At 48.9% G+C, this 72,089-nt stretch overlaps 1 protein-coding gene across 1 annotated transcript; it reads right to left on the bottom strand.

Annotated features, from left to right (window-relative positions):
* Positions 1-39,974: 39,974 nt before the first annotated feature.
* On the bottom strand, positions 39,975-40,457 carry LOC141025973 (uncharacterized). Its single transcript, XM_073501905.1, has one exon. It carries the CDS (start codon positions 40,455-40,457, stop codon positions 39,975-39,977), a length of 483 nt encoding a protein of 160 aa, XP_073358006.1.
* Positions 40,458-72,089: the final 31,632 nt, after the last annotated feature.

The raw sequence follows: 72,089 nt of genomic DNA, 5'->3' as shown, positions 1-72,089 counted from the left end.
GACACAGGAACGATGTGAAACACATGCCGACCAGTCAAGTGTCCAGAGCAGTAGTGCTGGGCTAGCAGGACTCCGATGAACCGGGCTGTAGCGGACTACTATGGCTCAAGGAGGCACTAGACTACATTTCCCCACAAGAGAGGCTGCCAAGGATAAACAACTAGATTGTCGGATCCCACACATACCAAGCATTTCAATCATACACACAATATGCTCGATATGTGTAAATACAACATGGCATCACAACAAAACTCTACAACTCAAGTACTTTATTTAAAGGGCTCCGGAGAGCCTTACATAGCATATTCATACAGATAGGGGTCACATGACCCGACACTCAAGTCATACAATCATACAAGCACATGCGGAAGCAAACTTGTCTGGGTACAGACACTAGAAAGAAAGAAGGCTTGACGAAGCCTGTCTATCTACGTAGGCCCTTCACAAGCTTAGACCACCACCTGGGTGGCAAGTCACTCGTCGTCGTCGAGTTCTACATAGAACCCATCGGAAGGGGCGGTGTTGTCGTCTGAAAACAGTAATTGAAGCAACATGAGTACAAAGGTACTCAGCAAGTCTTACAACAGATCCTACTATACATGTTCATTCTCAAGAAGGTAGTGGGGTTATTGCAGCAAGCCAGCTTTGACTCTTGGCTAAGCTATCCTACGAGACACCACTTGTAAAATAGTTTTCGCACATGAGTCCACTAATCACCATCTCAATACTCCACCGTGGACACTCCCTCGTCATCCCACGAGAGAGCCATCCGCGGTACTCACACTTATCTTGAGGCTTTTAGTAGTATCCATTTACTTGTCTATGAACTGCATAAGCGACCAAGTAGTCCTTTACCGCGGACGCGGCTATTCGAATAGTTTTATACCCTGCAGGGGTGTACTCCGTCACACACGCTCTCACCACTTATCGTCGCTACACGACGTGTACTCGGCAACCTTCAAGCGGAAGCCCAACGTGGGTGTCGGCCACAGCCTACCTAAACACTCGAGTCTCTAGTCCAGGTTTATCGCCTATTCAGGTTCCATCCGCAGGGACTCCGGCCGAGGTTTCCACATACGGCCCCAAACGATGTGTGCAGGGTTCCCGGGACACCAAACGGGCGACTCGGTACACCGTGCCACGAGCCTACCGCATCATAGCCCACCCCGCAGTCAGCGCTGTCCACGGCCTCCAGCTTACTACAAACACCAGAAACTACGTGCAACTCCTGGACAGAGGACAAGGGTGATTAAGAAGCCGAGGGGGTCCATTGGTTTCGGGCCCAATGCGTGGTAGTAGCTGAATCTTAAATCACGCATACAGATCTCAGTTCTTAGGGACGGTCTCAATGAAACAACCCACCATGTACTCCTACATGGCCTCTCATCGATACCTTTACCAAAACATATTCAACACCTCACTCTCATTACCGACACACGCTTTCACTCTAGTTCATCACCCTGATGAGCCAGACCTGACACGGCTCTAAGCGTAGCAAGCATAGCATTGTAGGAACACAACATGGCTCAATCAACTCCTACACATGCTAGTGGGTTTCATCTAGTTACTGTGGCAATGACAGGTCACGCACAGGAAAGTGGGTTCAACTACCGCAACACACAGCAGTTTGAATCGCGTTGTCTTAATGCAGTAAATGAGAGCAGAAGCGAGAAGATGGGTTTGTATCGAAATGATCAATAGGTTGCTTGCCTGACGGAGTGGTGGTGGAATACTGCCCTTCAGTTGGATACTCGTGAATATCCTCGGAGGCAGAACCTACCACGAAGAACACATCGAAGCACAATCAACACCAAGCAAAGTGCAACAATATGATGCATGCATGAGACATGGCAAAATGAATGTATTGGGCTAATGCAACTAAGACCAGATGGGTTTGGACTATTTTGAATCAAAGATTCAAATTCCAAGTTCATAAATGGCCCTTATTAGTGCTTTATCTTGTTCTGCAATAAACAGCAGGTTAATTTGCTTAGACATGCATGAAACCAGTACAGATGGATAGAATGGATTTTTCTGATCATTTTTTATATATAAATCTTTCCATTTTGAGCTATAGATTATTTTCTATGATTTTTTGAAGTTTGTGATATTTTCTGGAGTTTCCTGTATAGAAATAATTTCAGTAATTAAATTACTTATTGCATCAGCAGTGTGTCATGATGACGTCAGCGGTCAACGGGGCGGTCCAGGTCAAACCTGACGTGTGGGACCCGTCTGTTAGTGTCACAGGGCTAATCCTATTTTAGTTAACCTAAACTAGGAAATTAACAGGGGCTGGCCCCACATGTCAACGACCCAGGGGAGGTCAAACACCTCGTCAACAGGCCTAACACGCTGGCGGTTAGCCACCGGCGAGGTCAGCGGCGCTCCTGTGCCTCGGGTTTGCTCTACGGGGCACTGTTCGAGGCGCCGTTGGGCTCTACGGTTAGCTGACGCAACGGCGCGTCCGTTGGTCGCCGTGGTTGGGCCTGGGGTGGCCGCAGTCGACGGCGGCGAGCTCTTTTGCGGCCGCCGGAGTTCGGGTGCCGACGAAAATGACGACACGGTGCACGGGACGATCAATGATTAGTCTCTACGGGTGCTGCATGTGCTCACGAAGATGACAGACATATGCACTGGACCATTTGGTCACCGGGGCCTCGTCGGCGACGAGCTCGTGCGGCGGCGTGTGCGGTGCTGCTGGTTACGGTCGAAGCAAAGGGCGGAAGCAAGAATGAGAGGAAGGGGAAGGGGCAGAAGCTCACGGTAAAGGCGATGAACTAGGCGGCGCTGTCGGGGATGAACTGCTGCGGTGGTGACGGCGAAGGGGATCTCCGGCGGTGGGCGGTGAAGGCGAGGTCGGAGCAGTGGCTTCGGGGCAAGCGAGCGCTCGGGGCTCGACCTGCTCGAAGGAGAAGGCGACGGCGGAGCTGCTGGACACGGTCAGGTAAAGCAGAGACGGCGGTGGCTACGGCTACGTCGGCGAGGTGGCAGCGGCTGCATCGGCCATGGTGGAGAGAGGCGAGGGAGAGGTGCAGGGGAGGAACGGAGGTGTCCAGGGGCTCGGGGGCGCGACGTGGGGGTCGTCCAGCTCGTCCACGGGCGAAGTGGCAAGCAGGTGGCGCCGTGGCGAGCTCCCGCACGCTGGCGTCACCTCTCTGCCTGCTCTGGCGGGAGGAAGCAGCTGACTGGCCATGGGCCAGCATAGTGCTGGGCCGCCAGGTGGGCTGCCAGGTAAGTTTCTCCCTCTACTTTCTGTTTTTCTTTTTATTTGTTTCTGTTCTGTGTTTTGAAATAGTAGAAATACTATTCCATTTAGGAAAAACCTGGAAATATTCAGAGGCACATTTGAAAATATTCTCAACAGCCTAAAAATACCTTCAAGATAATTTGGGAATTTTAAAATATTTATAGGATTTAAATTGCCCAAATGCAAATACTTATGGCTTGGTGCAAAAATCCAGAATAGCCTCCAAAAATATAAAACCATTTTTGGCAGAGGGTTTAGCCAGGACCAAAGATGGTGAACATTTATGGAGGGCATTTCAGGTTCATTGAAAAGGATTTTAGTAAACCCTAGTTGTGTTCAGGGGGGTGCTGGGGGTTTCTGTCATCCCCATTTCAACTTTCTGGAAAAAGTAAACATGATGCAACACTCTAATGCATGAACTAGCTAGGATGTGACAACTCACCCCCACTCAAAAGAATCTCGTCCCGAGATTTAGGATCCGTTGGGAAGAAGGTGGGGTACTCAAGTCGAAGACGATCCTCCCTTTCCCAAGTAGCTTCTTTCTCGGAATGGTGTGACCATTGAACCTTGAGAAACTTGATGTTTTGGCGTCGAGTGGTACGCTCGGCTTGATCAAGGATTCAAACGAGATATTCCCGATATGTGAGATTATCTTGGAGATCAAGCGTTTCGTGGTCCACTCACGGGTAGGATCCGAGAAGCAACGCCTGAGTTGAGAAACGTGGAAGACGTCATGAAACTTGGAAAGATGCGGAGGTAGTTCCAATTGGTAGGCAACTTCTCCTCGCTTGGCAAGAATGCGAAAGGGTCCAATGTAACGAGGAGCCAATTTGCCTTTGATACCGAATCGATGGGTTCCCTTTAAAGGAGTAACCCGAAGGTAAGCCTTCTCGTCAACCTCAAAAGTCATAGCCTTATGTTTGCGGTCATAATGGCTCTTTTGGCGAGATTGGGCTGATTTCAATTTCTCACGAATAACGCAAACCTGCTCTTCTGCTTCCTGAATCATATCCGGGCCAAAGAGTTGTCTTTCCCCGATTTGTGACCAGTTAAGAGGCGTTCGACATTTCTGCTTCCACGCATTTCTCCCAATCCATGCCGAAAGAGATGACAGAAGCTCGGAGCATATCCTCCAGAATTTGATTAACTCGTTCTACCTGACCACTTGATTGAGGGTGGAAGGCGGTGCTAAAGGAGAGACGAGTTCCCATAGCATTTTGGAAACTTTCCCAAAATCGAGAGGTGAAGAGACTTCCACGGTCTAAATTAATTTCCAATGGAACACCATGAAGAGATACTATTCGAGAGATGTACAAGTCAGCTAGCTGGCTCGCGGTTATACTCTCACGAACAGGTAGGAAGTGGGCTACTTTGGAAAGACGATCGACAACAACGAAGATAGCATTATTCCCTCTCTTGGTCCTGGGAAACCCGGTAATGAAATCCATACCGACTTTATCCCATTTCCACTCGGGAATAGCCAAAGGTTGAAGGGTGCCAGCAGGCCATTGATGCTCTGCTTTAACACGATGACAGACGTCACAATTAGCAATGTATTGAGCAATTTCTCTCTTCATCCTAGTCCACCAAAACCTCTGGCGTAGGTCTTGATACATTTTAGTACTACCGGGATGAATGGTGAGAGGAGATTCATGAGCTTCCTTAAGGATCAAATGCCTCAGGTTGCGTACCTTGGGAATCACTAGACGGTCTCCAAAGAACACAACACCTTGGTCATCAACGGAGAAACAATCCGCAACTCCTTTCTTGATGTTTCTCTTAATACGGGAGATTCCCGGATCTACCTTCTGAGCTTTGATGATCTAATCCGTAAGGGTAGGTTTCGCCACCAGGGTGGATAGAAACCCTCGAGGAATAATGTGAAGGTTAAGCTTACGAAATTCCTCGTGGAGAAGTGGTTGACTTTGTTGTAACATCAAGTTGTTACAATAAGATTTACGACTTAGCGCATCAGCCATGACGTTGGCTTTGCCCGGGGTGTAATTTATTCCTAAGTCGTAATCTGTGATCAACTTGACCCAACGTCTTTGCCTGAGATTCAAATCCGGTTGGGTGAAGATGTATTTCAGACTTTGGTGATCGGTGAAAATCTCGCAATGGTTACCGAGAAGGTAATGTCGCCATGTTTTGAGTGCATGGACTACGGCTGCAAGCTCTAGATCATGTGTGGGATAATTATCCTCATGTGGACGCAATTGTCGGGAAGCGTAGGCAATCACATGACAATCTTGCATGAGTACGCAACCTAGTCCTTGTCGTGAGGCATCGCAATAAATAACAAAGTCCTTAGAAAAATCTGGTGGTATGAGTACGGGAGCAGATGTCAGGTGTCTTTTCAGTTCCTGAAAGCTGTACTCGCACTGTGGTGTCCACTCAAACTTTTTATCTTTCTTGAGGAGTTCAGTTAGAGGTTTAGCAACCTTGGAGAAATTCTCGACGAAGCGGCGACAGTAGCTCGCTAAGCCAAGGAAACTCCGAACTTGCTTGACCGATTCAGGTGGAGTCCAGTCAAGGACGGCTTGAACTCGCTCGGGATTGACAACAATACCCTTACCAGAGATTACATGGCCTAGGTAGGTCACTTCTGGCAAGCAGAATTCACACATAGAGAATTTAGCATAAAGGCGATGCTCTCGAAGTTTCGTCAATACTAGTCTTAGATGCTCGGCATGTTCTTCCTCATTCTTGGAGTAGATGAGTATATCATCGAGGTATACCACGACGAATTTATCCAAATACTCCATGAAGATCGAGTTCATTAATCGAGAGAAGGTGGCTGGAGCATTGGTTAAACCGAAAGACATGACGGTGTACTCGTATTGGCCATATCGAGTAACAAAGGCCGTTTTAGGAATGTCCCCGTTCTTGATTTTGATTTGATGGTAGCCCAACCTCAAATCCATATTAGAGAAGACTGAGGATCCAGCGAGCTGATCATACAGGTCGTTGATCCTGGGGAGCGGATACTTGTTCTTGATAGTGACTAGGTTGACAGGTCGGTAATCTACAACCATCCGATCCGTACCATCCTTCTTCTTGACGAAGAGGACGGGGCAAGCCCACGGAGAAGAACTAGGACGGATGAAACCCTTCTTCAAGGACTCATCGAGTTGTTTCGTAAGCTCGGCTAGCTCTAGGGGTGCCATCTTATAGGGTCTTCTAGAGATTGGAACGGTTCCTGGAACAAGGTCTATCACAAACTCGACATCCCTGTCAGGTGGAATACCTGGCAGTTCTTCTGGAAAGACATCCGGAAAGTCACGGACTACCGGAACATCTTCAAGGTCTAGTAGAGGGTTGGCATTTAATGAGTAAAGCTGACGCTTAGACACTCGGGTCAAAACATTGACTGTCTTGCCCGACGGATGGGTGAGTTGAACAGTTCTAGTAGAGCAATCAATCTTAGCATAATGGGCTGACATCCAGTCCATACCCAAGATGATATTTATGTCCGAAGACTTGAGAGCTATTAGTGATGCAAGGAAGACCAATTTGTCGACAAGAATTTCATTTCCATGGCTTATCCTAGAGGTTTGCCACTTAGAACCAGGGGTTTGAATTACCATGGAGGTGGGCATGTCACAAAATGTGGTGTTGTGCAATCGAGCATAGCTCTCAGAGATAAATGAATGAGATGCTCCAGTATCGAAAAGAACAGTTGCCGGATGCCAATTAACAAGGAGCGTACCAAGGACGACGTTGGGATCCTCATGAGTTTCTTCAGCTGAAACGTAGTTGACATGGCCACGTGCAGTGGTGGCTGGCTTGGCGTAGTAAGTCTTTCCTGCTGGCTTACCACGGCCAATGGACTATCCAGGTTGATTGGGGTTGTTTCGGGGGAATCGCGCAAATAGTGACCCGTTTCTCCACACTTGAAGCATGTCACAACATTGGGGCGTGGAGCAGCATTAGCAGCGGGGCCACCATAGACCTTGGGCGGTGCATACTGCTGGTTGGGGCGAGGCGCCTCAAAGGATGGCCTCGGAGTGAACCTAGGTGGCAGAGCAGTGTTTGGAATCCAGACCCGGCGCTTCTGAGATCCGGAGTCGGATGAGGAACCAAAATCGCGGGAGTGCTTGCGTGTAGCATCATAGTCAGTCTGACTTGTCTCAGCACTGATGGCCTTATTGACCAATTTCGGGAAAGAGGTGCACCCGTGTAGACGAAGATCACGGCGAAGCTCGGGGCTAAGTCCCTTGCGGAACCTTGCCTGCTTCTTGGCGTCGGTGGATACCTCTTCAGGAGCATAGCGTGCTAGATTTCCAAACTCACGGCTGTATGCATCCACAGTCAGTCTGCCTTGGGTGAAGTTGCAGAATTCTTCCCGCTTACGATCTATGAGACCCTCCGGAATGTGATGCTCACGGAAAGCCTCACTGAATTCAGCCCAGGTAGTGATTTGGCCGGCTAGGCGCATAGCCTCAAAGTTTTCCCACCAAAGACTAGCAGGGCCTTCGAGGTGATAGGCAGCGTAGGTAACCTTATCAGCTTCGGCTACGTTGGCAGAACGTAGCTTATGGGTGATGCTGCGAAGCCAATCATCCGCATCGAGGGGCTCGACGGAATGGTTAAACTTCGGTGGGTACCACTTGATAAAGTCATTGATGGACACCAAGTCGTTCCTCTGATGACGTGCAGTATTCTGCTCAATTCGCTCTAGCAAGCGGTTAGTCTCACGCTTGTTTCTTTCTGCCTCCAGCATGACTTCGGCCAGAGAAGGCGGTTGAGGCAGATTCTCCCCCCTAGCTGCATTGGCTTCACCCTGCGCCTGGACAGCAGGGTTGTTGCGGGTGTTAACCATCCTAGGAGAAACAAGACAACGGTTTAGACAAGGATGGCTAAATCTTGGCAAGGAAATGCGGTATGTAATGGATAACACGGAATGCAGAGATGATCATCAGTATGACATGGTAATATAGCAACTGGCATACTTATACCAATGGTCATACACACCATACATAGTTTAGTACAAGTCCATGCTAGAGTACAACTACGATGAAAGACGATACATCTCATCAGAGGCATTCCAAGCTCATATACATTATTTTTCTACACCTCCGGAACGTGATACACACCAAGTCGTATCCCACAAGACACGCAGGACTGTGGGGAATACAATTGTTACAATACTAGTGAAACTACTACCAACTCAGACGTCTCTGTAGTAATCTTCATAGAAGTCACCACCATGTCCTGGGAGCTGAACATGATCATCTGGAAACAGTCGGTCCTGTGGAGCTTGCGGTCCATAAGGACTCGGGTGTGGCCTTCGTCCAACAAACGGTGGCAGACGGGGTCCACGAGGAGGGGTGATGCCTCCTACATCACGCCATTCCATACAATCTTGCAGTCCAGACCGCACGGGGTACAAGTCCCTCATGTCCATATACCCAGCCTGCACGGCAGGTGCAAACCGTGTCAGAGTGGCCCAGTGATCAGAACGAGCATTAAAGAGCTCCATTCGTAGGGCACGATTCTCACGGTCCTTGTCCTCAAGCATCTCGGTGGTGGTGCGGAGTAGTGAATCCTCATGGGTAGGATCACAGTAAGTAGCCTTATAGTACCCTTGTGCCCCAGGGAGTGATGCTGGCATATAGCGGAAGTCAGTATTCTGAAGCAAGGCAGTTCTGGCTCGTTGATAGTCATCATCGAGTAAGCTGCGTCCTGCACGGACATCTAGATGGTAACCCCAAGTCCATAATAGCAATGGAGGGGTTCAGTGGATCTAGGATAGGAAGGGTAAATCCTGACTATGCAAAGATATTGACTTTGATTAAAGTCTCGAAACTGCTCCTCGACGGTATACTCAGGATACCATCGATAGCCTGTCTCAACCATCACTCGGACCAGCATGGCCGTGACCAGGTACATCGAGGCACCGGGTCAGACGAACCACTTGATTCTGGGAACGGGTGGCCATCTGAAAGCACGAAATAATGCAAAGGCATTAGAATTTCTAGGAGAATTCGGACAGCATAATGGCTGTAAATGCTCGGAAAAAGATTTGAGACATTCGCAACAGTTTGCAATACCACTCAACAACATCATATCAAGGTTCTGGTTCAACCGACAACATACTAAAGGTAGTAGAAACTAAACTGAAGCATGGAACCAACAATCCTATAAGTTACTACGGATTAGTAACACGTGAACCTGATAGAGAGAAGAGAGCCTAGTCCTTAACCCACGTAGAATGAGAAGAGAATAACTCAGATCAGAGGGCATAAGGTAAAGGAGTAAAAGCACCTTACGTTCCCTCCCACAATCAATCCCCCTACATATAACTAAAGCATTTCTAGACTCGACATCGACCAGTTTGGCTTAACGCACCTACAGGCAGTCCGGCTCTGATGCCAACACTGTCAGGACCCCGATTCTAAGTCACACCGATCTAGCCTGTAACACCTCATATTACATTGCGGCCTCACGCACGGTACTCCCACGGGTGTCGCCTTACCATGGCCAGGGACCGTTTGCGCTTTTTGGCTCACGTATATGACAATGTCGCTAGCATCCATATGACAGAGAACCCGGGCCGACATGGCTAGTCGTGAACCCAAAGCGGCACTAACGTATGGGGACGGGCATACATGAATCAACATCGAACGTGTCAGTCAGCAGCGTGTGAATCCGGGCTGTAGCACTGGGCTAACAGGACTCCGGGAACCCTGGCTGTAGCAGGCTAGGCAGGACTCCGGATGTCACCGCGTGACATTTCCCCGAAGGGACAGACACAGGAACGATGTGAAACTCATGCCGGCCAGTCAAGTGTCCAGAGCTGTAGTGCTGGGCTAGCAGGACTCCGGTGAACCGGGCTGTAGCGGACTACTATGGCTCAAGGAGGCACTAGACTACATTTCCCCATAAGAGAGGCTGCCAAGGATAAACAACTAGATTGTCGGATCCCACACATACCAAGCATTTCAATCATACACACAATATGCTCGATATGTGTAAATACAACATGGCATCACAACAAAACTCTACAACTCAAGTAATTTATTTAAAGGGCTCCGGAGAGCCTTACATAGCATATTCATACAGATAGGGGTCACATGACCCGACACTCAAGTCATACAATCATACAAGCACATGCGGAAGCAAACTTGTCTGTGTACAGACACTAGAAAGAAAGAAGGCTTGACGAAGCCTGTCTATCTACGTAGGCCCTTCACAAACTTAGACCACCACCTGGGTGGCAAGTCACTCGTCGTCGTCGAGTTCTACATAGAACCCATCGGAAGGGGTGGTGTTGTCGTCTGAAAACAGTAATTGAAGCAACATGAGTACAAAGGTACTCAGCAAGTCTTACAACAGATCCTACTATACATGTTCGTTCTCAAGAAGGTAGTGGGGTCCTGACATCGATGAACAATTTGCATACTGTCGATCTGCCTAAGCCGATAGCGGTTTCCTCTCCGGGCTTGTTCATGAATACCAAAATGATGGCTCCGGATGTTTCTATCAAGATGGGCAACTATAAATTTTTATCTTCTCCAATGGTTCTTGGCGACTCTGATATTGATCTAATTCTCGGGATGGACTGGCTTTCTAAGCACAAGGCTCAACTTGATTGTGCTGCCAGGGAAATTCAATTGACACACTCTTCTGAGGATGTTATCATCTATGCCGCTCGTGATGAAACCATTCGGTTGTTTCCTCTCAATGAGAAGGGCGAGTTGGATGCTATTTCTCAGATTCCAGTCGTTTGTGAGTACCAAGATGTCTTTCCAGAAGAGCTTCCGGGTATGCCTCCTCACCGGCCAGTCGAATTCGTTATCGATCTTGAGCCTGGCACTGAACCCGTTTGCAAGCGTCCTTACAAGCTTGGACCCAAGGAGCTGAAAGAATTGAAGAAACAACTCGATGAACAAGAGCGTCTGGGTTTGATCAGACCGAGTTCATCTCCATGGGGTTGTGGAGTTCTTTTTGTCCAGAAGAAGGATGGAACGGACCGACTTTGTGTCGACTACCGTCCATTGAACAAGAAGACAATCAAGAACAAGTATCCACTTCCCAACATCAATGAGCTATTCGAGCAACTTAAAGGTGCAAAGGTGTTCTCCAAGCTTGACCTTCGTATGGGTTATCATCAGATTCGCATTCGTGAAGAAGATATTCCCAAGACAGCAGTCAGAACAAGTTTTGGTTCTTATGAATATACTGCCATGTCTTTCGGCCTTGTCAATGCTCCTCCAACATTCTCTCGAATGATGAACTTCATCTTCAACCCCTATATCAATGAATTCGTCCTGGTGTATCTCGATGATATCTTGGTCTTCTCCAAGAATAAGAAGGATCATGCCAAACATTTGCGATTGGTGCTCGACAAGCTCAGAGAGTATCAATTCTATGCGAAGTTTTCCAAATGTGAGTTCTGGCTTGATGAAGTTCTTTGCCTTGGTCACATCATCTCTGCCAAGGGCATCACTGTTAATCCCGAGAAGGTGTCTGGAATTATGAATTGGGAACCTCCTCAGAATGTCAAGCAGCTCTGCAGTTTCCTTGGTCTTGCAAGCTATTGCCGAAGATTCGTTGAGAATTTCTCTAAGATTGCAAAGCCTCTTTCCAACCTCCTCCAGAAACATGTGAAGTATGTCTGTTCTCCTGAGTGTGACGTTTCTTTCAACACTCTCAAAGAGAAACTCGTCACAGCACCTGTCTTGACTCCTCCTAACGAATCCAAGCCATTCAAAGTTTTCTGTGATGCTTCTCTTCAAGGTCTCGGTGCTGTGTTAATGCAAGAGAAGAAAGTTGTGGCCTATACCTCTCATCAGTTGAAGCCCAATGAAAAGAACTACCCCACTCACGATCTTGAGTTGGCGGCAGTTGTTCATGCATTAATAACATGGAGACATCTCTTGTTGGGAAGGAAAGTGGACATATTCACTGATCACAAGAGTCTCAAGTACATCTTCACTCAGCCCAACCTCAACCTCAGGCAAACTCGATGGGTCAAAATGATCCAAGAGTACAATCCTAGTATTGAATATACTCCAGGCAAGGCCAATGTCATTGCAGATGCTTTGAGCAGGAAGGCTTATTGCAGCAACTTAATTCTCAAGCCATTTCAACCGGATCTTTGCGAAGTTTTCCGCAAACTGAATCTCCAAGTTGTTCCTCAAGGCTTTCTTGCCAACCTCCTAGTCTCTCCTACTTTGGAAGATCAAATTTGGGTGGCACAACTTCTTGATGCCATGGTGAAGAAGGTGAAACTTGGGATTGCCAAGGGTCTTTCCAAATACAAGTGCTTTCGCATTGATGACCGAGACACTTTATTCTTCGAGGACCGGATTGTGGTTCCTAAAGGTGATCTAAGGAAGGTCATAATGAATGAAGCGCACAATTATCTTCTTTCCATTCATGCTGGAAGTACGAAGATGTACCATGACCTCAAGCAGTCGTATTGGTGGACTCGAATGAAGCGAGAAATCGCTCAATTCGTGCACGAATGTGATGTCTGTCGAAGGGTGAAAGCAGAACACCAACGACCAGCTGGTCTCCTCCAACCTCTTGCTATTCCAGAATGGAAGTTTGATCATATCGAAATGGACTTCGTGATTGGATTTCCAAAGTCCAAGCGCGGAAATGATGCTATCTTCGTTGTCATCGACAAGCTTACAAAACTGGCTCATTTCCTTCCAATCAAAGAATCTATCACAGCAGCTCAGTTGGCAGAGCTATATACCTCTAGGATTGTCTCCTTGCACGACATTCCACAATTGATATCTTCAGATCGTGGAAGCATCTTCACTTCTAAGTTCTGGGACTCCTTTCAGAAGGCCATGGGCACCAACATTCCCTTCAGCACAGCTTTCCATCCTCAAACTAGTGGCCTAGTTGAGCGAGTCAATCAAATCCTTGAAGATATGCTCAGGGCTTGTGTTATCTCTTTCGGTATGAAGTGGGAAGATTGCCTCCCATATGCCGAGTTCTCCCACAACAACAGCTTCCAAGCGAGTTCGGGCAAGGCCCCATTCGAGATTCTATATGGCAGAAAGTGCCGTGCTCCTCTCAATTGGTCCGAGACAGGTGAACGCCATCTTCTTGGCAACGACTTGATCACAGAAGCCGAAGAAATGTGCAAAGTCATTCGTGAGAATCTCAAGGCCACGCAATCGCGCCAGAAGAGCTATTATGATGACAATCACCGTGATGTGGCTTTTGAAATCGGAGACCATGTCTACCTCCGCGTCTCTCCAATGAAAGGCACTCGTCGCTTCGGTATCAAAGGGAAGCTTTCCCCTAGATACGTGGGTCCTTTCAAGATCATTGGCAAAAGAGGCGACCTCGCCTATCAACTTGAGCTTCCCTCCAACTTCGCGAATGTGCATGAAGTGTTTCACGTGTCACAGCTTCGCAAGTGCTTCAAGACGCCTGAGCGCACCATCAACTTTGAAGAGATTGACCTCCAAGAAGATCTGTCTTATCATGAGCACCCCGTTGCTATTCTTGAGAAAACTAAGCGCAAGACTCGCAACAAGTCAATCAAATTCCTGAAAGTGAAGTGGTCACACCATTCCGACCGAGAAGCCACCTGGGAGTGCGAGGACCACCTTCGTTCCGAATATCCGGAGTTATTTCAGTCCTAGATCTCAGGACGAGATCCTCTCGTAGTGCTGGAGTGTTGTAACACCCCGGATGTGACTTTCCATATTTGTAACTCCAACTCTTGCCATTTTCGGCTATGTGTTATGATATTCCCTTCGTGGTCGGGTTTTGTCTTTCGTTTTGCATTTTGTTCATGTCATGCATCTCATATCATGTCATCATGTGCATCTCATTTGCATATGTGTTCCTCTCATGCATCCGAGCATTTTCCCCGTTGTCCGTTTTGCAATCCGAGACAGCCACATGCACCGGCGCACCCCTCTTGTCTCTTTTCGTGAGCGGGTGTCAAACGTTCTTGGAATGGACCGAGGTTTGCCAAGTGGCCTTGGTACACCACCGGTAGACCACCTGTCAAGGTTCGTTCCATTTGGAGGTCGTTTGATGCTCCAACGGTTAACCGGGTAACCGCAAAGACTTTTTGTGTGTTGTAGCCCAACACCCCTCCGAAACAGCCCAATAACCCATCTAAGTCACTTCCATGCTCTCCGTCGTTGGATCATGATCGTGTGGGCGAAAACCGCACCTCGTTTGGAATCTCCTAGCTCCCTCTACCTATAAATATGTGCACCCCTCCTCCAAATCCGGGTCCCGAAACCCTAGCCCCGCTCCCTCTCCGCCGCCGGACACGTCCGGTCCGGCCGGACAGATCGCGCCGCCGCCCCGTGCCTATCGCTCGCCGCCACGTGTCCCTGCCCCGCCGCCACCCGCCGCCGGCCCGCGAGCCCACGGTGGGCCCGCCGAGCCCGGCTCCACCACCCGCGCGCCTCCCGCACCACTCCTCCACACCGCCAGGGCGCCGCCCCCGCGCCAAGCTCTGGCGACCCCGCCGCCCATCGCCGCCTTGCTCTGGTCGTCGCCGGCCACCGCCGCCTCACCCCGACGCCGCCTGACCTCCGCGCGCCGCCTCGTCTCCCTCGCCGCCGCGCCCGGTGCCGGAATGATCCGCCCCGGCGGACCCCGGATCAGGCAACCCTAGCTCCAGCCACCGCGTGGACTCCTCGGGCCACTCCTCCGACGAACCTCGACGTCCGCGTCGACGAACCCTAGATCTGGAAACGAGGTTGACTTCCCCCCCCCCTCGTTTTTCTGCAAGTCCCGAATTGCTCATATTATCTGGCTCTGTTCATCGCATCATATCTCCTTGCATACTGCTCCGTTTCATGCGCATGATATATCGATAGGTTCATCACGAGATGCTCTTCAGTTTGTTCCATTGTGCTATGCTCGTTTGAGTTCATCTGGGTGCTAAAATCTCTGATGCAAGAGTGCTAGATGATGTTTACTGCTGTTACTTATCAGAACTTGATGTTTTGTCATTTTTGCTGCATTTGATGTGTGCATCTTTTGGGCATGAGCTCTACATGTGTTTTGATCTATGCCATGCCATCTTTACAGGGGTGTATGCCATGTATTTTTGTGATCTACGTGGTGACTAGCACAAGCATGCAAACTAGGCTTCGTGAGGTTTCGGTTTTCAGGGACAGGATTTTGCTAAGTCTTTTCCTGCTTTTATTTTGATGCCATGTATACATGTGGCTACAGTAAGATCCATGCTTCTTTTGAGTATGTTCAGTAAGGATGTTTTGGACATAAGTCTGTGAAGCTGATATCTTTTGCACTTTTGCCATGCTTGTTTGAACCTGCTATTTTGTGCTCTAGCCGTAGCTCAGTGTTCATCTTTTGTTAAGCATCTTGAGTGCATCACGGCCATATGCTTTGTTTTTATGTTGGAGTGCAGTAGCTTAGCTTCTTGTTGCATACTAAGTGGCATCATGCTGTTAATCGCAGAATTGTGCCATTCTTGTTTTGCTTGCCATTTGCAAACCGTGCATCCGTTTCCGGTGATCTTCATATCGATTTCGACCGAAATCATCTCATCTTTCCAGCGGCATACTTGGTTTGCCAAGTTGATGCCTTGTTTATCTTTTCCCTTCCGGAGCACGCATATTGCATTGTATATCACATCTCGCATATCATGCCATGTATTGCATCATGTTGCTTGTGCTTTTCCCGTGATTGATTGCTGGTCCTTTGCTTGTGTTCTTGCTTTGGGTAGAGCCGGGAGACGAGAACGCTTACGAGGAACTTGTTGAGAACGCTTACGAGGATCAAGCTTTCGACAACTCTGAGAACCTTGAAGGCAAGATGACCATACCTTCGAAATCACTTCTATCTTTGCTTTGCTAGTTGTTCGCTCTATCGCTTTGCTGCGCTACCTACCACTTGCTATATCATGCCTCCCATATTGCCATGTCAAGCCTCTAACCATCCTTTCCTAGCAAACCGTTGTTTGGCTAAGTTACCGCTTTTGCTCAGCCCTTCTTATAGTGTTGCTAGTTGCAGGTGAAGTTGAAGTTGGTTCCATGTTGGAACATGGATATTTTGGCATATCACAATATATCTTATTTAATTAATGCATCTATATATTTGGTAAAGGGTGGAAGGCTTGGCCTTATGCCTGGTGTTTTGTTCCACTCTTGCCGCCCTAGTTTCCGTCATACCGGTGTTATGTTCCTTGATTTTGCGTTCCTTACGCGGTTGGGTGATTTATGGGACCCCCTTGACAGTTCGCCTTGAATAAAACTCCTCCAGCAAGGCCCAACCTTGGTATTACATTTGCCTACCTAAGCCTTTTTCCCTTGGGTTTTCGCGAGCCCGAGGGTCATCTTTATTTATACCCCCGGGCCAGTGCTCCTCCGAGTGCTGGTCCAAACAGGGCGATGTCCGGCACCCCCTGAGCAACCAGGGTCTATGCCAACCCGACGTCTTCCCCATTAGGTGTGCCCTGAGAACGAGATATGTGCAGCTCCTATCTGGATTTGTCGGCACATTCGGGCGGCTTTGCTGGTCTTGTTTTACCATTGTCGAAATGTCTTGTAAACCAGGATTCCGGGACTGATCGGGTTTTCTCGGGAGAAGGAATATCCTTCGTTGACCATGAGAGCTTATAATGGGCTAAGTTGGGACACCCCTGCAGGGTATTATCTTTCGAAAGCCGTGCCCGCGGTTGTGTGGCAGATGGGGATTTGTTAATGTCCGGTTGTAGAGAACTTGACACTTGACTTAATTAAAATACATCAACCGTGTGTGTAGCCGTGATGGTCTCTTTTCGGCGGAGTCCGGGAAGTGAACACGGTTTGGGTTATGTATGAACGTAAGTAGTTTCAGGATCACTTCTTGATCACTTCTAGCTTCTCGACCGATGCGTTGCCTCTCTTCTCGCTCTCATTTGCGTATGTTAGCCACCATATATGCTTAGTGCTTTCTGCAGCTCCACCTCATTACCCCATCCTTTCCTATAAGCTTAAATAGTCTTGATCTCGCGGGTGTGAGATTGATGAGTCCTCGTGACTCACAGATTCTACCAAAACAGTTGCAGGTGCCGACGATACCAGTGCAGGCGACACAACCGAGCTCAAGTGGGAGTTCGACGAGGAACATGGTTGTTACTTTGTTGCGTTTCCTGATGATCAGTAGTGGAGCCCAGTTGGGACGAACGGGGATCTAGCATTTGGGGTTATCTTCTTTTCATTTGGATTTGACCGTAGTCGGTCTATGTGTGGATTTTGGATGATGTATGAATTAATTTATCTATTGTGTGAAGTGGCGATTGTAAGCCAACTCTCTTTATCCCATTCTTGTTCATTACATGGGATTGTGTGAAGATGACCCTTCTTGCGACAATACCTACAATGCGGTTATGCCTCTAAGTCGTGCCTCGACACGTGGGAGATATAGCCGCATCATGGGCGTTACAGCGCCTTAGAGGTAGGTCGAGCTCGAGGGGCACTAGAGCGAGGTGGCTGGGCTGTGGGGGTCGCCGGCGATTTCTGGTCGAGGGCGACGGCCAGAGGCCTGCCCGACCGGGCTGCGGTGCTCCTACATGGTCGTGGTGGTTGTGAGGAGTGGTGTGAGGCTTGTAATCGAGGAGGAGGGCGATGTATATAGCCGGAGCGAGCGGAGGTTACGTGGCGCTGCCGGAGTGCTCTGGAAGCCGGCGAACAGGGCCGTCCAGGGCCATGTGCGAACAGTGCGATGGCACAGGGGCCCCAATTTTGGGCCTGGTTATATTTGCTGGTAGCCTAGTTTCTTGGTTTGCACGGTTTTGGGCTTGTCGGCCTAGATTGATAGCCCGAGCGTCTCCCAAACTCTCACCCGATCAGGGCCTACTCCCGATCAATTAGGTCATCGCTTTGTTTCCAGTCTTCCCGAGACACCCGTCTAGATCATATTTTGCTGGCCGTCAGTTTCTCAAACAAACGAAAAATTGCTTGCCGTCAGCGCCATCGCAAGGGCCGAGGGCAGCGGCCATGATGCATGATTTTTGCCACTAATTCGAGCAGAAATTAGGGCAAACCAGGGCGCCAACACAACCAAGCAAAACAGAAGGCAGCCACTGGCTGAGCGCAAGTCTAAGGCCAGATCGATCTGGAGATTTCATTTACGCATCACCGACCAGTCAATGTCCATCAGGTGCGCCCAAGCCAAAGCAGTTTTGTTTTAGGCTACTTTTTCTACCGAAAACTTAGTGGATAATGAGTATACTAAACATGTGCACCTGTTCTCCAGTAATTAGCATAATTTCTATATGTTCATTGCTCAGTTGGTGAAGTATTTGGGGAAGATAGCTTGCATATGATATATTCTCAAATATTACAAAATAACACATATATAAAGTAATATAGTAATTAACTATGGGTATGCATTTTTTTCAAAAAAGTAACAGTATGCTTTAGCTATAGGAATGTGTCAAATTTAGGGAACCCATTTACATCCCACACCGTGCCCCCAGATTTCTGGAGACGGCCCTGCCGGCGAACGACGACGAAGGGTACCAGAGGGAGGGGGCAAGGGTTCAGTGAGTAGGCGGGGTTGTCCACGCTCGCGGACGAGCACAGGAGGCAGGGGAGAAGAGTACAAGGGCACGAGCGCACTGTGCCTTTTGGCCGCGATGTTCCCATGCTCGTTGCGGCATCTCTAGCGTTGGCGAGCACTAGCGAGGGGTCAAGGGTGAAGAGTCGGGGCTGGTGGCGCGCTGCGGCAGTCATCAGCGAGCTCTGGCTCGATCACGCGCCGAACAGAGGCATTGGCGCGACTAAGAGCGCGTCGAGCGCGTGCTCGACCCCGTGCCTTCACACGGTCACCGGCCTGGCATGGTCCAAACGGCGCCCACGCGTGGCCAAACCATGTGTGTGCTAAAGTCCATGCATTGTTTAGTCTAGGGGAGCTGAGGACTCATCGCCAGGCTGACCAGATGTGACGCTACCAACTTGGCAAGTTTCTGACCAGGAACTTGCCAAGTTTGGCTAGCTTCTAGATGGCCATTAGGGCTGATCTCCTGGGGTTAAGGTGTTCTTAGGAGGGTGAAGAGGTTCAAGAAAAATCAGGGCCAAAGGATCAATGAAAAATGCACTTGCTGTACAAATTTCAATTTTGGGCTAGAAGAGAAATTATTTTCTGTAGCAAAAATACTACAAAAAGTCATGCAATATTTTTGCTTGGGAAGGAGGGCCAAGGTTCAAAGAATATTTAGGAATTATTTCAGATTTGTGGGAGCAATAAAAATGGGGGTTGCTTTGGAGCACTAGTTGGGAAATGAGTTTCAGAGGGAAAAATGAATATTTTCCTTTTATGAAAAATATTCATTTGATCAATTTGAGGATTATTCAGAGAACTAAAGTTGAATGAGTAGTAGATAGGTCACTTGGGTGAAAGTCAAGGGCATGCCCAAGTGACAAGTCCATTTGAATTGATTCCAAAAACTCAAATCCCAAGCAAAGGCTAAACCATGTCCGAAAAAAGAGAGAAGGCAAAAACCAGGCTGTCACAAACCTCCCCCACTTAGGATGAATCTCGTCCTCGAGATTCGGTTGCTTGGGAAAACCACTCTGAGTAAGCAGTCCTTAAAAATTCCTCTCTTTCCTAGGTTGCCTCTTCCTCGGTGTGATGTTCCCACTGTACCTTGTAAAACCTTATTACTTTGTTGCGAGTGACTCTTTCTGTCCCATCCAATATTCTCATTGGCTTTTCCTCATATGTCAAATCCTTAGCCAGATCTATCTTTGCCATATTAGTCCTTTTCTCCGGTGGCGAGATACATCTCCTTAGCTGTGAGACATGAAACACATTGTGCACCTCTGACAGTTCGGGTGGCAATTCCAATTGATATGCAACTGTTCCGACTCTGGCCATGACTGGAAACGGACAAATATATCTGGGTGCCAATTTTCCTCGGGTCTGAAACCTCTTAATTCCTTTCATAGGGGTAACTCGGAGATAGACGTGTTCTCCGGGTTCGAAGCTGATCTAACGGTGTTTGGTTTCATAATAGCTCTTCTGTCGAGATTTGGAAAACTGCAGTTTGTCTCATATTTCCTTGACTTGCTTCTTAGCTTCGATCATCAAATCCGTCCCGAAAATACGGCTATCTCCTGTTTGAGACCAATTCAGCGGAGTGCGGCACTTACGGTCATACAGAGCTTCAAAGGGTGACATATTTAAGCTGGTCTGGAAACTGTTGTTGTAGGAAAACCCGGCGTATGGGAGACAGTCTTCCCACTTGGACCCTTGGGCCAATGCACATGCCCGGAGCATATCTTCGAGTATTTGGTTTACTCGCTCAGTTTGTCCATCTGTCTGGGGATGATATGTCGTGCTGTATTTCAGAGCAGTTCCCAAGGCTTGATGTAGTCTGGACCAAAATGTTGAAGTGAAGAGAGACCCTCTACCCGAAGTGATAGTCTTTGGTACCCCATGCAGACTGACGATTCGGGACACATACAGTTGTGCAAGTTGATCGGCACGGTAGGTGGTCCAGATGGGGAGAAAATGTGCCACCTTCATTAAGGTGTCCATTATGACCCATATTGCGTCATTTCCTCAGTGAGTCCTTGGTAAACCGGTGATGAAATCCATGCAGACATCGTCCCATTTCCATTGTGATATGGGTAAAGGTTGAAGTAGTCCGGTGGGTTTTTGGTGTTCTGCCTTCCCCTTGTTGCATATATCACAACAAGCCACAACGTAAGCAATGTCGTTCTTCATTCCATTCCACCAGAATACCTGACGAAGGTCTTTGTACATTTTAGTGCCACCAGGGTGAATTGAGTACGGCAATTCATGGGCTTCTGTAAATATTTTCTTCCTCAGGCCTTCTTGGCTGGGTCCGCAAATCCTTCCATGGAATCTTAGCGTACCATGCTGATCTCTAGAGAAATCCTGTGTCTGCCCTTCTTGCATACGCTTGGCATATAATTGCAATGATTGGTCATTCGCTTGAGCGCTGCGAATTTGTTCTTCGAGGGTAGGAGCAACTTCCAATATACTGGCAAAACTGGCATCCATGATTACCAAAGTAAGCCGGGCAATTTCCTCATAAAGCTCCGGAGGCAAAGATTCCATTAGAGCATTCAGGTTGGCCGGTTTGCGGCTGAGAGTGTCAGCAATCACATTAGCTTTGCCCGAGTGATAATTTATACTGAGGTCATAATCCTTAACCAACTCGAGCCATCTTCGCTGAAGAAGGTTCAAATCGGGCTGAGTGAAGATATACTTGAGACTCTTGTGGTCGGTAAATATCTGGCACCTCTTTCCAATAAGATAGTGTCGCCGAATCTTCAAAGCGTGCACCACCGCAACCAATTCCAAATCATGAGTGGGATAATTTCCCTCATGTGGTCGTAGTTGTCGGGATGCATAAGCCACAACCTTGCCATCTTGCATAAGTACGCATCCAAGGACTTTTCTGGAGGCATCACAGTAGACATCAAAACTATGGTAGATGTCGGGAAGGGTCAATACTGGTGCTGACGGCAGTCTTGTTTTTAGCTCCTTGAAACTCCATTCGCAGTCCTCAGTCCATTCAAACTTCTTATCCTTCTTTAGGAGCTCTGTCATGGGCTTGGCAATCTTGGAGAATCCTTCAATAAAACAGCTATAATATCCGGCTAGTCCAAGGAAACTTCGGATTTCTGAGACTGTCGTGGGTGTGGCCCAATCAAGCACATCTTTTACTTTGCTTGGATCCACATCTATTCCTTCTGCCGAAAGAACATGCCCTAAAAATCCAACTTGCTTGAGTCGAAACTCACATTTGCTGAACTTGGCGTAAAGCTAATGATCGCGGAGTCTCTGCAAAACAGCTCGGAGGTGTTCCTTGTGCTCATCTTCGCTTTTTGAGTAAATGAGGATGCCATCGATGAACACCACCACAAATTTTTCCAAGAAGTCCATAAACACCTTATTCATCATATGCATGAAGAAGGCTGGGGCGTTGGTGAGACCGAATGACATAACGGTATACTCATGGAGACCATACCGAGTGGTGAACGCGGTCTTGGGAATATCTTCCTTCTTTATTTTGAGTTGATGATATTAGGTCCTCAAATAAATTTTGGAGAATACTTTGGCCCCACTGAGTTCATCAATCCTTTGTAGCGGATACTTATTTTTGATGGTGACGTCATTCAGCTGTCGGTAGTCTACGCACATCCGAAGACTGCCATCCTTTTTATCCACGAATATCGCGGGTGATCCCCACGGTGAAGAGCTTGGGAGGATGTATCTATTCTGCAGCATTTCATCTAGTTGTTTCTTTAATTCCACCAATTTTGATGAAGGCATCCAATAATATTTCTTGTGTATCGGTGTGGTTCCAGGAACCAAGTCAAGTGCAAACTCCAGTTCTCTGTCTGGCGGCATTCCTGGTAATTCCTCAGGAAATACATCGGGATACTCACTGACCACCGGAAGCAATTCCACCTCTTCAGCCACGGCAGTGAAAACCATATCCTTCTTGGGTATGCTTTTGCGGGCATAACTACTTGTGGTGCGACCCTCCTGATTTGCCATGGTAACTTCTCTGGTCGCACAGTTGATGCATACTTGGTATTGGGTCAACCAATTCATTCCCAGAATAATATCCAATTTGTCAGAATTGATGATTATCAGAGACGTTGGAAACTTTACTCACTTGATATCAATTTCTAGATTATGACAGACCAGATTGCTTCTGAGCAAGGATCCCGAGGATTGTACCAGCATATGTTTTCCCAAAATCGAGCAAGGAAATTTGTTTTGGGCAGCAAAACTCCGCAAAATAAAAGAGTTGGAAACCCGAGAGTCAAATAAAATTATGGCAGGTATGTTATTAATAGGAAACATACCAACGACGACTTTCGGGTCCTGTTGGGCTTCATCGGCGGAGATATGATGGATTTTCCCTCGGATGGCACTCGGGCCAGGATATGGCTCCAGATAGTTGACTTGCGATCGGAATGGAGCTGTTGGCTTGCCGTTCTTGGGGCACTGTCTGGCGTAATGTCCGGTTTGCCCACAACTGAAACAGGAATTGTTGCGCTGACAATCTTCACGTACCGGGCTGGTCACGATATTCTTGACTTGAGTGGTGGTCTTGTTGACATTTTACTGCCAGTTCGGTTTGTACTCAACCTGAGTCTGTTGCCACGTACGAGCCTTCTGCACGGGCTGCATATCCTTCTTAGGCTCAAATTTGTGCTTGTGGTCATTATTAGTTGGCCTGCTGTCGTGCATGAGCTTGTGTTCCCTTTCTGCAATGAGAGCCTTGTTCACCAGAGATTGGAAGTACGGAAAATCAAACATGGTGAGAGTGCACCTGAGATGCTGATTCAGTCCTCCAAGAAATCTGTCGACCTTCCGTTCTTCAGTGGCCACATCATAGAGTGAGTAGCGGGCCAAATGGTTGAATTTATTTAGGTACTCACCGACTGACATGCTTCCCTGAGTGAGAGAGAGGAATTCGCACTGCTTGATTTTCATAACTCCGGAGGGAATATGATACTTGCGGAAATGATCCTTGAATTTGGTCCAAGTAATTTCCTCGTCTGCGGGCCACATGGCCTTAGCATTATCCCACCATATCGCTGCAGCTCCTTCAAGATAATGCGTCGCGAAAGGAACCTTGTCTCCTTCTTCATTGTGAGCAATTTCCAGTTTCTTCTCAATAGTCCTTAACCAATCATCAGCGTCCAATAGATCAATAACTTGACTAAAACTGGGAGGCTTGGTTCGCTGGAAATCTGACAGCTTGGAGTAATGACCATTATGATGTCCATTCTACCCAACCATAACTTGCACACTTTTCAGTAGTTCCATCAGATCGTTGTTCCTTCTTTCTTCAAACATTCGCATGATTTGCTCAGTAGAAGGCGAATGTGGCGGTGGAGGCGGAGGTGGCTGATACGGCTCGGGGGATTGTCCTGTCTATCTTGCGGAGCGACGATCAGGGACATCCTCACAATCTTGGCTGCTGTTGCCTCCCCGCGGCATCCTATTATTTATTTTCCAAATGCAAAGCAACCGCGATGAGAAATATCCAAAAATGGGGGAAAAGCCAGTGACAAATCCAGAAGAAAACAGCGAAAGAAACCAAGGCGAATAAAAAAGAAAGTTCCAACATAATTATACATAGACTCAACGTAAGAGTTTAAACATCATGACAGGGTCATTACCCTCATACATGAAACTAAGCATCATAACACGTGCGTCTACATCCAAACATCATACTCATGCCGATGGGATACTCTAGCGATCTACTGCTCGGATGGCGCTGCTGCGGGCTTCTCTCCTGAGCCGGACCCAGATCATGAATTGATAGTGGTGACCTCCGGGTTAAGAGAGACGCGACCACGCTGCCTCGAGGACTCTCCCTCAAGGCCAGGCGCGAGATGGGATCTAAGCATAGGAGCTATAGGAGTAGCGACAAGAGAAGCCCACGCAGTAGGAGCACTGCGAGGGGTTACTGCCAAAGGCTGGTGGAACGTATGGAGTGAAACCGACAGTAGGGAGAGGGTTCCTATTACGACCAGTCGCGAGAGCTGTCCGGGCGCGGGCTAGCTCCCGAGCTAACTCGTAGTTCAGGAGGTAACTGGCAGTGATATAACGGGAAAGGTGGCTAGTAGGATGATCGCACTCCGGATTAATCAAAGGAAAGCGGATACGCCCATTCTCGTGCAGAGATGGGTAGTAAAAGAAACCTGGGTGGGTGTGCATGCAAACCTCATTGTGGAGCAAGTCTACAAGAGCTTCGATTGCAGCAAACTGGACCGCCTGAGAAGGCATAGAAGCGAGACCACCCTAAGTAGAATGAGTGTAAGCACCAGAAGGGGAACTGTAGTGTAGAGTGACCTTAGCATAATACTCGTACAATGCTCCGGCAAGATGCTCCCGATACACCTGATACTCTGGATCAGCACCCTCTGGATAGAGTCATCGCCACACGTTCTAAAGCAGGTGCGGCGATGTGTACGGAGCTGGCGCAGGATGGTACAAGATTGGAACAGGAGCCATCTACACTCACAAGTCACAACCATCATACGGTTAGTGATAAGAACAGATAACCATGAACGCAATGCAGCAACCAATTTCTATGACTACCGACACTCAGACGAAACTATTTACCGTTCCACTAATGCACTAATGGTCTAGCGTGTCCTACAATCAGCGCAGCTCTGATACCAAGCGTTGTGGCACCCCGGCTCAGAGCAACCGGTTTACCTTGCATTGCCAGCCCAGAGATTAAGTCTTCCGGCAACACACAACAACATGGTACAGAAACAACCGCTTTATTGATGCTAGCGGATTAGACGAGTCTGATATTACATCGAGATAAGGGCCAAGCGGCACACACGGTGCGGCTGAACAGTATGTACATTACTTAATGAACATCAAGGGGCCTCGATAACACGAACTACGTGGCAGCGGAAAAACAACGAAGTGGAACTGCATAGCACAGGGACACCGACGTGGACACGGCCTAGACGCGGGAAGCTCTCCGATGCGAAACGACTTGCCTGAAAACTGGCATGACACACCAGGTCAATACATTGAATGTACTTGCAAGCTCACAACAAACATAAGCATAATGAAAAACAATATCATGACCATTAATCAGGTTAATGCAATGCAAGCAATACTACTAATGCAGTGAAACCAAAATATGCACCGAGTCCCACCTTACCATACGGGGTACCTCGTAACCAAACGGTGATCATACCCGGATCACAACTGAAACCAATCACTCATGATCAGCTCATGATCTCGAGATTCATCAGTGCAATCAACAGTTATTTAGTGTGCAAGATTAATTATAAAAGTTGATCCATGGTGTGACTTACTTCCAAGTTGTGCCCATAATCGAGGACGCGACTATCGATAGATTTAATACACTCTGCAGAGGTAGCACACTTTACCAACACCACGGAATCCAGGGCTCGCCCTCCCATTCGGGTGGACCAACGGCATTCCGACGAAACCCTCCCCTTGCCATGACACTCTCCCGGCCACTCCGACAAACTCACTCTCAGGGCTATGTCCTGGGTGGCCCCGTGTCTACCAAAGACACCAACGGCCACCGTCGTGGCAAAACGGTCCCAAACGGGGACAAGGTACCATAAAAACAAACAGCCACACAAGGCTATGTCTGCTTACCGGGCCAAGGTATGCATGCCCATAACCTTCCCTCGTTGGAGGCACCGGCGAGAGGCACAAGAAAGGATCAAATCAAGACCTCCCACAAGGTAAATGTGGTCGCGCTGAGGAAACCCGATTCAGTGGCACCATGACTTGATCAACATCATATTCAAGTTGGACATTATTAACAGGTTTAACTTCAATAAAAAAATTTAAACTACCAAGTCATACGATGCCGTGATCATGCAACTACTCGACATGCAAAGCATGCAACTCCCATGCACAGATCAAACTTATCAACATAACATTCTTGCACTACTCAAGATTAAATTTACTGGTTCTACCTCAAATTTTATTATCATGCAATATTTTGATTAACTCATAATTTATATGAAAATATCACTAGCAAGAGAACTATCATTATTTATCATAGCAATATAACTAAAGCAAAATTTTATTCTACTGAACCAAACTAGTCCATGCATTCAACCAGTAACTTAAACAAGCATTTCAACCATGACAAATAACTAGCAAGCAATCATATGTATTTAATAAATTTTTAAAATGCATATAATAAAACATATTCAAGTAGAAAGATTCATAGATACTGAAATGATAACCATCCAAATGCTGGTGTGGCTTGCCTTAGTGCAGAGGAGAGTCTCACTCCTCCTGGTTGTCTTCAAGGCAAGTTCCTTCTTCTGAAAATATTTAAAAACCACAAAACAACATATCAAAAACCATTCTGAAAATCACCAAAAATTCTCGACAGCAAGGAAAATTCCACCTTTTGGTGTGCTGCTAGAGCTTTCTGAAACAAACACAATGCAAGAATCAACTCATTTGGACTTATAGGCTAAAAGTTGAGGCTGGTCAAAGTTTTGGTCAAAATCTTATCAAATTTGAATAATTTAGAAAATCTGGGGGTGTTGTCGATGGCGTAAAGAGGGATTACGCCTCCAGTCATACCACTTCTGGCACGAGTGGTGAGGCTGACGCTGGGCCACACCCGTCGGGAGAGAGATCAGAGTGCGGCGGCGCTCCGCTAGAGCTTAAGCCGGCGATGAGTGGGTTTGGGGCTAAACCAGAGGGATAGGAATGGAGAGGGGTTCACGGTGCACCTGCCCGTACCCGTGGCTTGCCGTGGGATGGCCGGAGCTGCTCGCAACTGAGCTCGCAAGCGGCGGTGACGGACGGGACTTGCCGGAGAGGAAGAAGGCGACGACGAGAGGCGGCTCCGGGGGCTCAGCAGCGTCCAGGCGACACCAAAGGAACCCCAATGCCGCACCCAAGAGGGAGGTCGAGCTCGAGGGGCACTGGAGCGAGGTGGCTGGGCTGCGGGGGTTATCGGCGATCTCTGGTCGGGGGCGACGGCCAGAGGCCTGCCAGACTGGGCTACGGTGCTGCTACATGGTCGTGGTGGTTGTCAGGAGTGTTGTGAGGCTTGGAATCGAGGAGGGGGCGCTATATATAGCCGGAGCGAGAGGGGGTTATGTGGCACCGCCGGAGTGCTCTGGAAGCCGGCGAACGGCGACGAAAGGCAACAGAGGGAGGGGGCAAGGGTTTAGTGAGTAGGCGGGGGTTGTCCACGCTCGCGGACGAGCACAGGAGGCAGGGGAGACGAGGAGAAGGGCACGAGCGCACTGTCCCTTTTGGCCGCGACGTGCCCGTGCTCGCTGCGGCGTCTCCAGCGTCGGCGAGCGCCAGCGAGGGGTCAAGGGTGAAGTGTCGGGGCTGGTGGCACGGTGCGGCAGTCGTCGGCGAGCTCTTGCTCGAGCGCGCACCGAACAGAGGCGTTGGCGTGACTCAAAGCGCGTCGAGCGCGTGCCAGACCCCGTGTCCTCACGCGGTCACCGCCCTGGCATGGTCAAAACGGCGCCCACTCGTGGCCACACCATGTCTAGGATAATGTCCATGCAGTGTTTAGTCTAGGGGAGCTGAGGACTCATCGCCAGGCCGACCAGATGTGATGCTACCAACTTGGCAAGTTTCTAACCAGGAACTTGGTCACCAAGTTTGGCTAGCTTCTAGATGCCCATTAGGGCTGATCTCCTGGGGTTAAGGTTTTCTTAGGAGGGTGAACAGGCTCAAGAAAAATCAGGGCCAAAGGATCAAGGAAAAATGCACTTGCTGTACAAATTTCAATTTTGGGCCAGAAGAGAAATTATTTTCTGTAGCAAAAATACTACAAAAAGTCATGCAATATTTTTGCTTGGGAAGGTGGGCCAAGGTTCAAAGAATATTCTGGAATTATTTCAGATTTTTGGGAGCAATAAAAATGGGGGTTGCTTTGGAGCACTAGTTTGTGAAATGAGTTTCAGAGGGAAAAATGAATATTTTCCTTTTATGAAAAATATTCATTTGATTAATTTGAGGATTATTCAGAGAACTAAAGTTGAATGAGGAGTAGATAGGTCACTTGGGTGAAAGTCAAGGAGATGCCCAAGTGACAAGTCCATTTGAATTGATTCCAAAAACTCAAATCCAAAGCAAAGGCAAAACCATGTCCGGAAAAAGAGGAAGGCAAAAACTAGGCTGTCACATGGCGACTGACGGGACGTGGGCGTCTCTGCTTCCCCACGCTGCCTCGGCAACTGCCCGATTTGACGAGTCCTTGGTGCATGCAGAGAAAACCATCATTACCTATGATCGTGGGGGTCGCCGGTTGGCCTTCTCCTGCTATAAATGAGGAGGGCGCGGAGCCCCCGTTGCCCATCTCTTCCTGTTCTGCTCGCTTCTTCTTCCTTGCTTCATTGCTAGCAAAGACACCCATGGCACCGATACGGAGATTCTCGGCCGCAGAGAAGGGAAAAGCCCCCCACGACGAGCCGGGACCGCTTCTGCTGAGGAAGAGGCTGGCCCGCCGCCACGACATAGTCGTGAGGCCGGAGGTGTCGAGGCCTTCGTATGAGCGGCCTCCCGGGGTATCTGCTGCCTTTGTACGCCAAGTCCAAGCCCTCCGGAGGAGGAGGCGGCGAGCAACGCCGTCCGTGCCATGGCCGTGGATGCCGCGCCGCGGTGGCGCGCGCCGTCTCCCCAGGAACCCACGCCGAGGGCTCCTCACGCGAGCTGGTGATGTGGGTGGAGATGCCTCTGCGCTCTTGGATTCCCTTCCCGCAGTTCTTCTCCGCCGAGATGCCCCTCAGGGGTCCCCTCGAGCTATGGCCGCAGCACGCCGAGTGCGATGCCCCGGCAGTAGGGGCGGAGGTTGAGGTCGTCTCCCCGGGCAAAATCTTCATGACCCGCGGCTGGGGTGAGGTCGGCTGAGTTTGTCATACGGAGGGCGCCCTCTCCATCCACTTCAAATACGACGGCGCCTCCACGATGTTCTCAAAGGTCTTCGACGAGGAAGGCCATCGCCTGGAGTGCTACCATGGAGGGAGCCGTCGGGACGACATGACGACAGGAGCGGGGCCGGCCGCCGGCCTCGCCAGCGGTTCCTCCAACAGCAGCGATGGCGCTTGGGAGTCTGGCAACTCTCCTGAGCCCTACAAGACTCCGGAGATGAGTGACGACAGCTACGTGCCCCCGAGCTCTCGCCATGTCCGGAGCGCGGCAGCGGCGTCAGCCCGCCGCCGCCGTTGATCTGGATGGGGTTGGCACCGGCCTCCCGTGGCCCACTTTTGATGATGGCGTCGGCGGCATTGGCGCGTGTAGATAGGGATCCTAGAAACCTTCTTCTTTTGTTCCTTGCGAGGAATCGAGACGAACCCCGTGGGGGCGTGTAAAGGATCTTTAATGCCTTTTGTTAATATCTTGCTTATTATGAAGATTTAAGCCTGCATGTCTTGTTTTGGCTCCATCCCCTGTTTCCACCCTTGCGGTAGTTTGGTGCTCTACGCCGATAGGTCCCAGTCCCCAGGCAGGCTGGAGCCATCGCTGGTATGCCAGGTCGCGATGCCGTGGTCAAGGCCAGGAGGTGACGGCCCGAGGTCCAGTAAGAGCTCCTGAGGCGCAATGCACAAGAGGTCCCCTTTAGCATGCAAGCAACTGCCTGAAGGTAGGAAAGGGAGGCGGTGTCACCGCAACAAGGCTGCAAGAGATGGGAATCCTATTCCGTAGCGCTTAACCAACCCGAGTGCGAAACTTATCTTAGCAGTCCAAAGTCGATTCCTTGCGCAGCGCTAGACTCATGCGTTGACAGCCGCAGTGTAGCCAGGGTATCCCGTGTGAGCCTCCCCCTGTTTTTCACGCTCTTCTGTGTGCTCTACATCCTCGGGACCCGGCCCTCGAGCGAGCTCAGCCGCCGCTGGTATGCCAGGTCGCGATGCCGTGGTCAAGGCCAGGGGGAGAGGGCTGGAGAGCCAGTAAGAGCTCCTGAGTCGTGGTGCTCAGGAGCCCCCCTTTTAACGCGCAAGCGAATTGCATGGGAAAGAGGGAGTCTGTGGTACCGCCTGCCGTCGCCCTCGGGAGGTTCCTGCAGGTTAGTGCAAGGGAGGGATACAAATTGCAACCACGCTTGCCGGTCTGCCACTGGTCTTTCTGCAAGAAGATGAAGGCACTGAGGGCCTGGTGAGGTGACGTGCGCAGGGCGTGCCGCGAGCCAGAGTTCGACCACTCAGATTTGTCAGCGTTGTAGGGACGGACCCAAGCACAAGCGCCATGCCAGCATGAGTAGCCCCCGTTGCGGGATCAGCAAGGGGCCAATCGGCAACACGGGCGGCCGCGGTCAGTGACAATCCAGCCAGTGATGACTATAATTAACTCATGCAAGGGGAACCAGCTAGCTTAGATAGATGCAAGAACGATACATGCCATGAGGACGGACCCGAGCGGCCTGGGGATGATGCAGCCCGAGGGGCGCCCCCCGTAGAGTAAGCTAAAGATGCAAAAGGATACACGCCGCCGGGACGGACCCGAGCGGCCTTGGGATGATGCAGGAACCCCCGCTGAATAAACTCGGAAAATGTCACCTGGTTCCGTTGTCGAAGGAGTGTTGGGATAGCTGAAGACGCATGACGAAGGGGCCGCTCCTCATGAGCCGCCAGGGCCCTGAGCCTTTGGAGGCTCTGGGGGCTCGGGCGGTTCCTTGAGGACTGTCTCCATCTCCGCCAGGACTGCGTGATGCCTGGCCTCCTGAGCCGCCAAGATGCTCCGTAGATGACGCTGGTAGGCGGCCGCCACGTTCGGCAAGCCAAATGGCATGCGGACATAGCTGTGTGGTGGACCCTCGCAATGCCCAACGCGTGAAGGCCAGAAACACTCCTGAGACGCGGCTCTGTTGAGCCCAGGAATGTCGATGCAGACGCGCAGCCTGCCGTCCTCGCCAGGATGGGGAGCTGCGCCAGGTGGGCGGCGGTCGCCGTGCATGATCCATGCTTCTTGAAGCTTCTGGGTGGCCTTGACGATGAATTCCTGAGCACCGGGCGCTCCCCGCCAAGTGTCCTCTCAAGAGAAACGTGCCGCAAAGCATGCCTCCACATGGTGCCCGAGCGCCTCTCTCGTGATGCTGGCTAGGTCTGAGGCCCTCCAGAAGAGAGACCCCAAGCCTCGCACGAGGAAAGCGCCGGGCACGCCCTCCTATGCGAGGGAGGGAGGCGCCCCAGATGCAGGCGCTGATCCTGAGGCTGCGCCACTGGAGACGCCGCTCTCTTGAGGCCCTGTGCGGAGTAGTTGCTTCTTCTTCTTGGGGATGGACTCAGGAGGGTACTGGATGCCCTCGCTGTAGGGGTCTTCGATTGCTGCGGCTTGGAAGGCGCGCCCAAGGGAGCACACCTCATCCCTTTCTTCATAGGGAACTGTGATGATTCCGCCACTTCCTGGCATCTTGAGGACGTTGTAGCCGTGGTGGGTCACTTCCATGAAATTGGCTAATGCTGGGCACCCAAGGATGGCGTTGTACGGCAGACGGATGTGGGCGACGTCGAAGTCGATGAGCTCGGTTCGGTAGTTGTCGCGCTGGCCGAAGGTGACAGGGAGACGGACCTTCCCTATCGGGGTGGTGGAGCCGTCGGTCACTCCTGAGAGAGGCTTGGTAGGCTGCAACTGATCATATGGCACGTGGAGGCTATCAAATGTCTCGACGGACAGGACGTTGAGCCCCGCACCACCGTCGATGAGGGTCTTGGTGACTTGGACGTTGCAGATGATGGGCGAGCAGAGCATCGGGAGGGCAACGACGGTCGCCGTGCACTTGAGCTGGTCCGACGAGCTGAAGGTGATGGCACATATGGACCACCTAAGCGTGCGCGTGGCCTCGAGCCTGGGAAGAGCTACGTTCACCTCGAGAGCAAACTGCTTGAAGACGTGCTGGGATGCCGGGGCCTGAGCTCCGGCCAAGATGCTGGCGATAGTGCGTGGTGCGTGTATGCCGCTGCCAGCCCCTACTCGCGAGGTGCTCAGAAGGGGGGAATAGCGGATGCAAATCTCGAAACAAAGCACGAATCCAAAAAAATCACGAAATCCATACGAATGTGAAAGGATGCCCCCCACGATTGCCAATGGAAATACAACTTCAAATTCAAGATCAAAGGCTGCAAATTTGAGCTACAGAAAAGAAGTCCAAGGCAAATGGCCGCGTCTGGCACCTAGCTAGTCTTCTTGTCTTCCCAGCAGCGCGGAGCTAAGTGCTTTCACTGGCTGTGAGCATAGTCATTGGGGGACAGTGTCGACAGCCAGAGCGCAACATGGTGCTTCCACTAGGACATGGGCGGGAGCCCCCGAGGCCCGAGGGTGGCACTCCGGAGATTCCGGGGCGTGTACAGCCCCACTCATTATTACGTGAGAGTGTCACGAGCGGAGACCTTCACAGACCTCGACCACCGTTGGGGCGTCCGGAAACCAGGACGATGCCAAGGGGCAAAGGGGATGCTAGCGGCGCCCTCAGTGACCACGGGCCCTCTGCCGGGGGGAAGGCTCGCTAGCGCCTCCCCGACAGAGGACCTACCTCCAGGCGATGTCTTGCTCCGTGCGATGCGGGGGGGGGGGGGGGGGCTTGCTCCTGGCTTCTCCCACGCAGCCCCCAGCGCGCTTCCCCCTGGTGGAAGGGAGGCTGCCGTGCTGGGGCCGTCGTCCTCCGCTGTAACCTGATCCACTTGCGACCCATGGTTAGCGTAAGCCTGCTCCTGAGAGATTAGCGGTACCCTGCAACTGTTGTCGCTGGCGGGTTTGGCGAGGCTCCCGGGTGGCTCCTGGAAGGCCTCAACTTCCAGCATCCTTATGGTGGTCGTTATTCCTTCTTGGTGGTGGCGGCAGTGGAGGAAGACCAACATTGCCCTGAGAGCGGTCCTCGTGCGGCTGGTCCCTCCAGGAGCCCTCAGGAGGCTGGTCCTGCCAGCGGTCCTCACGAGGTCTGTCGCGCCACTCCTGGCGGGGGCCGCAGTCATCCCAGCTTCCCCCACCTCGTCCTCCTCCTCGGCCGTAGCCCCGGTCATTGTGCTCAGGGCGTCGACCGAAGCGTCCATCTCAGATGGCCCTGAGCTCCTGACAATCGTTGGTGTTGTGGTTGTGTACATTGTGGAAGGCGCAAAACGGACGACTGCTCTTGGATGACTCGGGGTGGTCCCAGCCATGCTTCGTGTCTCGTTCCTCCGCAAGCACGGAGCCGTGCATAGCTCCTCATGGATGGTGAGCTCCTCCTTCATCTTAACGTCGCGGACACCATCGGAAAACGGTGAAATGATGGCCTCGTCCGTCACCTTGGGGATCTTGAGGCGAACGCTGTTGAAGCACTAGATGTACTTCTACAGGGTCTCCCCTGGTTGCTGCTTGATGCGGCGCAGGTCACCCGCGGCCGGAGGGCGGTCGCGAGTGTCCTGGAAGTTGGCGACAAAGCGGTCGCGCATCTCACCCCAGGAAGAGATCAAACATGAGGGGCAGGTTCAGGAGCCACGAGCGACCACCATCTTTGAGAGCCATGGGAAACCAGTTCGCCATGACTTTCTCGTCGCCGTTGGCCGCCTCGATGCTCAGCTCGTAAAGCTACAGGAACTCCGCAGGGTCGGGGGTGCCGTCGTGCGAGGAGGCAGGTCTGGCTTGAACATGCCTGGCCAGACGACGCTACGTAGCTCTGGAGTGAAGGCGCGGCAGCATGCTGTGGCCACTGGGGCCCTTTGTAGAGGTGGAGCCTACCCTTGATGGCCGTGCACCGCCACCGCAGGCGGCATGCGGTCTAGTCTTGGTGGTGCTGGGAGCGCAGGAGTGTCTTCTTGCGGCCGGGGGACTTCTTGGCAGCTTCCTTCTTCTCGCGTGGGAGCCCAGCGCCGCGGGTCGCGCCAAGGGGCCGCGTGCCTTGGTGGAAGGGCACCGTCTTGGTGTGGAGGTGGCGGAGGCGCTCTGTGGGCTACGTCACCCACGACTGGAGGAGGGCGAGGTAGCGAGAGGGACGGGACATGTGAGCCCCCAGCGGCGCTAACGAGCTCGGCGATGCGGTCCAGCCAGTCCTCGTAGAGGTCGTCGACTGGGCGGTAGCGCAGGAGCTCGCGTGCCATAAGTAGCGCGGCCTGCGCATCCATGGGCGCGCGACGAGCATGAGACGATGAGCCGGCCGGAGTTAGGGACGGGGTAGCGATGCGGCCATCCCGCCGCACCGAGGGGTGCAGTGAAGATGCTTGCTGCTCGTTTCCCACTGGGCCGGTGGCGGCGCTGGCGGCAGGTGATGGAGAACGACAGGGAGACCCCCCGACAGGGGCCGTCTAGGCGACGCGGGCGGCCAGGGCGGCCCGGCACTTGGCGCGAGCTCGGCGAGCGTCTGCCATGGGCGTGGTGGAGCGGTGGAGCGTTGATTGATGAAAGGAAAGCTTCAGCGCACCCCTACCTGGCGCGCCAAATGTCGGATTTCGGGTTCCGGAAAAACCCTTAAGGTTCGAATACTGGGGTGCACACGAAGATCTCTCCCTCCACCTAGCTCACCCACTCACCGCGATCTCAAAGCTCAGCACGTCGAACTCGAGGAACAGGGGACACAAGAATTTATACTGGTTCGAGCCACCGATGTGGTGTAATACCCTAGTCTAGTGTGGTGTGGTGGATTGCCTTGTAGGCTGAGGATGAACAAGTACAAGGGAAGAACAACCTCCTGAGGAGAGGTGTTGTTGTAGGGTGAAACCGTAGAGGGGATCTTTTCACACTTGGATGGGGAAAAGGAGGAAGAACACTCAAGAACACAAGGCACAAATCACTCAAACAAACCCAAATATCACATCCACTAGAGTAGCATACATGAGATCCACAAGATTACAAGATCAATCCAAGGAAACAAGCACTAGGTAAAGTTCTTCCAACTCCTAGAGGAGGTGAGGTCTTGATGATGATCTACTCCCTTGGGATGTCTTGTAATCCACAAGGATTCTTCCCAAGAGGGGTCTTGATCTCCAAGAGGAGGGGATACAAGGAGCAATGCTCACATTGTTCTATCTAATTCTTTGATGCACCTAAACATGGTCCTAGGTACAACTTATATAGCCTTGGGTTCAAAGGAGATGAAGAGGAGGGCGAAGAGGCAATCTCAGCCGGCCATCCTGGGAGGCCAGTGCGCACGGGGTGAGTTGGGCCCGTGTGCACGGGGGACCCGTGGGCACGGTACACGCCCGTGCGCATGGGGTGCCCAGCGCCAACTCTCTGGATAGTCCGTGGGCACGGGGTTTCGGGGGCCGTGCGCACGGGGTCACCTGGGCCTTCCAGTGTTGCTGATGTTGCGCTCTGTCTTGGTTCGCATGGCCTTGGGGTGGTCCTCCTTCTCCTTGGTGTTGCTCCTGAGCTTATTGGTGGTTTTCCTCTTTGTACGTAATGAGGCAAAGCATATTATGGTGGGGTTGTAACCCGGTCCCATTCGTATCCATATGCAAGTCAAGTAGGAAGGAGTTCACCTCGGTTTCCAATGCACGTGCTCTAGCTCTTGTCATAGGTCCACGTGGGGCTTGATGTGTTGGTGTAGAGTCCATGGGGATGATGGAAGGATGCTCCGCATCATCTCCCCCCCCTTGGGAGAGATCCGTCCATGGATCGTGATCGTCATCACGATGGTATTTGGCTAAGTCTTTGACGTTGAAGATGTCGCTCACGTTGTACTTGTCTCGTGGAATGTCGACCTTGTAGGCATTGTCGTTGTAGCGTGCGAGCACCTTGAAGGGTCCATCGGCTCTCTGGAGAAGCTTGGACTTGTGTTCCTTGGGGAAGCGGTCCTTGCATAGATGTATCCATAGTTGATCACCCGGTTGGAACGCCATCGGAGACTTGTGGATGTTGAGCTTGGAGGCTAGTCGTTGTACGTGGCGCTCGATCATGGAATGTGTTTCTTCATGCATCATCTTGAGGTAGGTGGCTCTCGCACTAGCGTCCATGTTTGCTCGTTCTTGAAGCGGTAGCGGAAGGATGTCCAATGGCGACAATGGGTTGAAACCATAGACAACATCGAAGGGCGACTTGCCGGTGGTAGAGTGTCTTGCACGGTTGTAGGCGTACTCGGCGATAGGTAGGCACTCCTCCCAATCCTTGATATTCTTCTTTATCAACACGCGTAGGAGAGTGGCAAGCGTCGAGTTGGTGACTTTTGTTTGGCCATCTATTTGAGGATGATACGCCGTGGAGAATAGTAGCATGATTCTGAGCTTGGCGCAAAGCGTCTTCCAAAAGTAGCTTAAGAACTTGACATCTCGGTCTGACACAATTGTCTTGGGCACGCTGTGCGACCTCAAAATTTCCCTACAAAAGAGATTGGCAACATGTGAAGCATCGTCTATCTTATTGCATGGGATAAAATGAGCCATTTTAGAGAAGTGGTCCACGACGAAAAATACGGAGTCCTTGCCATTTTGAGTCCTTGGTAAGCCAAGCACAAAATCCATGCTAATGTCTTCCCAAGGTTGATGTGGAATAGGTAGTGGCATATGTAAACCATGGGATTGAGATTGTGACTTAGCTTTGCAACATGTAGAGCACTGTGTGGTGAACCAGGCGACATCGCGAAACATCTTGGGCCGAAAGTAGTTCTTGGAGAGTGTGGCAAAAGTCTTGTCGCGTCCAAAGTGTCCCATGAGTCCACCTCCATGAGCCTCTTGCAAAAGTAACAGACGAAGAGAAGACTCGGGAATGCATAGTTTCTTAGCTCTCATAAGATAACCACCTTTGATATAGCATCGTTCCCAAGAAGTATGCGTCACACACTTAGCATAAGGAGTAGCAAAAGTCACATCATGCTCATACAAATCTTTGATATGATCAATCCAACAACATTCAATTCAAGTTGAGTAAGTAACATGCATTTGCGGGAAAGGGCATCCGCCACAACATTCTCTTTGCCCTTAATGTACTTGATCACATAGGGGAAAGATTCAATAAATTCACTCCATTTAGCATGCCGTTTATTCAACTTGGTTTGACCTTTAAGGTACTTAAGTGTCTCATGATCGGTATGTATGACAAACTCATGTGGTCTAAGATAATGCTCCCAAGCATGCAACACACGCACTAAAGCATACAATTCTTTTTCATCGATGGGATAATTGAGTTGAGCACCGGAGAGTTTTTCACTAAAATATGCAATAGCTCGTTTTTCTTGCATCAAAACTCCACCAATTCCATTACCACTAGCATCGCAATGAACCTCAAAAGTTTTGTCAAAGTTGGGCAAGGCAAGAATCGGAGCATGAGTAAGCAAAGATTTGAGCTCATCAAAAGCGGTAGATTGCAAAGGTCCCCAAACAAAAGGAGCATTTTTCTTACTCAAGGCATGCAAAGGTGAGGCAATAGAGGTAAAATCTTTCACAAAGCGACGATAGAAACCCACAAGGCCAAGAAAACTACACACTTCTTGCAAATTAGTGGGTTGTGGCCAAGTTTTAATTGCTTCAAATTTAGACTCATCAACATGGACACCCTTCGAGGAAACAAGGAAACCCAAGAAAACAAGCTTGTCAACTCCAAAAGTGCACTTTTTCATGTTTGCATAAAGACGTTCCTTGCGAAGAGTTTGCAAAACAGCCCGAACATGATTTACATGATCTTTGATGGATTTGCTAAAAACAAGTATGTAATCGAAGTAGACCACAACAAACACTCCAATGTAAGGACGAAGCACAAAATGCATTAGTCGCATGAAAGTACCGGGAGCCTGTGATAAACCCATAGGCATAACTAACCACTCGTACAAGCCAAATTTAGTTTTGAAAGCGGTTTTCCATTCATCACCCTCTTGCATGTGGATTTGATAATAGCCACTTTTAAGATCAATTTTTGAGAAAATGGTGGCACTAATAAGGTCATCTAGCATATCATCAAGGCGAGGTATGGGATTCCTATAACGAACGGTGATAGCATTGATGGGTCTACAATCGGAGCACATGCAAAAACTGCCATCTTGCTTGGGCACAAGTATAACCGGAACGACACAAGGGCTTAAGCTTTCACGTACATGGCCGTTGTCGATGAGTTGTTGAACTTGCCGTTGGATCTCCTTAGTTTCTTCGCGGTTTACGCGGTAGAGGGCCATGTTCGGAAGAGGCGCTCCGTGGATGACGTCAATCCTATGTTCAATGCCATGTAGAGGAGGAAGACCAGGAGGTGGCTCATCGGGGAAGACATCCTTAAATTCCTGCAACAAGTTAGAAAACACTAGAGGAAGAGGATTAGGATTGTTAGTTTTTGCCACCTCATATTTGCAAAGTAGGACAAAGTGGATGGCACTTGATGGATTCTCACACACTTCTCTCATATCTGTTTCTATGGCTAGGAGGACTAAGTTTTTCTCTCTTGGCAAAGAGTCGCTCAATTTTGGCTTGTGGCGCTCACTTTCTTTTTGGTGGTTCACTTTCTCACTAGGATCTCCATGATGGGTGGATGCTTACTGATCGGCAATCACTTGGCTTGGTGACATTGGTCGAAGCACATATTCCTTGCCTTTCATCTTGAAGCTATAGTGGTTGGTTCTTCCGTTGTGGATGACTCCACGGTCAAATTGCCAAGGTCGTCCCAAGAGAAGGTGGCACACCAACATATTGTAGGCGCCGATCTTGAAAGACACTTGCACCGTATGCTCCACTTCAATAGTGCCGGAGTCGCTTAGCCATTGCACCTTGTAGGGACGAGGGTGCTTCTTCTTGACCAATTGTAGCTTGGAACATAGCTCTTCACTTTCCAAGTTGTGACAACATCCTCCGTCGATGATGACCTTCACGGAACGCCCATTGATGCCGGCCTTGGTGTGGAAGATGTGGCATCGTTGTTCTTCATCTTGATGGTGTTGGAGCGTCAAGACCTTGGAGACCACGAGAGAGGGACTTGAACCGTTGTCACAAAAGACTTGATCATTTTCATCTTCGTTCACACGCCGGTGCATGGCCACGTGCTCAAGGGCTTCCATTTCTTCTTCACTCATCGAGTCATATGTTCCATCATCGTTGAAGATCATTGTTCGCTTGTTGGTGCATTCGAAGTACTTGTGACCTCGGCCACCACATGTGAAGCACTTGAATGAACTTGTCTTGACGGGGTCATTCGGTGGCGCCGAAGAAGAGCTAATCTTGGATTTGTAGGTGCTTGCCGGAGGACGAGTCGAGGAAGGCGTAGCTTGCTTGGAACTTGACTTGTCGCCGGTACTTGGTGATGCTCTAGTTGATGTAGGAGTTGCCGAAGTCACGGGAGCTTGAGAGTAGGAGCTGTAGGTCTTGGACGAGTACTTGGCGTATTTGAAGTCATCTTGCACTTGTCACTCAGCCCTGGTCGCTTGATGAACTAGCTCAAGAAGGTTGGGGTACGGTTGGAAGTCGGCAATCCGCTTGATTGGGTGGTTGAGGCCATTCAAGAAGCGTGCCATTGTTTGCTCATCGTCTTCCTTGGCATTGGCTCGTATCATGGCAATCTCCATTTCTTGGTAGTATTCTTCAACCGTTTTTGTGCCTTGCTTGAGGAGTTGCAACTTTTCGAAGAGATTACTGGTGTAGTGTGTAGGCACGAAGCGAGCTCTCATGACATCCTTCATTTCCGTCCAAGTCATGATTGGTGGTTCGCCTCTTGTATGTCGTCGCTCGATCACTTGTTCCCACCAAATGAGGACGTAATCTTGAAATTCGAGGGAGGCCATGGCGATCTTCTTTTCCTCATCGTAGTTGTGAAGACGGAATATCTTGTCCACCTTCAAGGCCCATGAGAGGTACTCATCAGGATCATTGCTTCCGGAGAACTTGGGCATGGTGAATTTGAGCTTGCCGTAGCTGAATTCTTCATCATGGTAGCAGTCTTGATGTCGCTCTTGCCGTGGAGGAGGGTCTTGAAGCACTTGTTCCACTTGATGTCGTTCTTGTCGTGGCGGAGGACGAGGAATATGTGCTAGGTTGCGCCTTTCTTGTTCTTCGCGATGCGCGGCTTCTTCTTGTATCTCCCGACAAAGAGCTTCCTCTTGTTCTCGCACTTGGCGATTGCGCTCTTCCACGGCTCTAGTAGACTCGCGGAGTGCATGTTGTGCTTCGAGTGCTTGTGCTTGACGGATGGCGTCATCATCTTGAGGTTGTTGCCGTGGCACTTGTGGAGGCATTTTCTCTTGCTCCCTTGGTTTGTGCGCTTGTTGTCGCACCCTTTCACGTGCTCGAACTTGGTCTTGCAAGCCATTGCCATGGAATGGATTTTCTGGAGCTTGGCAATCTTGGGGAGCATCATGTCAAGGGACTCGATCTCTGGGAGGACTTGAATCATAAGATGAGTAGGCCGAAGATGGCCGACTTGAGCGGTGGCTTGAGTGGCGCCGTCTTGTTGACGATGATGAGGAAGACGGGCGCTGCACGATCATGTTGCGAAGTTCTTCCATTTGTGTAGTGAACTTGTTGTTGGTGTAGTCGCGGTTCCTTGCTTCCGATTGACGAAGGTCGGCGACGAGTTGGTCAAGGCGTTCACCCAAGGCCTCACTTTCTTGATGGAGAGCTCTTTGCGCGATGAAGAAGTGGCCCTTGGTGACGTAGTCGGGATCAACACCTTGCTCCTCGAAGAGCGGGTTCGCCGACGAACTAGGCCTATCCATCATAACCAAGTGGGGTGAGTAGGAAAATGAGAGAACAATGCCAAAGTTACCTTTTTCGAGGATTGAGGATGTAACAAGTATCACTCAATGTAATGCCACAATAGTAGAATTGGAACCGGGTTTGTTTCTCACACCTACAAGTAAAAGGCTTATGGAGTAGCTCGGTTAGGATGGTGGCAAAAATTTCAAGCAAATGTTAGTCAAGATATCGATAAGGTTGAGAAGGTGCACAAAAATGCAAGTAAAGAAAATAGATCAAACCCAAGTATATCACTAGGAACACACACACGGAAGATAGATGGGATCCGCACAACCAAGGGGTGAGCTCAAAATGTGCAACCACGGAAAATGCTCTTGTTGTGCGAATGCTAGAGAGACGCTAGCTTGATTGCTCAAATGGGCAAGATACGCATGTGCACCAACCTATAAGAGAAACGTTCCGTCTCAATCCCAACTGTGCTATGTATGCGGTGACCAAGATGATATGAGTATGCAAAATGGCTCAATGCTATTGCTTACAAGCTCTTTGTTTCTCCTCTTTTTCTTAAAAGCCTTTCTTTCTTTCTCTTCTTTTTTTCTATGCTTGATGCTCGAGCCAAGTATGATATGAGACAAGTATGTAAGATATGCATGGGAGAGACTTACGGCACAAAGATGATAACACGATCACTACGGTGGACAATAGCGTGGCCCGGCAATTCTCAACTTGCTAGTCTCGATGGGTAAGCGACGCAAAATGGCTCGGGTTATCCATGCGAAAGCAAAGGTGAGTGTCATCAAGGTTACCGTCCTTGCTTATGGTTGGAATGGAGATGAAGTTGTCGAAGCCGGTGTGGAGTCCGAGTCGATGATCGAGAGGCATGATGATGATGTCCAATTGCGCCTAAGTAGCCGAAACACCTTAGGACACAAGAGAAACCGCAGCCCGAAACTCAAACAACCACGAGAAATAGTGCGGAAGAACACGAGTGGTGGTTGGGAATCAAAAAGATGCAAAACAGAAAATGGCTGGAAGTCTCTGGATGGCCCGTGCGCACGGAGTAAGTGAGGCCCGTGTGCACGGGGTCTCGATGGCCCATGTGCACGGGGTGCTCTGTGAGCGGACGAACTGCTTCGGATCTGTGGGAATCTCCAAGTTTAAGGCCAAATTCGAAGAATTGAAAGGTGGGGAAACTGGTAGCTAGGTAGATCCACTTGCCAAACACCAAATTCGTGGACCAAAACAACCAAATCTCACAAGATCCAACAAATTGCAAGAAAATTTTTTGGGGCTATTTTTGGTGGGGATTTTCGAATTTGGACGAAAAACAACAAAATCAAGCTAGCAAATGGGGGGTGGGACTCCAAGATGTGAATCAACCTGGCTCTGATACCAAGATGTTGTAGGGTGAAACCCTAGAGGGGATCTTTTCACACTTGGAGGGGGAAAAGGAGGAAGAACACTCAAGAACACAAGGCACAAATCACTCAAACAAACCCAAATATCACATCCACTAGAGTAGCATACATGAGATCCACAAGATTACAAGATCAATCCAAGGAAACCAGCACTAGGTAATGTTCTTCCCACTCCTAGAGGAGGTGAGGTCTTGATGATGATCTACTCCCTTGGGAGGTCTTGTAATCGACAAGGATTCTTCCCAAGTGGGGTCTTGATCTCCAAGAGGAGGGGATACAAGGAGCAAAGCTCACAATGTTTTATCTAATACTTTTCCGCCACTAAACATGGTCCTAGGTACGACTTAGATAGCCTTGGGGTCGAAGGAGATGAAGAGGAGGGCGAAGAGGCAATGTCAGCCGGCCATCCTGGGAGGCCCGTGCGCACGGGGTAAGTTGGGCCTGTGCCCCGTGGGCACGTCACCAGCCCGTGCGCACGGGGTGCCCCAGCGCCAACTCTCTGGATAGTCCGTGGGCACGGGGTTTCGGGGGCCTGTGCGCACGGGGTCACCTGGGCCTTCCAGTGTTGCTACTGTTGCGCTCTGTCTTGGTTCGCGTGGCCTTGGGGTGGTCCTCCTTCTTCTTGGTGATGCTCCTAAGCTTCTTGGTGGTGTTCCTCTTTGTACCTAATGAGGCAAAGCATATTTTGCTGAGGTAGCAACCTGGTCCCATTCGTATCCGTATGCAAGTCAAGTAGGAAGGAGTTCACCTCGGTTTCCAAGGCACGTGCTCAAGCACTCGTCATAGGTCCACGTGGGGCTTGATGTGTTGGTGTAGAGTCCTTGGGAATGATGGAAGTATGCTCTGCATCAGGTGTTCTTGGGCTCGGTGAGCTTCTGTGGTTGAGGATGATCTGAATGATCCGTCTCTTTCCACTTGCTAATGTGGTGGCTAGTCCTATTTATAGAGGCACGGGTCCTCTCCCCAAATATTAGGCGGGAAGGGATCCCACAACCACCAATTTGAAGGGGGGTAGCTAGTATAAGATATCCTGACAAAAGGTGGTCTTCGCCTGCCAAAGGCTCTGGTGGTGACGCCGTCGTGGGCTCCGCGATGACCTCCGTCCTACCGTCCTGCTGGTCTTGGTCTCGTTGCACCGATATGGAAACCTTTGCCTGATGCCTCGGGACTCCTCGCCTGCACTTGCCCCTTTAGCACCAAAGAGGCAACGGGTACTCTGCGCCCGCTGGCGCCCGTCTGGCCTTGGTCGTCATGGCTCACGTCATGTGAACCTCACGAGGTGCCCCTCGCCTTGACCTCTCCGCTCCTGGCGAGCCAGCCTAGTGAGGCCGCCCCTGAAGAGGTCTTGTGTCGTCCACCTCGCAAGGCTTGGCCCCTCGCGAGGGTCTTGAGTGTTTGCTGGTGAAGATGGGCCGTACCAGGCTACTGCGGGAGCCACGCCATGGGCCGCAGGCAGGCAAGTCTCGGGACCCCCGTTCCCAGAACGCCGACATTCGGTCACGGTGGCATCCGAAGTACCATTGAACGCCGACATTCGGTCACGGTGGCATCCGAGCCACGCCATGGGCCACCACAGGCCGCATAGCCAAATGGGCTATTGAGCTCCTCCCTTTCGAATTTATATACTGACCATGATGAAATATTAAATCTCATGTGTTGGCTGATTTTGTCGCTGAATGGACGGAAGCCGAGCTCCCCAGGGAATACAGTGCATACTTGCATTGGAAGATGTACTTCGATGGCTCCAAAATTCTTGCTGGACTAGGGATTGGAGTGATTCTCACATCCCCCACCGGCGACAATATCTGGTACGTAATACACATCATGTACACCGATTCCAACAACGCGCCCGAACAAGAGGCTCTGTTGCATGGACTTCGGATGGCAGTATCAATGGGTGTACATCGGCTCGAGGTGTGGGGCGACTCTAATCTCGCCATGTCTCAAGTCAACGGTGAATTCTACACAAAATACACAAAAATGACAACATATCAAAATGTCGCCCTCAAAATATCCCCCAAGTTTGAGGGGTTGGAATTCCATCATGTCTCCAGAGATAACAATCAAGTTGTCGACATTTTCGCCCGCATGGGCGCTAAGCGTGATCCTGTCCCTTAAAACACCTTTTTGGAACAGCTCCTTAAGCAATCTGTCATGTGGAAGGATGGTGGCCAGGATGCTGAGGCCAATGGTCTAGAAAAGATCATCCATCCTATCATCGAACCAAACTAGGAAGTTTTCTGAGGCTCGGCACTCAAAGAAATGTCTTCGGCCCACGAAGTCATGGAAGTTATCATGCCATGGACCGGGCCCTTCCTCGCCTATCTTATCCGCCAAGAGCTCCCCGATGACCAGACCGAGGCAAGACACATAATTCGGCGATCTAAGGCCTATAAGGTCCACGAGGGTGCACTATACAAGAAAAGCACTACTGGGGTTCTCCAAAGATGTGTATCCGAAGGGGAGGGGAGGAAGCTCTCAGATGAGATACATGCTGGCATGGGCGGTCATCACGCGGTAGCTCAGGCCCTGGTCAGCTAGGCCTTTCGGGCCAGGTTCTTTTGGCCCACCGTTTGTACAGACGCCTACATGCTTGTCCAATATTGCGTTGGATGCCAGCTCTTTGCAAATCAAAGTCACATGCCCCCCACGGCTCTTCGGACGATACCAAGAACATGGCCTTTTGTGGTCTGGGGGCTGGACATGGTCGGACCACTTAAAGGGGGCCAAGAAAAAGAAGTATCTACTAGTTATGGTCGACAAATTCACTAAATGGATTGAGACAAAACTAGTAACTTCAGCCAAATCTGGACCAGTCATCAACTTTATAACTAGCATGGTCCACCATTATGGTGTCCCCCATTGTACAATAACAAACAATGGATCCAATTTCACAGCCCATGAAGTAAAGGACTGGTGCGCCAACTTGGGCATTAAGCTTGATTATGCCTCTGTATATCACCCACGGTCCAATGGACAGGTCGAACGGGCCAGTGGACTAATCCTGAGTGGCATTATGCCCCGACTGGTCCGTTCCTTGAAAGAGTCTGACTGCCACTTGGTGGAGGATCTCAGCTCTGTATTATGGGGCATGTGTACCACTCCTAATCGCTACACTGGATACACCATTTTTCATGGTGTACGGGGCAGAAGCGGTCCTCCCCGGCGACCTTATCCATGACGCACCTAGAGTGCGCATGTACGAAGAAAAGGAGGCCGCTAGATCGGCAAGACGACCTGGACGCCCTGGATGAGGAGCGCGACATAGCTCGTGCCCGCTCTACCTTTTACCAACAGCAGCCCTGGTGCTACCAGAGTAGGGAAGTTCGGGAAAAGCATATAATGTGGGTGAACTCGGCTTGCGACTCCCAGAGAAGCAGAAGAATAAGCTATCGCCCAAATGGGCGGGCCCCTTCATAATTGATCACGTGCTCGCAGGGGGAGCGTATCGTCTCCGCAACCCAATGGACAGTCCCCTCGAACCAAACCCATGGAACGCAGCTCGGCTTCGGCGCTTCTATGCCTAGACCGGTGTCAATACCCTCCATACTCTCTTCTTCCTATAGTCTTTTCTTTCTATTTTTCGTTGGTATTTTCCAGGCTGTGTTCGACTAAACCGAGCTACGTTAGGTTTTTTTCGGCACACATCTTAAAATGTACTACCCGGTCATACCTGGGCGGTCTTTTACGAAGCCGATAAATACATCTTCAGTGCATTCATTAGTCTCTATCGTGTTTCCACCCTTCCAGTCTCGTTTTAAAGCTACTATATGCATCAATTTGACTTGAGATTTGGCCAAGCTGGGGTGCCTTGCTCCTATGCTTACCCCCTATGTTCCCGATTGTTCGGCTAGGAAGTAAAGCTAGCTCTCGGTGCAACGAACATGCACGTTTTTTGATCAAGCCCATACATAGGCGTACTAATGATCATGCATTCAGCACCAATGCACAACACAAGGCCGAGCCAGAGAAGCCGCTATTCATGAGATCAAGGAGCGTATCAAGAAGACCAAGCTAACATACAAGTCAAGATTCCAAGAGGAGTTTCCCATGCCGGCCAGGCGAGGCCGGGAAGGTCGATACCACAAGCCAATAGCAAAGCCAAACCGTGCCAACCACGCCTCCGGGGCGACTGAAGACCGTGGCGCGCACCCCTCCAAGAATGTCCGGCAAGCCCTGCCCCCGGCAGGCACAGGATAATTACCACCGCTCCACTGTATCGCAATGCCAATCACTTGTCGATGCGGTGTCAAGCCCCCAGGCAGCTAAGTGGCTCTCACTAAGCATGTGGCGACCCTCTGGAAGACAGATCACACCCTTGTGACACCCGTCTAAGGGCGTGTCAAGATGATAAGCAAAGCTAGCTGAAGCTTGCCAGAGATGCACCCCCGCACGACACCTAAGGTAGCATTTATGGCATTTTCTCCTAAGTGCCAGAGTTAGATATGATAACATTGTTAGCTATCTAATCACAAGATAATGTCTTTTTTGCCAGTGTGGTTACCCCTTGGGCTATAGAAGGAGGTCCAAGGCAACCTAGAGGAGGATTTGGACCCCCTCACACTTTTACGTGCGTAGCAGCTCTCCCCAAGGCCACGTTGTCGGGCTTGAGCGCTGCGTGTTGTTGTGTTTCCTCCAATGCAATCCACTAAAGCGGGAGTAGGGTTTTACGCTTCCCAGCGGCCCGAAACTAGGTAAAACGACCAGAGCCCCATCATCATGTTGTCTCATGGTTTTCGCTCTTTGTCCAACGTGATCTCCCCTTGCTGAACCACAAGGGGCTCATGGCCCCATAGGTGATCGTGTTTGTCCATGACATCTTTGGGGCGCCGGGTAGGGGGGGGGCTCGCTTGCTTGAACCCGAAGTTGTGAACAGTGCGTCGATCTTCATCATCGTCTTCTTCGTCATCATCTTCTCTGTCCATGGCCCCCAAGAAGAAACCCGGTGCGACCGCACACCTCTCCACTTTAAAGGCCCCCTCACACGCAGCCACGGACGCTGTAGGCGCCACAACGGTGTCTGGTGAGGCGAGTGCCGCAGGCGACACAACCGGCGCAGGCAGCGCCGTTGTTGTGTCCCCCGCAGCCGAAGCTAGAGCAGGAAAACTCAGGGAGGGGCAGCATCAGCAGCATCCTGACGAGCTTGGCTCGGAAGCTGCGGGTGGAGGGAACGCCCAGTCTCCACCTCCCCGCCACACTAGCGGATGCAGTCGCAACAGCGACACCCGCTCCGGCGCAAGCCACGATCCTCAAGTTCCGCCCACTACAGGCGCGGCTATGAGGCGCACACCTTGCCCAGAATGAGATGGGCAGGGCGGAGCGCCGAACGGAGCAGCCGACCCCCAAGCACGGCCCACTCATCACCAGACTGCTTTTGCGACCGATCCACGATGGCAAGAACGCGGCGACGATCCTGCTGGTTCTACCAGGTGTCGAGCGACGTCGCGGTCTGCCTCACTAGCCATGCCAAGCACGGCCACGGAAGCAATGATGTGAGCCCAGCTCCTATTGAACTTTCCACCAATGGCTAACAAGATGGATGAGTGGAGGGCCACCATCCAGAGTTTGATTGGCTTTGCTGAGCGGATAAATCACAACATGCAGAGCCGTCATGATGCTGGCGAACGGCAACGGTGGCCCAAGATATTGGTCGTGTTGAGGGGGCTACACCAACGGTGCAATCCCCTCCACGACAACAGGCTAAGTGGCAGCCTTAGCGAGCCCGACGAGACATCGATGGCTTCGTCCGACCTGCAAACCCGTCGAGATCAGCAGCGAGTTCTGGAAGACCGGCGGAAGGAAGATGCGCGCGTCACCATAGAGTGATGCCGAGAGGCACGCCGTCAATCCGACAGGCGCAATGGCCCAGACGATGATGAGCTCGCGCCCAGTGCTGGCGGGTACTTGCCTTTCGAGGTTGGATGCCCTGCCTTCACTCGTGAGTTGTGGCAGGTCCGCTGGCCATCTGCCCGATTCTTCAAGCCTGAACTGCCAGAGAAGTGCGATGGAAAATTAAACCCGACAGAGTTTATGAGGATATATACAATTGGCTTTCAAGCCGCCAGAGGCAGAGATGAGAAGGTGTTCGCCAACTATTTCCCTTTGGCACTTAAGCCAAATGTGAGATCGTGGCTGATGCACCTGCCGGAAAACTCCATTTCATCATGGGCTGACTTGTGCAATGAGTTTGTTGGCGCCTTCACAGGTGGCCGTCAAGAGCCTTGACAGGCCAGTGACTTGCAGGTACTTCCGCAGAAGGAAGAGGAGGATCTGCGTAAGTATATAGAGAGGTTCCGTCGAGTGCACCGAACATTCCAGAGAAACACCTTGCAGCTGTGATTGCCACGTTCCATTCAAACGTGCGCAACAGAAGGATGCGGGCCAAGATGAATGTTGGCTGCCCAAGACCATCAACGAGCTATACACCTTGGTAGATAAGTGTGCTCGGGCTGAAGAAGGGAGGCGACTCCCCGGAGAGGAGGCTAGTGTCGAAATTGATTCATATGACGATGACTGTGCCGCCAACCCAAAGGGGAGGAACCGGAGGCGCAATAGGAAGCACAAAGAGAAGGCAGTGTTGGCCATTGAGAGCTCTGTTGATCCTAGTGCCAGCAAGAAGACCAAGAACGAAGCCCCCGGCAAGGGAGCTGCCACATGCGCTGATTGCCGGGAGGCCGCAGCAGCAGAGAAAGCTGGGTAATCCGACAGGCCGTACTACAAAATCCACCGCACCAAGGGCCATGATCTCCAAGAGAGTTATCAAGTTGAGAAACTTGTTAAGAAACAAAAGGTTGAATATGAGAAGCGTGACAGGGAGAGAGACCAAGAGGGTGCTGGCGGGAAAGGCCATCGTAGTAGAGGAGGCCGCCGCGGCAAGGCCCCAAAGCAGAAGGAAAGGCCCGCCAGAGGCTGCGAAAAGAAAGAAGGAGATGATGGGAGTGATGAGGAGGATGAAGAAGAAACCATCGAACAAGAATTCCAGAAGGCAACTGAAGCCATGTGCAATGATGGGGGTGCGTCCTTGCACTCCTCTCATCGGCAGCTCAAGTACATGGGCGCGTGAAGTCAATGTCACGGAGCCAACTCAGGATTCCCGAAGGCCACTTAAAATGTCCCGCGCGCCTATCATCTTTGACAAAGAGGATCACCCCGACCACACCACTGCAGTAGGGTGTTTGTCGTTGTTGGTTTCCCCAATGATCTGAAACCTCAAGGTAACAAAGATGCTAGTTGACGGCGGGGCTGGGCTGAACTTGATCTCCCCTAAGGTGGTTGGCAAGCTGCAGATCCCTGCACTAGAAAAAAATACACTTCCGTGATGATACGTGTTTGTCACAGTAGGTCGCGTTTTCTATCATGCATGTACATCCATGACGATTTTATGACAGAATCAAGATAGCCATACCTATGCTGTCGTAGAAGTGTTCCAGGACATTACCAAAATTATCATCACAGAAGTGTCCACTTCCATGACGATAAATCGCGCATCACAGAAGTGCTTTCGTCAAGGGTGACCGACACGTGGCATCCACCGTAACGGAACGCCGTTAAGCTATCGGGTCTGGTTTTGGATCCGATAACCCGTTAACAGCCCGGACCAATGGGGATTTTCCACATGTAAAATCATCATTGGCTGGAGGAAACACGTGTCAGCTCTGCGTTGGCACAGGTGTCAATCATCCAATGGGTGAGATGCGCCTATGATATGTTGACACGTGGACCGGCTCAAAAGTGGCCCATAAGGTTTAAATGCCCCCCAACTAAAGGCCCACAGGATTTTGCGGACCATAATGGGCCGGCCCAGCTAACGGCCCACGAAATTTTGCGGACCATAATGGGCTGGCCCAGCTAAAGGCCCACAAGATTTTGCGGGCCATAATGGGCCGGCCCAGGTAAAGGCCCACAAGATTTTTGCGGGCCATAATGGGATGGCCCAGGTGAAGGCCCACAAGATTTTTGTGGTCCATAATGGGCCGGCCCAGCTAAACGCCCATGAGATTTCGCCGACATTAATGGGCCGGCCCAGCTGTAGGCCCACAACATTTTGAGGACCCTAGTAGGCCGGCCCATTAACTGGCTGCCATGTTTTGGGCCAAATTCCGGCCCATATTTGATCCGGTCCATTAATGGTCTGCCACATTTCGGGCCTAATAATGGCCCATATGAGATCCGGCCCGTTAAAAGCCTACCACGTTCTGGGCCAAATTATGGCCCAGATCAGGTCCGGCCCTTTAAGAGGCTTTGGGCTAAATTATGGCCCATATCAGATTCGGCCCGTCAACTAGACGCTATGCTTTTGGGCCCACTTGCTAAAGGCCCATTTAGTAATTCGGCCTGATATTAGTTTCGGCATGTTAAGGGCCCGTTTAACATTTCGGCCCTATATTAATTTCGGCCTGTTAAAAGCCAGTCATATAGTTGGGCCTAACTACGACTCGATTTGCATCCAGCCTGCTCGCAGCCGATAATCTGATTGGGCAAAAGAAGGACCGAGACAATTTTGGCCTGTTAAAAGCCCGTGATTTTATTGGCACAATCATGGGCCGGGGTCCATTTCGGGTTACTGCCGGCCCGTGAGCTGTTCGGCACGTTTCAGGCCCAACCTACTTCTCAGCCTCCTAAAAGCCCATTGAGTTTTCTTGCGAAAAGAGGGTCGGCGGTTTACTCGGCCTATTCAAGGCTGGAATCTACTAGTGGGCTAGTTTACATTTAGGCCTTTTAGCAGACCAAGATGACAGAGCCCATGATGCGGATCATACATCGTGATTGCATGACGGCCCGATAATGTACCGTAATTTTATGGTTTGGCCGGTTTACTGCGAAGACAGGATATATATACAGTAAAATAACTGCAACGTCGTGAATAAGAAAAAACCTAGACTATTCAATAAAGAAATTACAGCATATTACATCCACTGGGCATCAAAGTTCGCCACTATGATAATAAAGCACAAGCAGACAACAGATAACATACACTGGGCATCAAAGATCGGCACGAGTGCAAATAAACACGCCGACAAAATAATATAGAAAACCGACAACACTACAATAGAGTTCAAGAAAGGTTAGCCCTGCTGGGGAGCTGTAGTGCAAACAGCTGAGCAAGATGATGAGACTGCGCTTGTTTAACACTTATGTCCTCCTCACTCTGAAAGATAAACAAGCAGACAGATGACAGGTTTTGCACATAAAAGTATCAGTGCTGACAATTCATCACATTTCTTACTCACGAATAAAGTGACACGGTTTAAAATTGCATTAACACAATATGGTATTGTTCAGGTCAAGACATGGCAGGAAATGACATCGTGAAGGAGTTGGCAGCTTCACGACACCACTAGATTACATATCAAGAACTCATAAGTATCAATGGTTAGTGTGTTGTCAATTTATCCCATTTCTGGTTGGCAAATAAAGAGACGGTTTAAATAATAGTATAATGATATGACATTGTTCATAGTTAAGACATTGTAGAATATGACATTGTGCTGCAGTGGGTAGGTTCACCACACCACTGGATTACGGATCAAGAACAGAAGCATACATGGAGTGCAAAAGAAGATCACTTGCTCTGTATAGTTTAATTTACATGGTATGAAGAAGAAACTTGGTTGTACAACTGAACACTTAAATTGAGAAGGACAAACTTTTGTTTATGAACTACATAATAAACTTTAAACATGCAATTTGATGCAAACACCAAAAATAAACAGCTGTTGCAGTCATGCCTAACCAAATATACACAACAAAGTTTGAAGGCTTGAGAAGGACAAACTTACATTATTGGTGAAGACAGGCTCTATAGAGCCCTTGTCCATGTTGATGCGGGGGCAATTCAAGAAGTTTACCACAGAATCTTCTTCATAAGCATTGCCTTTATTCTACATTTTGTTAAGAGTAAATATAGATGAGATCATATAAGAAAAAATGGAGAATATTTAAGATAAGATGAAGAGTGATGCTACATAACCAAGTAGCTATAAATGTAAGTAAAACGATACAGGCAAAAGGTACAGCCAAGAGCAATGCACAGCTAAACTTCTTCAGTACCATCAGTGTTATCCAACCTTATGGTAAGAGTAAATATAGATCTGATGTGTAGAAAATGGAGGGCAAAGGAAAATAAGCTGCAGAGTGATGGTACATGAACAACTACCTGTCAGTATAAGTACACTGATAAAGGACAGCAAGTACTTATAAGAACAATGCGGAGCTAAAAAATTCAATGGCATTGGATATATTCTACACTAATGTAACCATTCATATAGATCAGATAATTTGGAGCGAACAATTGATAAGCAAGCTATCATGCATACTGCTGTCACATAATGAACCAGGTATGTATGCAAGTACAGTGATACAGGACAACAGGTACTAACAAGAGCAAAGCAGCGGGCAGCATATTTGCGATATCCTGTCGTTCTTTTCAAACCGGAATTCTTCTTCGAGCAGATTTCCTGCAAAGAAGATCCGTAAGGCACATGCGGAAAAGTAGAAGTTCAAATTGTCATGTGATTTCATATACAGTACCTCATCCTGGGAACGAGGCCAGTGCATAACAAGGTTTTTCCATTCAATGTCTTCTAAATTTAGCACAGGAGACTTCCCCAGAAATCCATTTATAGACTTGCCATCAAAGTGTGATTTCCTCAGGTAACACCGATACTGCTGCAATGCTTCCTTGAAAAGCACAAGCAAGCTTTGCTCGTCATGACTATCCAGACTGACCCTCGCCCACTTACAACAATGTAATGTAACTCATTGATGTGTTCAATAAGTAGAAAACAGGAAAATAATAACCATGAATAATAGCACTTACAAGTAAGTTGGACAGGAAGATGTGAAAATGGTTTTTGTCTTCATTATAATCTTCCCGTGATGGGAATATATGCACGTAGTCCCTAACAACATTGAAAGCATTATCTTTTAGACTGGGAATAACTGCAATGGGGTTCCAATCTGCAGGAATTGGCCCTCTCTGTAGTTGGGATAGCTCTTCGGCCGGTGGACTTGCTGTAGTTTTTACTGGAGTGGGATTTTTCTGTGGTACAGCTGGTGTATGGCAACTGAAATCGGTATACCTTTTGCTGGAGTGCAGGTCCTGTGTGGTGGGGCTAGTGGTGTGGCCAGTGAAGTATGGGTACAGTCTGCTGGAGTCAGTCCTACGTTTTGTGTCACTGGTTGTACAGCCAATATTAGTTGGGTGTTGTCTGATTTCTCCAGCACAACCACATTTTTCAAGGACTTTGCTGGTGCTCCTTCAGGTTCGGCAATCACCCTCTTCCTTTTTGATGTCTGATGCACAAGAACAACATTTGAGTCGAAAAACATGGTATGATGACAGATGGAATATGTATTGATAATGGATGGACATGGCATCTCGACGTATATGATGAGTAAACTAAGTAGATGGCGGTGCAACAAAGTAGAAGAAATGCAAGACAACATATGCAAGATACACGCAATCAATAAAACCTTGCCAAATTAGAACAGGCACCTTGATGGGTGAACAGGACAGGCCATCTGCCTTTGACTCCTCGAGGTTAGAATAGTCATTAGGATCATATTCTGAACAAGAATCAACAGGTGGGGAGCGTATGAGTTTCATTGCATCCAGAATGGCACTCAATGCCTTGGTGCCAATTTTGTAAGTCATTGCAGTGTTTAGCTTCAAGAGTGGACTGCTGCTAGTGCGACACAAAGCAGCTACATAGATCATAGTGTAGATATAATGAGAAAACCGTAAGCATCAGAGTAAAATCAGCAAAGTGGAACTTGCTGTAATATATGTGCTAGTATTGCCGGTACGGCTAGAAAGGCTTCGTATACCATTTCTCTTCAACTGAAGGTGCGGTACTATTAATATCAGTGTAACTCTCAAAGGCGACACAACTCCCCGCATTTCCTTGCTATTCTTATAGGATTCAAGTGGGCAGGCCACTACAAATCCTATGCCCATGTTTACAAAATCCTACGAATCAAACCCGAAGAGTTCAAAGTGTCCATCACAACCGACCAGATAGACCTCTACACTGCAAATGTCCCTGCTCATCTTCACTACAAGGAACATACTGTACTACTATCATACTCCCTCTGTTCCAAAATATAAGTCTTGGTAGAGATTTCCACTATGGATCACATACAGATGTATCCAGATACATTTTAGAGTGTGGATTCACTCATTTTGCTCCATATGTAGTCCATGGTGGAATCTATACAAAGACTTGTATTTAGGAACTGAGAGAGTACTTATTAAAGAAGAACTGAAGACGAACATGCTAAAGAAGAGCAAGCAGATTTCGGATAATAAAATGTTCGTTGCGTAGTGCCCACACATGATGAACCAGAGCGCATGAAGAAAGCAACTCCCTGCTGTCTCTCTATATGTGGTGCACGTGCTTTTCAAAAGTAAAGTAGGAACATTAGTTGACCAATTAAATGTTATCTATTTTAGTAATATCAGCATCATATCAGATTCATACTTGAGCAAAAAGTTTGGAATTATGAGCGGCACATTGTTTAGCTTGATGGATTCATGAGCAGTGCTAAGCAGGTACGATGATGGTACTGAATATAAAGGCATGTCTGCATGCAAGTCATGTGACTTTTGTCATTTGGGTCAGTCGACCATTTCAGGCGGTTGGATGAAGATCCTACGTCTCCTAACCCTTCTTCTTCCTCGTCTCTGATTCTTCCCATACAGAACACCGCACGGGCCGCCGGCCGGACCACCGGCCCCAACCGCCTGTGTTCCTCCGCCACCCCCACCCCCCACCCCCACCCCACCCGCGTCGAGTTTTCTTCATTCAGCGAGGCCCCACCATCACCCCCCACAACCACCGTCCCCACCCGAGCCCCTTCATTCGCACCGGCGAACTCCGGCGAGCTCTGAAAAATCGACTGACCCAATTTTGAAATTTATACTACTGTGATTTAACTAGTGTGGAACATAAAAGGGGAAAACCATAAGCATTGGGAGTATCGTGTTGAGCATGCCATGGCGGATCTGAAGGTGCAAACCGGACAAAGGCAACTTCGCAACCAATGTTTGCTTTCAACTAGCAAGTAAGTGATGGACAAGAAATCAGAGTAAAGCAGTGGCTATCTATTTTCTTGCTGCGATAAATATGTTCAGCAGATACGAAAGAGTACCGCCTCTGGTGCGGCGCCGTGTATGCATCTGCTGGGAATTTGACGGTGCTACGGTAGCGATGGCTGTCAACGGCGTGGAAGCAGATCTAGGAGGGTAGACAGTGGCGGCGGGGCGCGGTGGACGAGACGGTCGTAGGAGCGGCGCTGGCAAGGTGGACGACGGCAGGGATGAAGCGAGAGGACGGGATGCAAGGATCCTGGTCCAAAGCCATGGATGAGAGAGGTCGATCTCTTGTAATGGACGGCGGCATCGGGGTATCAGCTCCGCCATGGTGGATGAGGACGGTGGTGGATGGGGTGGCGGACGGAGGAGGCTGGGGTGGAGAGGGTGTTTTGGTGCCCATGGAGTACGAATGGGGAAATGGAGGTAGAGAGGAAGGGGGGAACCATGTCTTTAGGGCGCGCTTGTCTCAAATGCGAGGAAATTTACAAACTTAGCCCCCGTTTCAAATTTCCTACATCACATCAATATTAGTCGGTTGTGGATAGGACAGCAATCTCGCATACACCGAATATTTGCCGAAGAGAGTTTGTTTCTGGCACCCACCGTGTATGAATCAGGGAGGGAGTCGATTTCGGCCGAGGACACACTGTGTTTTGGCGCCCACCGTGTATGAATCTGGGTGAGAGGCGGTTATGTCACGTTTGAGTGAAATTACAAACCTACCCCTATCGAAACCTATAGAAATTGAGCAGATAGGCTTTGCGTGGCAGGGATAGGCAGTAGTAATTTCCATCTCGCAGATTTTGGTTTCAGGCAGTTACTGCGACTTTCCCCGCTCCGTTCAAATTTTGCAGAGTGCACGTATACCGTGCCAACTCAATTCGAATCCCGTTTGTATTCTATTTTTTCGGGCAGGATCCATTTTCGATTGGAATAAAATTCTATATACATCATTTTTTTATATACTTTCAAAAGCACAACAAAAATTCTGCTCCTTTATATGTATAATATGATTTACAAATACAATGATCTCAAAATCATAAGGTTGAATTCAAAAAAATTAAACCAAATTATGTTCTACTAAAATGTATGGATCAGTAATATCTACATATTGAATAACATAGACGCGCGTGAATTCATATGAGTATGCATGTTTGATAGATCAATTTTGGTTTGAGTATGGAATACATGTATCATCATCTCGAATTCAAATATTTGAATCCCTTTTATGTTCACTCCGTTCATGCCCATCTCTCTTGCATGCATGCTCCTTCATGTAGCTATCACTCTCTTTTCTCCAGCTCACCCGCACACTCACTTCATGTTTCTCCTATCCACGCAAACATGGTCTCTCGACATCTCCCTTGAGAAGTGTCACACTCTCCCTATCATTATACATTACACGGTTTTCATTATCTCTCACGTCTATACCATTCTCTGGTATCACTAGGTACCTAAGCTTTCTTTTTCACCGCCACACACACAGTCTCCACTCGTATTTCACTTTGTCTTTCTCTCTATGGGATTCTCTCACACACCCTATATGTCTCTAGATATGACTCATACCACTAAAATTACTCTTTCTCTCTCTCCTATAGACACAACATTTGTTGCGGTCTCCTTTTCGTCTCCATCATAGACTGACATTATTCATTTGTTTACCGATCAGACAAACTCCCCCCACTCTCTCATACACACACACACAACTCCTGCTTCCACTCCCCTTCCCGAATACCTTCTCTCTCACACACACACACAAAACTCTCACTTTCGCACCAACGACTCATATTTCTCTCAGAAACATTTATCGACTAGCCTCTAGATAGGTTTATACACCCACACACTCGTGCTTCCACTATCGCACACATGTCTCTCTCCCGCTCCTTGTATCTGTGTAGATTTTTCTTCCCTTCTTGAGACACGCCCTCTCGATCGTGCACACACACACTATCGCCTCATTTTAAGCTGATACCTCTCGCACACACACTCTTTGTGTCTTTGTCACACATGCACTCCGTCCTCCTCCTCTCTCCCTCTCTCTCTCTCTCACACATGGGCTTTTTGCCACAACTAGCAAGATGCCCATGCGTTGCACGGAACATCAAGATGAATTTGTGTGAGTAGTTTATCTTGTGGGATAAAAGGATCAACGAGGGAAGGCCCTATTTGCAAGTGTGGAGAGGGGTGTGGGTATCTTTTTGCAAAATTGCCATAGTTTCCTTCCTATCCGTCAGATATAGATCGGACGACCTATATTGCAGGATGGCAGGCACACGATCATCACCGACTATGCTTTTTATAAGAGTAGGGATAAAAAATAGAGTTGGTGATGATGGTGGGCCTGCCATCCTGCAATATAGGTCGTCCGATTTATATCTGACGGATAGGAAGGAAACTATGGCAATTTACACGCACTCCTCTCCACATTTGCAGATAAGGCCTTCCCTCGTTCATCCATTTCTCCCACAAGGTCTTGATGTTCCGTGCAACGCACGGGCATCTTGCTAGTAAGAGTAGAATCAAATTAGACATATACCACTTCTCGAATCTTGAAACCAACAACATTCCTCCCTTATCTCATCAAAACCGCCAAAGGAATATATTTTGAGTGAAACATAACATATTTTTAGTGATATACGTATTTCAAAACTAGACTTTTTTCTATCAAATCGGTGAATATGTATTAATCTACTCTGATCGTGTGGCAACGCATTGGCACATTGCTAGTAGTTATTATAATTTTTTGGACACCAGACAAACGGTGGAGTACATATACAAAGAGAAGAGGCGCACGCACGCAGTCGGTCTCTCGCTGTCTCTCACACATGAGTGTTACATAAAGGCAACGTTAACAAATAAACCCTAAAGCCCTAGGTGCACGATTGCTGCATTCGCGGGTACCGGGTACGAGGTGGAGCGCACCATTGTAGGAATAGTCAGCTCGCGTGATAATTTGATCCGTAGGAGTTGATGGTCGGGACCACAGGTGAATAACTTGGAGGCGGTGGCTTGCCAGTTGCCACAGATCGAGTATCCACGTTTAAAATATCATTTTTTTAGCGGGGTTAAGAGTTCCGATTTTCAATGGCGCGTTATAAGTACTAACTAGTTTTAAGAACGATTGGTATGGAGCGAAAATGGAATTCATAGTACTATGTACCTCCTTGGCATATTGTTGCATGGGTTTATTTTGCGAGATGTTGAACCTGGTATTTCTAGGGAAAATACTATGGTTTAGATTTAGATGTTAGTTTTTAGTAATGAAAATTGGATGGGGAAACCCTTCTTTGATTAAAAAAAACTACTACCTCTGTTCTGGTTTACTAGTCCCCATCGTATTTTGGGTCAAAGTTTGTCCACGAATTTTACTTGTAAAATGTGAATGGAAAACGAGATTTTGTTATACCCAAACAAAAAAGGACTGGAGGGAGTGATTGCTCTGACACGGACGTGACCTCTCATAGCGCAGGCATTGAACTGGCGCGTCGGCCAAGAGGGCCCCACTCGCTGCAGGCCCGGCTGAACATGCCTCCTCGCCGCATGCAACCGGCTTCAGACTGCCCCGCTTGCCTTCATTGAATCCGCGCGTGTGCCGGCAACACGTCCTTCCGCAAGCCGGCCTGGCATTTTAGAACACAAAAAATGACCAAAATATAATTAATTACGCATGGTCTTGACTTGTTGTGCTCGCACTGGTAGCAGGAACTAGAGGTTTTTCTTTATTTATAACTCTCCTCAAAAAATTTTTGACTTTCAAGTGAATCATGGTTGTGGACATTCTGTATGAATGTGCAGATATCTGTGAACATGAGTTTGATGTGGAAGTTGAACTTGGAATGTCGGGCTTGCGCGTGAACTATACCATGTCCAATGCTTCGTCTGTTATTGTTTGGAAAGTAATTGCTGTTATTACATGACCTGAAAAAAATATTTTGTGCCACATGAGTAGATGAACGGACATCACAATAGGCATGCTGACTGGATAAACACTTGAACCTAGCTATTATGAAGGAAATTTTGTATTGACAACAATTTTAGATAGTAGGAGACGCCTAGCCTGCTCTGCCTCTCCTAGCTTATTTCTGGCTTCTTCCATCTCTTCTTTGGCATGGGTGAAGAGAGCATCCGATTGCTCTTTTCGCTTCTTCAGGAACTCAGCTACATTCTCAAGGGCTGCTGCACGCTTTCTTTTAGCCTTTACTAGAGCCACGAGGACACGAACAACTGACGACTCCATCTGGCTTGTGCGTAATCCAGCATCATCTGGGAATTTGCACCTTGTGTCTAATCCAACATCATTACGGAACTGGCACCTTGTGTGTAATCCAGCCTCATTTTGGAAACATGATCTCGAGGTAGACCATACTTCCCTCCTCGCAAGAACTGCATCCTGACATGAATTTACTTATTTTTTAGATCAATACTCAGAGCAAGCCAGATCCATTTAGTAGAAGCCAGATAAACAGAACTCGGAGAAGTGAATTCAAAAGGAAAAAATAGAAAAACAGACTACAAGGTGAGAACACCCACTTCCTACATCAAGCTAAAAAAGAAAGCATTAGGACGATTAAGACTCTTCTTATTACACACTGAAGAATACGAGGCTTAAGAGAAACAGAAACTACAACATATACACATCGAAGAACACGAGGCTAAACGAAAGTAATTGAAAGGGTGTTACTTACCAAAGCTCGTTTTACAGGTTCGGTGCATCACCTCTTTATCTTGCCACGCTCCTTGAAGATGTCCCCAATATCCCGTGTTTGGTCTTCATTGCTCCTCTACATGTTCGCACTCGTGGTTTTAAAATCTCAACATGGCAAGAAAAATATACTACTAGTAATACTCGCGCATCTTGTGGGCAACATTAAAGCACTCGTCTGCCATGTTAGAGCATCTCCAACAGAATCGCAATGCGCGGCGCTTTAAAAAAGCGTTTATAGTGCTGAGATCGAGAAGTAGAGATAGAGAGTAGAGACTAGAGAGTAGAGGATAGTTCTCAGCATAGATAGATAACAAAAATAGATTATTCAACTACTCCTCGTCATCCTACTCCTCCTCGGTGTTGTCCTCCTCCAACGTCTGACTGTAGGCGTGAAGATACCGATCGTTGTCGGATTCCCAGAGCGACGCTGCTCCTAGCCTCATGTTGAATTGAGCGTCCGCTTTTCGCCGACGCTTGTCCTCGCGATAGGCGGCTCGTTCCGCCCTCCTCTTATCCCTCTCCGCCCTCCTTTGCGCGTATAACTCGCGCTCGTTGATGATGTCCTGCGGGAACCGTTGGCGCCACAACGCCATGGCTTCCTCGTCCATCGCGGCGATGCCGAGATGGTGCTCCCACCTCCGGTTGTCGCGACGATCCTCGTCGGTGATAAGCCGCGGCAGAGGTGCGAGCTCCTGTGTCCGATCCCGCGTCGGCACGTTGGGGAAGTTCAATGTTCTATCAGGCCACCGGAGGTGCCACGCGGCCACATCGTACGCGCGGGTGGCCTAGTTGGCGGTGTCGAAATTGCCGAGGCTGAGGCGCATCCCGCGGAACCAGATCTCGGCGGAGAAGCCGCTGGAGGGGTGCGCGCGGACGCCACGGTATCCCCAAATTTCCCGGCGATGCAGCAGCATGGTGGCGCGGCGGCGGCGAGGCGAGAAAGAGCGGGGGGAGAGCGGTGGTGAGGCACAGAGCGGGGAGAGAGTGATGGCAAGGCACAGAGCGGTGGGAGGGCGTTGGATTCTATAAAGCGCGCCGGACGCCGCGCGCCAAAACAAGCGCATGCCCGGCCGCTTTTTTTTGAATATTTACTGTAGGGTAAAAACCCCACAGTCCTTTATTGCCTCAACCAAACCAAATCAAACTGTACAGGGATTACAATATTTACAGGCCTAAGCTAAAAAGAAAGAAAGCTTACTTTAGATGAGGGATTTAACCCAATCAACAAGTCTAGCCCTAAGGTTATCCTTAAGTCTATGGGACAATAGAAGGATATCATGAATAAAATTACATCTCCATGCAGCAAAAGTAGCCCTCGTCCCCCTGAAGGTTCGTCCATTCCTCAGAATCCAAATATTCCAAGAAGCTGTGAGCATCACTTCAAGGAAGACTGGGTGTCCAAAACTTTGCCTTGCTTGGGAGATGCACTGTTGAGTATTTGAACCATGGTTCCAATCCACTTGCAAATAATTCCGAATCCTGCAACTGAAATTGCATTCAAAGAAAAGATGTGCTCTGTCCTCATAGACAAACGCATTGCAGATGACACATAAATTATCATCTAGAGGGGACCTCCGATGCCGTCTGACTAACAAGTCCTTAGTATTGAGCATGTCAAAGAAAATGAGCTTGCCCGACAGCTTTTTCCCGCGCGCGCAATCCTTTCCCGACGTCTCTGCTATCTCTACTCTCTTCTCTACTGTTATATTTATTTTATATTTAATATTTATCTCTACTTCTCTACTCTCTACTTTTTTCTCTCTACTTTTTTCTTATAAAAAAGCAGAGTTGGTGATGATGTTGTGTCTGCCACCTGCAATATAGGCCATCCAATCTATATCTAACGGATAGGAAGGAAACTATGACAATTTACCCGCACTCCTCTCCACATTGGTAGATAAGGCCTTCCCTTGTTCATCCTTTTCTCCCACAAGATCTTGATGTTCCGTGCAACGCTCGGGCATCTTGCTAGTCTTATAAAAAACAGAGTTGGTGATGATGGTGTGCCTGCCATCCTGCAATATAGGCCATCCAATTTATATCTGAGAGATAGGAAGGAAACAATGGCAATTTTGCAAAAAGATACCCACACCCCTCTCCAGATTTGCAAATAAGGCCTTCCCTCGTTCATCCTTTCTCCCACAAGATAAACTACTCATACAAATGCAATTTGATGCGTGCAACGCATGGTCATCTTGCTAGTTGTAAAAAACTTTCCATCATTTGCCACACTACTGGTTGCAGATGAAAAACCTACCCAAGCACAGCGCGATATAGGAGTGACGCACAATTACAAGCTGATATTCTGTTGGACAATGGAGGCTATAACCAATTACTTTTACAGGAACAATAGCACCCAGGAAATTTGAAGGGTAGGTATGAACAAAATTGGAACTGCACATGTACTGCTAAGTGATTCAATACACACATTACCAATCAAGGAGGAGAACGATGATCGCGGCGGCCTCTGTGAGTCATGGTCGGCAAAGGGAGTCAGTTCATTGTCCACGATGGTGTGTGCTTCTGCGCTTGGCGTCGGCTTCTGGGAAGCAGATCCGAGACCGTGGAAGACGGTGCCGGGGAAGAGGCTCCGTGTACGACAACGACGGTGGACCAGCTCTAGTGCGGCGTACGAGGTCGTTGATGAGGCAGATGCGCTGCGGTGGACGAGTGCGCCGATGTAGAAGGGGAGGAGCATGATGGCTGCGGTGCCGTGGAGAAGTCGACTTTGCGGTGGGGATAGAAAATGGGGAGTATACAGGTGTACTACTCTGGGTGCCGGGGTGGGGTTGGCTGGGTAGGGTGAACCTGAAGTTACGAAAACAGCCCCTACCAACCGTCATCCGTAGGCCTATTCCGAAGGCTATGATGGTAACTTCCCACTGCTCGAATCAGGGTCGCGGGAGATTTTCCCGCCGACCTCAAAATTTTGTGACACTAAACTCCCCGTGTGGCGTGTTGGGTGATTCGGCTAAGCAACTAGCGAGTAGTACTAGTAAACTCTGCATATTAGGTTTGACCAAAGTCAAACTTCCTAAAGTTTGAGCAAGTTTATAGAAAAATATAAACATTTACCATAAAAAATATGTATGATGTGAAAGTACATTCAATAATGAATCTAATGGTATTTATTTGTTATTGTATATGTTAATATTTTTTGTTATAAACTTTCTGAGAGTTTACAAAACTTGACTTTGACCAATGCTAATATCCGGACTTAAATAAAAACGGAGGGAGTACACATTTGTTTTCTTAGTTTTTAGTGAATTAATCATTTGTTGAAATTGTGAAATAAATATATTAGGTTACTGACTTCGAATGTAATGGTCTATACAATTCAATAGTTACAATCATTGTCGAATTCCAAGAAGTATATGAGGTCTATAGTACTTCACAACATGCTCAAACTCACATAATCCCAGTCAAATGACAATCAAAATGCATTTCATAGTTATTACTTTGTAGGATGCAACAAAACCAACAATAACTCTACATCAGCCATTCTAAAAGCAACATTTTGAACATATCCCAATGTGTGAATGAAATGTGCAGAGAGAGCTTGCGAAGATGGAGCAGATAGGGGAGGAAAGATTGTATGTATGTGGACGAGAGAGTAGGAGACAAACCTAACGAAACAGAGAGATAGAGATAGAGAGAGAAAGAGAGAGGAAGAAGTTAGGTCTGTGAGAAAGATGGAGACATGTAATATACGTGAGATGCGTGTGCATCTAGATTTTGTACACGTGGAAGGAGAAGAGACAACAGGTTTGATGAGAGAGCTGGAAAAACATGGACGAGAGGGGAAGGATCTCGTGGGTTGAGGGATTGATAATTTTGTGCGGGGGAGAGAGGGATTGGTAATTTTGTGTGATAGAGAGAGGGTGGGGGAGGAGTCAGTCAGCCGTCGTCACATCATCCTGCTTTCAAATGGCCCCGCATTCTAGCGCAGTGTGGTCGCCATCTTCGATCTCCTCAATGCCCTCTTTGAAGATTGAGGTGTTGTGCATGCTGGGGTGCAGAGAAGCACAAGCGAGAGTGGTCGCCATATAACCTTGGATGGGGATGAACTGTGTGCTCGGGGGAGGGGTGTGTGTGTGCTGTGTGTGTGTGTCAGATATTGAGAGAAAACAAACCTAAGGAGAGAAATGTGTATGTATGTGACGGAAAGCTACATGCTAAACAGGGTATTCAGGAAGAGATTGTGCGTGCGAGATAGAGAGCGATGTGCGGGCCTTGAGGTGGGCAGGGGCCGGGTGAGGGTGTCGAAATGTGAGTGTTGATGCATGTGTTACATGCGATCGTGCGAGGGATGGACAAATCGAGAGAGATGGTTGTTGTGTTATGGATGCTCCTCTCTCTCTCTTTCACACACACACAAACACAAGTAAAATAGAAGACCGTTCTCTCATGTATACACAACGTATCGGCATCTGTCTATGTCTCACTCATGCATGATCATTTGCACATTCACACCTCTCTATGTCTCTACCACACGCACACCGTCTCCACATTGCCCTTCCGTCACAACACACATATGGACACATACACAAAATCAGTATTAAAAAAAACTAGGGCGCACCTAAAACGTCCAAATCCAAATAAACACGAACTGGAGCTAAATTCAAATATATGGAAATATTGTAGCGTCAAGAACTTTTCTAGGAAAAAAAGTTGAGTAATATTCGGGGATCGTTTTCTCACACACAAAAAGGTCGGTGGATGTCCTTCGAGCGTGACATGGTGACGCACCGTTCGATCGACCGCGCGGCCGCGGTTCACGCGCTTGCATAGGATTCCATATCGTGGCTGTGGTAACTAATAAAAGCGCTGCCTAAGTCTAATGTTTACGTGTACTAGTACGGGTTTCTTTTAAGTTTGATCAACCCTATATAAAACTAAACTAAGCTCCCATACGCGCACTCATCAATATGCCGGCGCCGTTGCACATGCCGGCGCCCGCCTACTCCGGCCAACAATTTCTCACCCATCACCGCCGTGTCGCCGCCATCCCTGTGCCATGAAGCCGAAGGCTCGCCCGCTCACGTCGTCTGCAGTCCCTCTTTGCGATGCCGCCGCGCTGCCAAGCACGCGAGCAACTGGTGGAGCCGCATCTATGCACGCAGTGTATGAAGAGGAGGACGAGCGCGTGCTCCAACACACCGGCGAGGAGGAACTAGCATGTCATTGTCGTCTCCGCCCGCGCGGAGGAGGCGCGCATCGTGGCTGTCGCGGCGAAAGCCGGTCGCGCGCACGTCGAGCCCGCAAACCGGGTGCGGACGCGGAATCTACCTTCGAGACCTTGAATGCCACGTGGATCCTGCAATCTGAAGGAGCAATTTGGGTCAGACAACTCTTGTGAGCTGTTTGATGCAACATGGATGGCTAGAAGGGCTTCTTCAACCCCCGAAATTGATGCACGGTTCATCTTCTCATCCCGCCACATGCCTAACCGCCTGCCGCCGCCGCCGCGCCCTCCCCTGAACCGCCTGCCACCGCCATGCTCCCCCACCCCCGCCATCTGTTTAACCCCGGGCACGATTAATTTTTTTCCGGCGAACTGCATTCCACACCCAACACTCATAAGATAGATCATGGGCACCCTGCCACCCTAATATAGATATTGGGGTAGCTTCTCTGCCATCTTCTTTCTTCGCTACGTCGAACTTCTTTCACAAATCGACTGACGCAAATTATACTACTAGTACGAACATATTAAGTATAGTAGGAACACGAAGATATGAGCAGTAGTACCAACTGCAAGAAGAACAGTAGTAAGACATAGTACTAGTACTACTGTACGTACTAAAGAGTTCAAATAACGAGAAAGAACATAAACATAGTTCTGCTGGGGCCTCAGCACAACACACCGTTGAAAATAAACTAAGCAACTAGTCCGCTTGAGACTACAGTAGAACCAGCATGAGCGACGACACTGCCACCTACTCGGAGTCCGAGTCCACGTCCTCGACTTTGTCCTCGTCCCTGTTCCTCTTCCTCTTTGCTGACGCTTCTTTGCTTGAACCGGACACTGGGCTCTGCTTCTTCATCCAACCCTTGTAGATATTTAAACAAAGGTAGGCATCCATTGATGCATACGGGATGTGATCTTCATCTAATGTCTTTGACTCCCATGCATGATGAAACTCATGGTGAGGTTTCTTCAGTTTTGCATACGAAGGATCAATCATGGCTGCTGCCAGGGTCAGCATTGAAGGCTGAGAGGAGGACACCAGGCTTGCCTTCTGGAGATCGAAGGGCTGGCCTACAACGAGGCCTATCCGACCCAGGACATCCCTGTCGTTCCTAAAGTATACAGTAACAAATTTCCCTCTTTCATCCTTGTGGAAGTTCTTAAAATCCTGGCACTCAACGTCGGCATGGCATATGTGGTAGACCAAGCACATGTTATGTACGCAAACTTGTATCACGGCGGGCTTCTTCTTCTCTGCCTCCTTTTGAATCTTCTCTCTTTGCAGGACTGTGGTGTACTCAACATCTAGCCCAACGACCCACTCATCCATTGAACTGTTGAACATGTGTAGGAAGCGAGCAAGGCATGCTTTCACCGTTGCGGATCCACGTGTGTAGATGACGATAAACTCATCGCCGGTGATGGCTCTAACCTGGTACTCAGGAGCGACCATGGAGATTTGGGAGGCCATCCATTTTGGAGGATGGTTAGGAGAAGTTGAACTGGTGTAATGTGAAAGGACGGGACGACTGGCAGCGAACTGTTGTAAGGTATTGTACTAGTAGAAGACGGGGACGAGTAGGGCGTGCGAAAGGCGTGGGGTTGCTAGCTTGCTCGGTAGATAAACGGCTGCAAGCCCCCAAAGAGTTCTCGAGAACTATGCAGGACCCACTAGATGTCATGTCTACTAGACCCATATCGTAGGCCTGACGGTATAGCTTCTGCCTGTTCGCACGCCATGCCGGCGCGTGGTTAACTTCACTTAATTCCGTCAACCGTCGCGCCTCCCACGACCGTCGCCTCCCTCGCGCGGTCGGGCCCTTTGAGACTTCGGCCGGCTATAAATGAGAAATTTTCTTTGCCTACTCCGCATGCATGATCCTCCCTCTGGTCCTTTTTACTTCCGTCAACCGTTTGCAAAGTATTTGACCAAATTTATACTAAAAATATCAATATCTACAATACTGATTATAATGAGTATAAGAACTACGTTTTATAATGAGTGTAAAAATATTGATTTGACATTGTGAATGTTGATACATTTTTCTATAAGTTTGGTCAAAGTAGAGGTACATTGACTTCAGACAAAACTTAAATGCATAATGCAGACTAGTTCCTCCGTCCAGGTGCGTGCCATGTCCTATCTTGTCATCACAACAAGGTTAGCTATTAGAGTACTACTACCTCACTTCTAGTTTAAAGGGCTCGATTCAAAAATTTCACCTACTCTTAGCAACATAGAGGCGGTGGAATAGTTTTTGTAGTCTGCAACAGTACTCAACAAATGCTGTCGTTCTTCACAAAAAAATGTGTTTACCAATGCATGCATGAACACTAGTTACTCTAACCCCCCCTCTCTTCTTTAATTCTTTGCCACATCAGCATGTTTGCTATTCCCGTGTGCATGATACCAGCTAAGATACCACCATTATGGCCAGCCTTAATCATCGCATTCAATAATTTAGTGCACCTTGAAATATGAATATGTGTGGGGCGTGTATGTTTTTAATGACTTGAGACTATACCTAGCCCGGCATGCAAGATGACTTATTATGCACCATTCCCCATACCTGCAGGAAGCCCGTTCGTCTCCAAATCTTTTCCTCTCCATGTGTGGAAACAATATGCCTGCCAGACTCTCCCTCTCCCTCCGGCGGTCCCACCACTCCACCCCGTGTGGAAAAAATCTGCATGCATGACTCTCCTCCCCCCGCGCTCGTCCAATCCGTTGTGACCAGCAATATTTCCACCCCTTCCCTCCCCTGTAATATACTCCAACAAATATGCCCACGTAGCTGTTACGTTAATCACGCAACATATCTTCCGAGACGCTGCTTCAGTTACTTAACTGCAGGTGCATTGGGTCACTGACATATGGGCCCAACAGGGGTCTGGCCCACATGTCCGTGACGCAACTGGACCTGCAGTTAAGTCAGTGCAGCTCAGTCCATATCTTACGTTGGTGTGCCATTGCTCTCTATAAATACTGCGCCTCCCACGGCATTCGGAAGAACGCTCACGTTCATTGCTCTCTCCTCCCCCTCCCTCTCACGTCGACCACCATGGCATCGCCCCTCCCAAGCCCTAGGCGCCCCTCGCTGCACCACCTGGACGGTCACGTGTCGCCGTCCCATTCCTCGCCACCACTAGTCGAGGAGGATGCGTCGGCGTTCCACTCCTCACCGCGACGCGTCGAGGTGGACGCGTCGGCGTTCCCAATCTCGCCAGCACGCGTGTCGGAGGACGCATCGGCTCCCCGCTACAAGGAGAACGCCGGGCCGCCCAGCCTTGAGGAGCTTTGGAAAGAAATGGATGTCGCCATGTGGGAGGCTTTGCTGCCGGCAGAGCACGCCAAAATAGAGGCGGAGAAGAAGGTCGAGGAAGAGAAGCGCGCCGCGGGGCAAGCTGCCTGGCAGGTCTATGTCGCGTCCGAGAGAGTCAGGCAATTGGCTCTTTGGCAGAAGGCTCGTGCAAGGGCCAGTGAGGGTGGCGGAGGACGCCAGTGCCAAAGCCCTAAGTGCAGTCGGGCCCAAGCGCCTCATCTACGCTTGGCGGTACGTGGACCGGGTGCACGCTTCCAGCGAGGAGGAGTACCTGTTGGCGCCGGATCACCACACCGGTGAGATCGTGCTCGCCCGCCGGCAAGCCTCCAATCAGCACCTCGTGAGTTGCGAGGCTGAGGAAGAGGCGTTGTGTCGGCGCGCTGGGAAACGGCCGCGCACCAGGGCACTCGTGGCGCGCCGCAAGCGCTCCTGCGAACGCCGTGGCTTTTAGTAGGAGTATAATTTAGTTTCGTAAGGTGATCTCATTAGTTTTGGCACGCAAATGATAAATCCGGAACATTCAGGAATTATTAGCGTCCTTAATTAAGTATGTAAGAGGGGAAGTTTGGAAACCTTGTGTATCCGTACGCATTTTGTAAGTAGGTGCATATAGCACAAACTTTACTATATACTATCGCACTACACGTCTCTCTCTATATATGCTTGCAGACTGTGCTACTCCCTCCATCCAGGTGAATAAGGCATCTGTGGTTGTGCACCATGACCAAGAAGGAGGGAAGACTTTATACACCTAGACGGAGGGAGTGCTACTATTACTTATGTACGTGCAAATGCACGTTTGAACATTACGATGCAGTTTTTGTAAAAGTAGAAAAACAACACTAGTCAAGCTTGTGAAACGATTCAATGCAAAACAAATGCAAAAATGCTCGTTTGATTGTTTACTTTTAGCTTCCTTCTATGTGGTTATTTCTCCGTCGTACTTTGTATGGAGTATCTCACTGGTCGGAAAGGCATGCAAATTCCCAAACCGCTTCCTACACCCTGTATATAATTTTTGCCTAACAAGTTGTGCCATGCAATTGGAATTCCAACTTGAGTACTAGTACTACTAGTAGGAGTACCAGGGGCCAGTTTGTTTAGGCTTCTAGATTAGTAGTAATCCCATTACTACTAGCTCCGTCCTGGTTTATTGGTCCCCATTGTAATCTGTGTCAAATTTTGATCATAAATTTAACTAATGAAATGTTTGTGCGTGTCACATGCACTAACATTTTATCAGTTAAATCTTTGGTCAAAATTTACCACAAATTACAATGGTGACGAATAAACCAGGACGGAGGTACTAGTACTCCCTCCTTTCCGGTTTATAGGGCTCAATTCAAAAATCTCACCAACCAAGGTAGATGGTAAGTGGTGGAATACTTTTCATAATTTGCAAAAGCACCCAATTAATGCTCTTGTTTTCCTCAAAAATTCATGTTTACCAATGTATTAATTGCAATGCATGCATGCATTGGTCAATTTTCTCTTAATACTAGCATGCAATTATTTAATGCACCTTGGAATCTGAAATTGTGATGGGGAACAACTAAATTGAGCATTATAAAATAGAAAAACTAAGATTTTGAGATAAGCCCTATAAACCGGAAAGGAGGGAGTAGTAGTTTAGAAGCCCAAATAAATGAGTGAGGCGCCTTAATGTTACTTTCCACTGTGACTAGTCTTATGGGAAAAGCTGGGGAAGAGACGGCTTATTTTTTAAGCCGCCAAAAGAACTGGCCCTAGGAGTAGTAGATAGGGATACTAGGAGTAGTAGCTAGGGATCAAGTGTGTGAGGTAAACCGGAGAAAGTAAATGCAGAGAGATGAAATGCAAAAAAGACAAAGGGATGTGATGGTTGCTTGTCCGTTTATTTTACCAGGCCACTTATTACTGGCAGTGGTTGGGTTTTGTGATATGACGGCTTTATTGCCGCACCACGAGTGGGGTGCCCTCTACACTTGTACTACATCGGTCGTGGTTTAATAGTCCCCCATTGAATTTGACTGAAGATTTAACTGACAAAATGTTATTGCATGTCAACAAAAACTATATTGTTTGATTCGTATTTGAAGATAGTTTTCAATGATATAATTTTAGGTGACATGCATCAGCATTTATCGTACTATATATAATGTTAGTTCAATTTTTGCTCGTACTAATCTATAGTACTCCCTCCATTTACTTATACAAGGCCACTATGTAGTATATACTTTGCATCTATACAAGGCCACCAACAGTAATCAAGGCAAAATAAATGATATTTCCTCGTACTAGCAACTTGTTTAATACTTGCATGCATGCAATCATAAAGATAGTCAGCTACTTCCTCCACTCAGTTTGCTTGCATGCAGGCGGCATATTAATGATCCCAGTAAATGAAAAGAAAAGTTGACTTGCAAAGCAGGTATTAAACTTCACATTGGTACATGTAATCTGAGATTGTGGCCTTGTATATAAAAATGAAGGGAGTAGTAAGGTGCCCGGGCGTTGCACGGAAGAGTGAAATGCATTGATCGGGGAGTTGTTTATTTTGACAAAGGATGTGGGGGTCATCTCTAGAGCTCACAAACATCCAGGTGAAATAGATAAAAGGTATCTTTTGCAAACAAAAGCGTTCAACTGTTCAACCTGCATCCAAAACTTGTGAAGAAATAACACTTATTGTGCTTTGCAAGAAATGATCTTTAAGAATTAGTTTTTGAGTATCAATTGTTATACATGTTGGCTACGGATGACATGGCACTTTCTTATAGTCAACAGTTGGCTATACTATTAAGTATTAACCATGCCCTTATACACCTAGACGGAGGGATTAAATCAAGATGACTTGGAAGGGGTAGAGGAGATGTAAGAAATGGTTCATAGTAACTCTTTCACCAGTATTGTAGTAAAAAATCATACAAGGAAGATTCTAGACTAGTAGTGACCTTTATTCATGCTCATAACATGCTATTCTTGATCTTCTCCGCCAAGGGCCAGTAGTGACCTTTTTTTGTAATGATATCTGGCGATTGTTCGGCACGAGCTCAATCCTGGCGAATCCCACGTGACCGTCAGATTTCCATCCGACAGTGGCCTATTTTTAAGGCAT

This window comes from Aegilops tauschii, chromosome 6 (genome assembly GCF_002575655.3).
Source record: "Aegilops tauschii subsp. strangulata cultivar AL8/78 chromosome 6, Aet v6.0, whole genome shotgun sequence".
Taxonomy (NCBI): domain Eukaryota; kingdom Viridiplantae; phylum Streptophyta; class Magnoliopsida; order Poales; family Poaceae; genus Aegilops; species Aegilops tauschii.
This window is presented reverse-complemented; position numbering and strand designations above follow the sequence as displayed.

What these genes read in the sequence shown, in the direction of transcription:
- LOC141025973 (XM_073501905.1), bottom strand. Translation starts at nt 40,457, where the DNA reads ATGCCCAAGTTCTCCGGAAGCAATGATCCTGATGAGTACCTCTCATGG.